General features: G+C 42.6%; 3 protein-coding genes across 4 annotated transcripts; 2 read left to right on the top strand and 1 right to left on the bottom strand.

Moving 5' to 3' along the window:
* Positions 1–8,113: 8,113 nt before the first annotated feature.
* On the top strand, positions 8,114–37,611 carry LOC120041047 (hyccin-like). Of its 2 annotated transcripts, XM_038986013.1 has the most exons (13): positions 8,114–8,259; positions 20,413–20,494; positions 24,030–24,131; positions 24,351–24,533; positions 25,093–25,173; positions 25,323–25,438; positions 25,808–25,903; positions 26,523–26,639; positions 26,901–26,988; positions 27,216–27,322; positions 27,569–27,627; positions 33,762–34,070; positions 36,218–36,320. In XM_038986013.1, exons 2-12 carry the CDS (start codon positions 20,444–20,446, stop codon positions 34,040–34,042), a joined length of 1,281 nt encoding a protein of 426 aa, XP_038841941.1. In that variant the 5' UTR covers positions 8,114–8,259; positions 20,413–20,443; the 3' UTR covers positions 34,043–34,070; positions 36,218–36,320. The 2 variants fall into 2 exon arrangements, with proteins under 2 accessions (XP_038841941.1, XP_038841942.1); XM_038986014.1 differs by lacking the exon at positions 33,762–34,070 and having other exon boundaries at positions 36,218–37,611.
* A 3,467-nt stretch (positions 37,612–41,078) lies between these two features.
* Positions 41,079–44,308, top strand: LOC120041043 (mitochondrial import receptor subunit TOM7 homolog). The gene is made up of 3 exons (XM_038986008.1): positions 41,079–41,271; positions 43,613–43,661; positions 43,864–44,308. Exons 1-3 carry the CDS (start codon positions 41,169–41,171, stop codon positions 43,877–43,879), a joined length of 168 nt encoding a protein of 55 aa, XP_038841936.1. The 5' UTR covers positions 41,079–41,168; the 3' UTR covers positions 43,880–44,308.
* Positions 44,309–45,900: 1,592 nt separating this feature from the next.
* On the bottom strand, positions 45,901–48,373 carry il6 (interleukin 6 (interferon, beta 2)). The gene is made up of 5 exons (XM_038986009.1): positions 48,355–48,373; positions 48,065–48,258; positions 47,287–47,397; positions 46,853–46,996; positions 45,901–46,648 (listed from the first exon to the last, which is right to left on the bottom strand). The coding sequence occupies exons 1-5, from the start codon at positions 48,371–48,373 to the stop codon at positions 46,457–46,459; spliced, it is 660 nt and encodes a 219-aa protein (XP_038841937.1). The 3' UTR covers positions 45,901–46,456.
* Positions 48,374–72,089: the final 23,716 nt, after the last annotated feature.

Genomic DNA, 72,089 nt, shown 5'->3' on the forward strand with positions numbered 1-72,089 from the left:
ATACGTCCTAACAGAACCGGTTTCCCCAAGACCAAGGTAAACGACATGACAAAGAAGAGATGGAGATGAAACTGTCCAGTTTGAGTGTTTGTTGCAGCAAACTGAAAAGAGGAGCGACCCAGGAATGTGCTTTGGGGACCTTTTAACAGAATGTGACTGGCAGAACGGGTGTTGTATGTGGAGGATGAGGGCTGCAGTAGATATCTCAGATAGGGGGGAGTGAGGCTTAAGAGGGTTTTATAAATAAGCATCAACCAGTGGGTCTTGCGACGGGTATACAGAGATGACCAGTTTACAGAGGAGTATAGAGTGCAATGATGTATCCTATAAGGAGCATTGGTGCCAAATCTGATGGCCGAATGGTAAAGAACATCTAGCCGCTCGAGAGCACCCTTACCTGCCGATCTATAAATTATGTCTCCGTAATCTAGCATGGGTAGGATGGTCATCTGAAACAGGGTTAGTTTGGCAGCTGGGGTGAAAGAGGAGCGATTACAATATAGGAAACAAAGTCTAGATTTAACTTTAGCCTGCAGCTTTGATATGTGCTGAGAGAAGGACAGTGTACCGTCTAGCCATACTCCCAAGTACTTGTATGAAGTGACTACCTCAAGCTCTAAACCCTCAGAGGTAGTAATCACACCTGTGGGAAGAGGGTAATTCTTCTTACCAAACCACATGACCTTTGTTTTGGAGGTGTTCAGAACAAGGTTAAGGGTAGAGAAAGCTTGCTGGACACTAAGAAAGCTTTGTTGTAGAGCATTTAACACAACATCCGGGGAGGGGCCAGCTGAGTATAAGACTGTCATCTGCATATAAAATGGATGAAAGAGCTTCCTACTGCCCAAGCTATGTTGTTGATGTAAATTGAGAAGAACGTGGGGACTAGGTATGAGCCTTGGGGTACTCCCTTGGTGACAGGTAGTGGCTGAGACAGCTGAGACAGCCACTACCATTCCTGTTTCTGTGAAGGACTACAATGCCAGCATGGGGGGTGTCAACCTATCTGACGCTCTGATAGGCTACTACCAGGTCCTCCACAAGACCAGGAAGTGGTATAAGACTTTTTCCTACCAATTTGTGGACATTGCTACAGTAAATGCTTACATTCTTCACAAGCAGATGGACAAAGCAAAAGGTCAAACCCTTCTCCCCCAGTTGGCCTTCCGAGAGCAGCTGGTGTTAGAAATGGCTGAATTGGGGGTCCAAAGCAACCTCACAACTATCACAAGACCCCCCACAAAAGGTGAGCGCCACTATCCAACACACATGTCAAAAGACAAAAAGAGGGGGGGGGGGGGGTGAAATGCTAGATCTTCTGTCTGAAATGCCAGTTTTCTTTCTGTTTCCTGTCACACAGCTTCCTTACGTTGGCATGGGAACTGTCTGGCGCCATGGAAACAGAGAAGCCATCCGTCTGCATCTCGTTTTGTGGACGGTATAGACTGGAGGGAAGGAGGAGAGGAGAGGAGAAAGGGATGGGAGGTGTGGGGGAAAAAGAGGATTGGGGAAGAGATGGAATTTCATTGATGTGACAAACGTGGCATGCACACAGCCATTTATACTCTCAAATATGAGTCCATCTCCACGATCGTTTAATAAATGAGGTCTCTCTCTCTCTCTAACAAACACAACACAAACTGACCTGCGTTTGCGGAGTCGCCTGTTCTCAGTCCTGAAGCGGTGGAGTTGCTTAGCGAAGAAGACAATGATGATAATAGGTATGAGGGTCAGAGAGGCCACGCCCACTACCACACACAGCACCTGGAAGTCTGTCACCACCCAATCACAACGAGAGCCCTTATTCCACATATAGTCCTGAGCATTACACCTAGGGAGAAAGGAGGGAGAACTATCCCACTGAGGACTCTGTTCAATTAACTGCAGAATGCTCCTCTCCCTGTATCGATGGTACACACTCCTCTGTTGTAGCAGAAGTCCGGCTGTGCATCACACTGAGACACACACTCACCTCTGACCTCTGACCTCACAAAGCCCAGACCACACCCATCTGACCCCTGAGGAGGGGAAGGAGGTGGGGGGGGGGGGGGGGGGGACTGAAAGGGGGGCTGGGGATCGTCATTGCCGGGGGTAACAGAGGGGACAGTAGAGCCAGTGAGCGATGGGTTTTCATCCTCAATGTCTGCTGGAGGGTTCAGGGTTGGCTCAGGGTCAAGGGTCATTTCTATGGCAGAAAGTTCGTTGTCGGGGAACATGTAGAAGTCTGAAAGGGTCTCCCGCCCGCTGCTGCAGGGGCTGAGCTACAGCGGTCAGCCAGTCAGAATTAGACAAGAGATCAGGGGACGGTCGGTGTTATTGAACTCTACCTTGATGATGTCATCTGAGCTTTCCGGAGTTTCCCCGCCAGTTAGCTCGTCTCTGATTGGCTGATTGTCCTCTTCAGAGGAGTCCAGGTGTGAGTGTCTTCTGTGAAAGTGGTCATGCTTGGTGGCGCTGAGAGGAAGTCCAGCCCCTAGTCCTAACCCTAAACCAATCAGCTCTGCTGAGTCATCACCGCTAAGCACCGCCCTTTTTGCAGCAGAGAAAGAAGATTGGCTGTGCTTGATTTCCGTCCTGCTGGCAGTGGCCAATGAGAGTTCTCCTGTCAAGTTAATCAGAAACAACAAACAGATACAGTATACACACAGGAGACCGACAACACCAACGGATCTGATTCACCACGCAGACATGATCATTCAAAATCCAGGCCAGCAAGACAGGAAGCCAAGGTGCTCAATTAACTGCTCTCTGATATTTCTCTGTCTTTTTCCCTCCATCTCATTCTCTCTCCCCCACCTCTCTGTCTTTCTCCCTCCCCCTTTCAGTTTCTCTCCTCCATCTCTCATTCTCTCTCCCTCCATCTCTCATTCTCTCTCCCCCTCTCAGTTTCTCTCCTCCATCTCTCATTCTCTCTCCCCCACCTCTCTGTCTTTCTCCCTCCCCCTTTCAGTTTCTCTCCTCCATCTCTCATTCTCTCTCCCTCCATCTCTCATTCTCTCTCCCCCTCTCCCCCCTGTCTCTCCATCTCTTCCCCCTTCCTCAATCCCTCTATAATGTGGAGAAGACGCTGTGTGTCAGAGTGGATTAGGAGCAGTGATGTTCATGGTATACTGACCACGGATTAGGATTACAGCTACAGGTTCAACTCTGACCATGTAGAATTGACAGGGACACTGACGATGGGAGAGGAGAAATGTATGGACACGCCATTAAATATACAGTTTGTCACCATAGTAACAGATCTATAGTCATAGAAACAGAGCTTTGGTTTGATTGGTCAGATCTCAGTCCCAACAACCTCCCCTCGCAGGAGAGCAAGGGATTATGGGAAGCTACACTAGCTACACACATATTATGATTGTGTGTGCGTATGTTGACACTGATTCATTGTGACAGAATGTTGTTCTCTGGGACTACAGGGCAGATGGTCCTCGCTGGGTGGGTCCACACACATTTCAATACACACACACATGCAGTTCAAGTTCCTTATCTCTTCTACACTACTATCTGATCAACTCCAACTGTGTGTGTGTGTGTGTGTGTGTGTGTGTGTGTGTGTGTGTGTGTGTGTGTGTGTGTGTGTGTGTGTGTGTGTGTGTGTGTGTGTGTGTGTGTGTGTGTGTGTGTGTGTATGTGCATGTGCGTTATTGTGTGTGTGTGTGAGTCGGAGTGGTCGGTTGGTCCCAAAGCGTGTGTGTGTTATTGACTCTGTTTGTGTGTGTGTGTGTTTCAGTGAGTCAGAGTGGTCGGTTGGTTCCGAAGCATGTGTGTGTATGTTATTGACTCTGTTTGTGTGTGTGTGTGTTTCAGTGAGTCAGAGTGGTCGGTTGGTTCCGAAGCGTGTGGGTCTAATAGACTTGGACCAGCGGTTCTCTGATGTAGCCGTGACGTTCAACCAACAACAGGAGAGCTATGATGCCATGAAGGAACGCATCATCTCTCTGCGACGCACCTACGACTGTAACAATGACAGCAACCTGACTCTTACAGAGTGTGTGAGGAAGATTAAAGAGGAGCACAGTGAGACACACACACACTTGTTTTAGTATCCTTGTGAGGACCAAACAATTGATTCCCATTCAAAATCCTATTTTCCCTAACCCCTTACCCTAACTCCTAACCGTAATTGTAACCCTAACCTAAAATAGCCTTTTTTCCCTTGTGGAGACCGGCTAAATGTCCCCAATTGTCTGAATTTTCCTTGTTTTACTATCATTGTTAGGACTTCTGGTCCCCACGAGGATAGTGAAACCAACCCCCAAAAAACATGCAGGCATAACAGAGCCATGTCAGTCCTCTCTCTTCCTGACCTCACAAAGTTCCAACTCCATCATCAAGTTCGCTGACGACATGACAGTTGTAGGCCTGATTACCAACAACGACGAGACGGCCTACAGAGAGGATGTAAGCACTCTGACGGCATGGTGCCATTTAAACTTTTCTCCCTCAACAGCAGCAAAACTAAGGAGCTGATTGTGGACTTCAGGAGGAACCAGGCTAGGCATGCCCACATCCTTCTCGACTGGGCCGCCGCGGAGACGGTCAAAAACGTCCAAGTTCCTAGGCGTACACATCTCAGAGGAGCTGAAATGGTCAACCCACACGGATACCGTGGTGAAGAAAGCGAAAGCACGACAGCAACTCTTCAACCTCAGGACATTCTACTTCTCACTTCCCCCCCTGCTGCTCCCCCTATGGACATTCCCTCTGGAACATTCCACCCCCCTCCCCTACCCCCATTCCCCCAATGAACATTTGTCATTGTTACAGTTAAATATGTCTATATTATTATTTAAGATTTTGTTATTATTGTTTCATTAACTACTCTTTTTGACCTGCACCGTTGGAGCTCAGAGCTTAATAATTAACTGTGTCCTGTGCATGTGACTTATACACTCATCTAGTCTAATCTTTTTACCCCGCTCACTCCCACTCCCTTCCATACGACAGGTAAAGGGTAAGTCTACAGATGAAAGCTTATAACTTTTCTCTCTCTTTCTCTCTCTCTCTCTCTCTCTCTCTCTCTCTCTCTCTCCAGAGGACAGTTGGTGTGTAACCATGGTGATGAAGGGGTATGACTTCTCTCTCTCAGTGGTTCTGCTGAGGTCTACGGCCGAGGGGGAGGAGTCTCCGCCTAGCCGTCTCCGATTGGCTCAGGAGGAGCTCTGGGGCATTTCCCAGGGCGCCAAAGCGATAAGTGCCGCTGGGACCAAGCTCCAGGAGCTGATAGGCTGGCTGCTGAATGGGGGGGAGCGAATGGCGGAGCAGGTCAGGGAGGCGGCACCAACCCATCAGGACCGCTGTAGGCTGGAGGAGAACCTGATTGAGACCATGCAGGAAGTGAGAAGGGCGAGGGAGCTTTCACTGGGTTACCGTCAGCAGGCTGGAGAGGTCCAAACTGAGGCTGCACAGATAGCAGGACTGGCCTGACACACACTGTGGAAAACCACCTGTGGCTCCCCCAAAACGTAGCAGTTTCTGCAGTCCACTCAGACACTCTTCTGCCATGTTACATAGCCTGTTTATACACTTATGGTTGAGTTATGAGTAGTTCTACTGTTGTGGCCAATAGTTAGGCTACACTCTAGGCCTAATTGCCATTGAAACCTATAGGTCTAAGATGGCCACCAGCTGCAAGGTAATTTAGATATTCAATTTGGCACCGGCTGCCATATGTTACCGCATCGAGAATATTGAAATACTGCTAGTTTTTAATTAAACTGCCTTTTTCGTCAGTACGCTAGGCTAGCTAATGCTTAAGCAACCCATTGGATTCCACAACACTTCCGGAAGCTACTCACCCCAATGGTAGGCGTTGTATTTTAATGGAAAGCAATGGGCTGCTTTAGCATTAGCTAGCCTAGCATGAGGAGGAAAAAGGCAGTCTACTTGAAAACTAGCAGTATTGCTATATTCTCGATTTGTCATTTCTTGATATTGAGATAATTAGGAGTAAGATAACTACAACAACATCTTCAAATCCCTGGATTGAGGTACATTTTTGAGCCATATCACACTATTATCCCGGTAGTATTTTTCCCTGTATAGCTATTCCACTCTGTAATGTATACATCATTTGTCTCTTCCTTTATAGTGATTCCCCTCTATCTGGGGACCTAGTGCTGTTGTCCCTCTATCTGGGGACCTAGTGCTGTTGTCCCTCTATCTGGGGACCTAGTGCTGTTGTCCCTCTATCTGGGGACCCAGTGCTGTTGTCCCTCTATCTGGGGACCTAGTGCTGTTGTCCCTCTATCTGGGGACCTAGTGCTGTTGTCCCTCTATCTGTGGACCCAGTGTTGTTGTCCCTCTATCTGGGGACCTAGTGCTGTTCGTCTTCTACCTGGGGACCTAGTGCTGTTGGTCCTCTATCTGGGGACCTAGTGCTGTTGTCCCTCTATCTGGGGACCTAGTGCTGTTGTCCCTCTATCCGGGGGCCTAGTGCTGTTGTCCCTCTATCTGGGGACCTAGTGCTGTTGGTCCTCTATCTGTGGACCTAGTGCTGTTGTCCCTCTATCTGTGGACCCAGTGCTGTTGTCCCTCTATCTGGGGACCTAGTGCTGTTGTCCCTTTATCTGGGGACCTAGTGCTGTAGTGCCTCTATCTGGGGACCTAGTGCTGTTGTCCCTCTATCTGGGGACCTAGTGCTGTGGTTCCTTACACCTTGCACTGGTAACTCTATGGGTTCACCTCTTATCGGATGGTACTCTCTTTCACACACACTGAGAGGAGAGAGACTTCTGGGGACACTGACCTCTGGGGACACTGACCTCTGGGGACACAGACCTCTGGGGACACTGACCTCTGGGTCACTTTTAAATATTTTGGGAATCAATGTAGGCTATTTTTACTATCATGTAAAAAGCACGCTATGGACCTACACTGTTAGAAAACACTCTCCTGCAGGGTTCGGCTGGCCTTGGAGTGCCACAGATTTTGACTGGTTATAGATATTGTTTAAGTATTGTATTGTGAGTATGTCTATAAACTAGTTAGAGAAATTAACTGAGATATATCCTGATTTATTCTGGACAGGAATTCCAATTCTAAATCCTAATTTAATCAAAACAATGTTGATTAAACCGCTGTCGATATTAGAGATCATGTTAGGGTTTCTTCTGTGTTAATACTGTATGTTATTGTGTTTTATAACAAATTAAAACTGCACTCTGTTGTTAGTGTCTTAAGATTTGTATGAACATGTTTGAGTGACATAGCGGAGTATTACTACATGGTACACTGCACATCTAAACCACTTAGCACACAGAGACTCCTTATTTGTACTGACAGGACCCTGCAGCAGGACAGGGAGATGTAGGGAGGGAGGGACTGTGTGTGTGGGGGGGGGGGGGGGGTTAAGGGTGGGAGAGAGATGTGTGTGTGATTGAGAGAGAGAAAAAGGGAGATGAGAAGACGGAGGAAAAGCTTTGCTACTGACATGTTGCACTGTAGTGTGGACTAGGACAAGCCAGTCCATGTGTCTGGTCAATCATTTATATCATGTATTAGTTAAAATGTTACTGCAATTATCTGAAAGGCGTTTTTCTGCAGCGATAACCGTTGCAGGACCATTAGCTATGCACATCTTACACTGCACCTCATAAACTACTGGCAGATGGAGGCTTGTCTATGAATGTACCAAGTTATCATAATATATTTCCAGAGTTACATTTTACATCAACCTGGTATAATTATTATTAAACCATTATATTTTTCTGGTTAACAACAATTATATAATGTAAGTCAATAGGCCTTCCAGTGATAACCATGTAGATACAATTTATAATACAGCATATTATAAATACATACCCTTTAAAGAGTTGAGAACATTGTATACTTTCCCTTTTAAAATCACATATAAAGATGAATTTCAATGTTACAAATATCAGATATTATATAAAACACAATGGTTCATACATGACCAGAGTCTCTTCCTCTTCCCGTGGTCTGCCCTGACTGTCAGAGATGACCGCGACAATCCACCGTATTTGCGGAAATTATGATGTCCCGCCCCTATACCAAATTGCATTGGTCGCTATTTCTGGAGGCGCGGGGGTTACATTTTATACTGTTTGACCATTTGCTCACATGCCTGTCATTCCGAATTAATCCTCGAATTCAAGATAGTAGGAATTGTGATCGTAAATGAAGATGGAGGTGTATGTTGATAAATGATTTAGATTAGTAATTGATAGCTACCCATATGCCTGGACGGAACAATAGTGGACTTGGAGACAAAGGAAATCTCGAGATAGCATGATAGTAAGTAAATAATACATTTTCCAGCTAGCTCGTCTTCTTGGAGAGGACATTCTGACTGTATGCACATTTTCAGTTTGAAATCTGACTGAGTTGGCGAATGTTGGATTCTGCTCTGGGAAACAAATATAGCTAGCTAAAGTAGTTACTGCTGCTAGCGACCTCACACAAAGTAGATTGCAATAACTGTTAGGTAAAATAGCTATCTACAATAGGAAGCTAGCTAACAGATTTCTGTAGAGCTCGCCGGCGAAGTTTTGAGAACTAGGAATCTTGCCAACTACTGTTAGCATCTACTGTAGCTAGCTAACTAACGTTGAGTCAACTGTGTCAGGCGTGAGTTGAAAATCATAATTTGTAGCTGGTTTCGTGACTAGGTTGGCAAGAGAACTACGATCGCTGGTTAGATAGTAAACTAGTTGCTAGTTAGCTAACTGTACTGCCATGACAAGCCCAGGTGACTTCCGTAACCGGGACAGCTGTCAAAAAGTTTGTCCCTCAGCTAGCTAGCAAGTAATCTATACCCTAGTCTTATTTCCAGCAGTACCCGTTTCAGTCTGGTTTAGTCTCCATATGATGTAGCTAATCAATTGATTATGATTTGTATTGTAGTGACGGTCAACTAGCTACTGCTTAGTGTTTATGCCAGTAGATATTGTGGCTGTACACTGATCAATAGTCTTGTAGCATCGATCTGCGGTGGATACCACAGACTCACCAGGCTGGGTATAATTTGTGGAACGTTCAAACAGGAATCTGTTCCAAAAACTTCGCAAAGTACAAGGTTGCCAACAAACAACTCATACAAAGTAGCACGATCAATTCACCTTGCTAACTAGCTGCCGAATAGGCATCAACTAACCACGTAGATTATTCTTAATGTTTGTCCATAGGCAACCAGAGTGAGGACAGACATTTTTCGGAATAAACGTGGTGAGTGAAAAACTTAACAATAGCCCACTCCCTATCCGGTATCTTGTTCTACCGCTATACAACGTTGTATGCGTTGTTTGTTGGCAACCTTGTTATTTAGCAAGTTTTTGTAACAGATTCCTGTTTGAACGTTCCACAAATTATACCCACCCGACTCACCACTGTAGAGACACACACAGAGTCCCTCTGCTATAGGGCAGTTTCACAGTAATGGAATTACACTTTGACTCAGATTCTACACTTTAAAAATGTATGCCAAACAAAAACTATTGATTTCAAAGTTTAACAAACCATGCACAAGGACTACTTTGAATAATTTACACAGACATTTTCAAAAAAACACATTTACTGGAAGAATTGTGCTGAAGCACATTTTTGTAAATCTCCCTCAGTTTTTATGTGACCACGTTTTTCAAAAACTCTTAAATATCTGCACCAAATTTAAGATTCAAAGATGTCTGCAGAAAGAACATGGTGTCGGCTATGACATGACACTTGAGTTTTGAAAAAAAAATAAAAAGATGGTTATTGAACTACAATAAGTGAAGTGGATTTACATCTGGTAAAGGAATAAGATCATGTGGCCCTTATCTGTACTGCACAGAAATATATAATTATGGATATAAATATCACTGTGATGTATCTTCAATAGGTACACAGATAGAAATATCCAATATCTGTCTTTTGCATATTTGGGTATTCTACACACTGGCTATTATTATAATGAGCTCCTCCCCCAAATAGCACCACGGCAAAGACAGTACAGTACTGCTTCTCCAATACAAATCCCAGATCACAAATGTAGGCGATGCCATGGCGACGTTGGCTAGCTAAATTCATGTGTAGAAACACGTCATCGGCCCTAACGGTCGTCTTGCGCTGGACTGCGCATGTGCAGGCCATCAAATCAAAGGCACTCCTTTAAATATAAAGTGTTTTTTGACAACAACAAAAAATTGTTTGTCACTCACGAGGTAGGAGTAATAATAAGTTCAGCTACTTGAGACATTGTCTGGAATCTAGGTTGTGGCTTTAGATTTTTGAGAAAATTGACAATTTAAGGAACAGTGTTTCACTTCTCTCATTGACTTCTCTAAGTCCAAACCCCGGCCTGGTCTGCTTCACAAGTGTTCCTGGAAGTCTCGCGATGTTGCACCTCTGGGTTTAGAAACTCTTTGACCACGGTCTGTACCAGACCAAATTTGAACCAATCACAGTATAGTACATACAGTGAAGTTGATATGTTCAGTACAATACACTACATTATACTGTACTGCACCAGGGGTCTCATTAATGCATAATTCTGTGTTTTTAATGCAAAAATATATATTTTTAAAAGCGCGTAAGAAATGTGTTTTCTATGAAGGAAAGCTATAGTTGCACAACCCTGATCAGTCTATTGATGCAAAAAAACACGGACTTTCAATATGAAACACAGGTGACGAGTTCTAAACGCAAACGTGTTGATAGTCTCTGACCTCTGCTGTACTGAACTCTACTGTAAAGTAATGTACTGTGCTCTACTGTAATTACTGTGCTGTCCGAACTTGTGAAACGGACTTCTATCATTGGTTCAGATTTGGTCCGGCCAGAGCAGACTGACCAAATTTCAACTACTTTTAAACGTTCCTGGACGTCCGGTGTCGTCGGTGCTCAGTGGCTGAGGATGCTTATTACAGTAAATGGGGAGAGTTATGAGCTGAACATAACAGTATGCCAGTGGAAGGGAGGACAGTAGCAGGTAACTACTATGATTTCCCATTGTAGCCAATTCAGTTGCAGTAAAATAATTCATAAAATAATTCATATCCCTTAATAATTCAGCAAAATAAAAAATGTAACTAATTGGTAGGTCTCCACTTGTTACTTCGGTGATCTTTCATTATCCTCCCTCCACATGAGGGAGAGACATTAGAAAATATCTTCAAGCTATGTGGGTTTTTGGTAACGGAATTACAAGGCAATGTTTCTTTAACTTACAGAAAGCAGAAACATTTATCAAAAACTTAATATGTGTTGATAGTAGTTGGCAGGGGACTTTGGGCTCCCGAGTGGCACAGCGGTCTAAGGCACTGCATCTCAGTGCTGGAGGCGTCACTACAGACCCTGGTTCGATTCCAGGCTGTATCACAACCGGCCCGTGATTGGGAGTCCCATAGGGCGGTGCATAATTGGCCCTGTTCGGGGTAGGCCGTCATTGTAAATAAGAATTTGTTCTTAACTGACTTGCCTAGTTAAATAAATAAAACATCTACATTGTTTTTGATGTATTTCTAATACAGTAAGACTTTTCCTAGTAGATGTTGTCTAAGACCCCTTTTCCATCTGTTTGACCAGAAATCAAAGCCTTATTCCCAGGAAAATGTATATATGCCTTAATTTCTCTAAAATATAGACTCTCTTAGCTTTCATTTGACACCCACTCATGGCTCCTGATAGGAGAGAGCTTGGCCTAACAGCAGTATGAGGAGAGAGCACTCAGTAAATATGATCAGAGCTAAGCCGATACTGTGGTTCCTCAATTAAAAGTTGACATTATGCTGTGGTGCATTGAGGTGCACTAAGGTATAGTACGGTATTGACTTAGTACGGTATTGACGTTAAGCTGTGGTGGACTATGGTATAGTACGGTTTTGACTTTATGCTGTGGTGCACTATGGTATAGTACGGTTTTGACTTTATGCTGTGGTGCACTATGGTATAGTACGGTTTTGACTTTATGCTGTGGTGCACTATGGTATAGTACGGTATTAACATTATGCTGTGGTGCACTATGGTATAGTACGGTATTGACTTTATGCTGTGGTGCACTATGGTATAGTACGGTTTTGACTTTATGCTGTGGTGCACTATGGTATAGTACGGTTTTGACTTTATGCTGTGGTGCACTATGGTATAGTACGGTATTGACTTTATGCTGTGGTGCACTATGGTATAGTACGGTATTGACTTTATGCTGTGGTGCACTATGGTATAGTACGGTATTGACGTTATGCTGTGGTGCACTATGGTATAGTACGGTATTGACGTTATGCTGTGGTGCACTATGGTATAGTACGATATTGACGTTATGCTGTGGTGGACTATGGTATAGTACGGTATTGACGTTATGCTGTGGTGCACTATGGTATGGACGTTATGCTGTGGTGCACTATGGTATAGTACGGTATTGACATTATGCTGTGGTGCACTATGGTATAGTACGATATTGACGTTAAGCTGTGGTGCACTATGGTATAGTACGATATTGACTTTATGCTGTGGTGCACTATGGTATAGTACGGTATTGACGTTATGCTGTGGTGCACTATGGTATAGTACGGTATTGACATTTTGCTGTGGTGCACTATGGTATAGTACGATATTGACGTTAAGCTGTGGTGCACTATGGTATAGTACGGTATATTACGTCACCGCAAGTGGGAGTTAGAACGCTGATTATTCTTTTGGGTTCGGTGTAAAGCGTTGGTACCCAGGCGCTATTGCGTCTCTCTCCTCACTGAATGAATGAGGTGAATTGATGAATAAGTGATGGAAACCAGATAGGAACTGATAAATGTACACGACTTCACCATTTTGAAATTGAATGAACTGAATAATGATGAGGATGAAGAAGAAGAGGGTGATTTTTGAATTTAGAACAATAGTGTAAAAATCGCAGGAAACGGATGTCCGTGCCTGGTCAGCTGGCTTCTCTTCTCTGACACCACTAATCCAGCTGTAGGTGAAGCTTTATCCTTAGGAATCACACAGTTACCAGGTCAACAGTAGGCTGTTTACTTGCCTCCCAAGGGGAGTGTGGCCTCTTTGAAGCGATGGAGGAAAATCAACAAGATCCCCAAGTATTCTTTCACAATAGCTGCTGGCCTTATGGTATCTGCAGTTTTGCGCTGGGAAATGTCCCACTCTGTGGTGAATAGCATCCTCTTCACAAGCACCCACTCGTTGTTTATGTAACGGGCTGTAAGGCGCAAGTGTTCTATTTTTAGGAAATCGTCAGTCCACATGTCAAGTGTAATTACGCCGTTACCCAAATTCTCTCAACTCCGGGACCACCCGCCAGCTGATTTATTTTTGGGGGGCCGATACAGGTCTCTATAGTGGTAGAGGAGATGGACTCTCTGACAGAAACATTCACAGCTCCCCAATAATTTAGTCTAATAGTTTGGCTAGGTGTGGAAATTCCCCAATTTGTGCCATAGTTTAGGCTACTGATAGATGCTGCGGTTAGTCATCTGAGCGAGGATAGGAGCGATGTTTTAACCTTCTGAATGAATGGGTTTAACCTGTTGAATGAATTGGTTTTAACCTTCCGAATGAATGGTTATGGAATGTTACTGAATAGATAACAAGAATATAGAATAAAGATCTGTTGGCATCAAATCAGATTTTATGTCACATGCGCCGATGATATGTGGTGTAGATTTTACCGTCCTTGCTTACGACCCCTTCTTCCCAACAATCAACAGCTGTGCATTATGAGTCTGACAGCACAGTGGGTCGTCGAGGATTTCACACTGAGGAAAGCCGTATTGCATGCTGGTTCTCATACCGCTGCTGCCATTTCAATGGCATTTGAGAACATGTTTGAAACTTGGAAACATTTGAACACACCCCGGTATTCCATCTGTTTAAACGGTTTAAATATTTTGCTCACATCGGCCACAGAGTGAGAACACACATACATCTGGAAAAACAGGGTCTTTCACGCAAGTCACAGTGTTATATTCCTCGACGTGTAAAAAGGCATTTAGCTTGTTTGGGAGAACTGCTTCGCTGGGCAACTCATGGCTGCGTTTCCTTTTTGTAATCCGTTATTGTTTGCTCTGCCACACAGGACGATCATCGGAGACGGTGTAATAGGATTCCACCTTCTATATTGCCCTTTTATTTGTATTGTTTGATGTCTCGTCGAAGTTCGTAGCGGGCTTTCTTGTGTGTCCGTGTCCCATTCCTTGAAAGCGGTAGTTCTGGCCTGTATCCCAGCGCTGATATTGCCTGTACTTCATGGTTTTTGGTTTGGATACGTTCTTAATCACTGTGGGGACAACATCGTCTATGCACTTATTGAACTCAACGCTATCGGATGAATCGCGGGAACGTCAAATGTTATGTTCCTTTTGATGGCATAGAAGGAAGGCCCTTCTTGCAATGTCTCTCATATCGTTTACAGCTTTGTGGAAGTTACCTGTGGCGCTGATGTTTAGGCCGAGGTATGTATAGTTTTTTTTTTGTGTACTCAAGGACAACGGTGTCTAGATGGAATTTGTATTTGTGGTCCTGGCAACTGGACCTTCTTTGGAACACCATTATTTTTGTCTTACTGAGATTCACGGTCAGGGCCCAGGTCTGACAGAATCTGTGCAGATTCAGGTGCAGCAGCACCAGATCATCAGCAAACAGTAGACATTTGACTTCAGATTCTAGTAGGGTGAGGTCGGGTGCTGCAGACTATTCTAGTGCCCTCGCCAATTCTCTCTCGCTCTTTCTCTCCCTCTCCCTCTCCCTCTTTCTCTCCCTCTCCCTCTTTCTCTCCCTCTCCCTCTTTCTCTCCCTCTCCCTCTCCCTCTCCCTCTCCCTCTCCCTCTCCCTCTTTCTCTCCCTCTCCCTCTCCCTCTCCCTCTCCCTCTTTCTCTCCCTCTCCCTCTCCCTCTCTCTCTCTCTCTCTCCCTCTTTCTCTCCCTCTCCCTCTTTCTCTTTCTCTCTCTCTCCCTCTTTCTCTCTCTCTCCCTCTCCCTCTCGGTCTCTTTTCTGTTTCTACAGGAAAAAAACATCTGGGGCAGCACTTTCTTCTCACTTCCAAGCTCTCCAAAACAGGGTGTTCTGATTGGTCCATTCACTTCCTGGCTTTTGCTCCTGTCTGATAACATGCCAGAGCAGCGTTTGCTTGTCCTGTCCATTTTCACAGCACTTGTTCACTTCCCTTCATGGTTTTATAAGGAAAAAGACTGGTGTAGGCAAGCCCATGCTTACACCAATCCAGTTTTAAGTGGGTGGGGTGGGGAGGAGTGTGTTATTTGGGAGAAAGGACAGAGAATTGGGACTCATTAGAGTGTGAGTGGGTTAGGAGGTGAGGTCATGATGGCTGTGTGTGTGTGTGTGTGTGTGTGTGTGAGAGAGACTGAGAATGGAGTGTGTGTGTGAGATTGGGAATGGAGTGTGTGTGTGTGAGACTGGGAATGGAGTGTGTGTGTGTGAGACTGGGAATGGAGTGTGTGTGTGTGAGACTGGGAATGGAGTGTGTGTGTGTGAGACTGGGAATGGAGTGTGTGTGGGGGGGGGTTGCAGCTAGAATGATTGGCATGCTCTCTGCAGGTTTCCATTGACCCAGGTTTTTTTTAATAAAAGAAATGTCGCAAAATGTTTTATGGACACAGCAGATACAGGAGACATTTTTATCCATTCAACTGGGTCAAACTTTATTTATTGCGACAAATGATAATGGAAACAGTAAATTCCGTAACTGTAAGCTCCACCCCACATTTAATTTGAAATGTCTACTACTTGCAAAATAAAAAAATTACTATAAAAATCACGTTTCTTTGCAGGACAATGATTGTCCTGACTTTCAAGAAGGCCTTCCTTCACCTTGCAGTTCTGATTGGCTGGCATATTTCACCATCCAATTATTTCAGATGTACAGGAATGCAAGTTTCACCTTGGCGACCACGGACCGTGGCGATACATTGGCACATGAGAATTATTAGAATATGGCACATATTAGTCAATTATTGCATTCTATCCAAGCTGGCTTTCGCGAGCTGCCTGAGACATGAAGCAGATACATTACCTCAAAGTATTCATACCTCTTGACTTATTCCACATTTTGTTGTGTTACAGCCTGAATTCAAAATGGATTAAATGTTTGTTTTTCTCACCCAATCTACAAACAATACCCCATAATGACAATGTGAAAACATGTTTTTAGACATTTCTGCAAATTTATTGAAATGAAATACACTATATTTACAAAAGTATTTCTGTATGTGGACAAATTAGTGGATTTGGCTATTTTAGCCACACCCGTTTCTGACAGGTGTATAAAATCGAGCACACAGCCATGCAATCTCCATGTCCTTACTCAAGATCTCAGTGACTTTCAACATGGTACCGTCATAGGATGCTACCTTTCCAACAAGTCAGTTTGTCAATTTTCTGCCCTGCTAGAGTTGCCCCGGTCAACTGTAAGTGCTGTTATTGTGAAGTGGAAACGTCTAGGAGCAATAACAGCTCAGCCGCGAAGTGGTAGACCACACAAGCTCACAGAACGGGACCGCCGAGTGCTGAAGCACATAGCGCTTAAAAATGATCTGTACTCAGTTTCAACACTCCCTACCGAGTTCCAAACTGCCTCTGGAAGCAACATCAGCAGAAGAACTGTTCGTCGGGAGCTTCATGAAATGGGTTTCCATGGCTGAACAGCTGCACACAAGCCTAAGATCACCATGCGCAATGCCAAGCGTCGGCTGGAGTGGTGTTAAGCTTGCCGCCATTGGACTCTGGAGCAGTGGAAACGTGTTCTCTGGAGTGATGAATCACGCTTCACCATCTGGCAGTCCGAGATGCCAGGAGAATACTACCTGCCCCAATGCATAGTGTCAACTGTAAAGTTTGATGGAGGAGGAATAATGGTCTGGGCTGTTTTTCATGGTTCATGCTCCTTCGTTCCAGTGAAGGGAAATCTTAATGCTATAGCATACAATGACATTCTAGACTATTCTGTGCTTCCAACTTTCTGGCAACAATTTGGGGAAGGCCCTTTCCTGTTTCAGCATGACAATGCCCCAGTGCACAAATCGAGGTCCGTACAGAAATGGTTTGTCGATCGGTGTGGAAGAACTTGACTTGCCTGCACAGAGCCCTGACCTCAACCCCATCAAACACCTCTGGGATGAATTTGAATGCCGACTGCGAGCCAGGCCTAATCGCACAACATCAGTGCCGGACCTCACTAATGCTCTTGTGGCTGAATGCAAGCAAGTCACTGCAGCAATGTTCCAACATCCAGTGGAAAGCCTCCCCAGAAGAGTGGATGCTGTTATAGCAGCAACAAGGGCACCAACTCCATATTAATGCCCATGATTTTGGAATGAGATGTTTGACGAGCAGGTGTCCACATATTTTTGGTCATGTAGTGTATCACATTTACCTAAGTACTCACACCACTGAGTCAATACTTTGTAGAAGCATCTTTCGCAGCAATTACTGCTGTGAGTCTTTCTGGGGAAGTCCCTAAGATCTTTCCACACCTGGATTGTGCAACATTTGCCCATTTATTATTTTCAAAATTCTTCAAGCTCTGTCAAATTGGTTGTTGACCATTGCTAGACAAACATTTTCAGGCCTTGCCATAGATTTTCAAGTAGATTTAAGTCAAAACTGTAACTCGGCCACTCAGGAACATTCACTGTCTTCTTGGTAAGCAACTCCAGTGTATATTTGGCCTTGTGTTTTAGGTTATTGTCCTGCTGAAAGAGGAATTCCTCTCCCAGTGTCTGGTGGAAAGCAGACTGAACCAGGTTTTCCTCTAGGATTTTGCCTGTGCTTAGCTCCATTCCGTTTCTTTTTTTTATCCTGAAAAACTCCCCAGTCCTTAACGATTACAAGCATACACATAACATGATGCAGCCACCACTATGCTTGAAAATATGGAGAGTAGTACTCAGTAATGTGTTGTATTGGATTTGCCCCAAACATAACATTTTATATTCATGACAAAAAGTTAATTGCTTTGCCACATTTTTTGCAGTATTTCTTTAGTGCCTTGTTGCAAACAGGATGCATGTTTTGGAATATTTTTATTATGTACAGATTTCTTTCTTTTCACTCTGTCAATTAGGTTAGTATTGTGGAGTAACTACAATGTTGTTGATCCATCCTCAGTTTTGTCATATTACAGCCATTAGAGTTTAACTTCACCTCATGGTGAAATCCCTGAGCGGTTTGCTTCCTCTCCATTAACTGAGTTAGGAAGGATCCCTGTATCTTTGTAGTGACTGGGTGTATTGATACGCCATCCAGAGCTTAATTAATAACTTCACTAGGCTCAAAGGGATATTCAATGTCTGCTTTTTTTATATTTACCAATCTACCAATAGGTGCCCTTTGCGAAGCATTGCAAAACCTCCCTGGTCTTTGTGGTTAAATCTGTGTTTGAAATTCACTGCTCGACTGAGGGACTTTTACCTGTTTGGGGTACAGAGATGAGGTAGTCATTCAACAATCATGTTAAATCACTTATTGCACACAGTGAGTCCTGCAGCTTATAATGTGACTTGTTAAGCAAATTGTTACTCTTGAACCTATTTAGACTTGCCATAACAAAGGAGTTGAATACTAATTGACTCAAGACATTTCAGATTTATTTTTATTTTTCTTTACTATTAACTAAAAATTAAAAGATGTTTAAAAAATTCCACTCACATTATGGCCTATTGTGTTTTAGGCCATTGACAAAAAAAAATCTCAATTTAATCTTTTTTAAATTCAGGCTGTGACACAACAAAATGTGGAGAAAGTCAAAGGGGTGTGAATACGTTCTGAAGGCTCTGTAGGTGGGAGGGCATACAGGCGGGCGCCAATTTATTAATGCACAATTTGCCTAAATGGGTAGTGGAAACACTTCAACCATTACGTTTTTATTCACCACTGTAGTTTTTAGTGGTTTCTTTATTTTACATTTTAGGTGTGACGCATTACGTCCAGCTGTTTTTCTTGACACAAGATAGTTCAATGTAAACACACCTTAGCAGGCAATTGTCAAAAAAAAAAAAAAATATGCAAACGTTCCAAAGGTCGACGTAATAAAAAAATAAAAAGTTAATAAAAACATACCTACAGAGGGGAATATTAGAACCAACACTCTGAAGTTCCTGTTTGGTGTTGGGCATACCCGGCTGCCTCGCAACACTCCACTGTCTCTCTACCCGGTTGAAATGACTGACTTCCAGTGATCCCCTGTTGCCATGGTCAAAGTTTGGTCGTTATGTGTTCTCTAGTCTGGTAGGCGGGGTCCATGGAAACATACTGTAGCTGGATGATATTTACATGATTCATCTAGCTCTGTTTATACCATACAAGGAGATGTCTGTGTGTGTGTGTGTGGTCTCGTGGAACCAGACAAAATGTGTGTGTGTGTGTGACTGACGTCTCATATGAATATAAAGAATCTTAAGAAGTGGAATTTCTTCAACTAAGTTGAGCACATGTTCCTGCATGAGAGTTCTCTCTCTCTCAATTCATTTCAATTTAAGGGCTTTATTGACATGGAAAACATATGTTAACATTGCCAATGCAAGTGAACTAGATAGTAAACAAAAGTAAAATGAACAGTAAACATTACACTCACAAAAGTTCCAAGGGAATAAAGATATTTCAAATGTCATATTATGGCTATATACAGTGTTGTAACTATGTTCAAATAGTTAAAGTACGAAAGGGAAAATACATAAATATGGGTTGTATTTACAATGGTGTTTGTTCTTCACTGTTTGCTCTCTCTTTCTCCCTCTTTCTTTCTCACTCATTCTCTCTCTCACTCACACACTTTTATGTAACTTGCGGAGAGCCTGAAGTAACATAATAAAGAGAGGAAGTGAAAGAGAGCGAGGGAGAGTGCTGTTGATAATGAGAGAGCTGAGAAACAGCTGAGAATGTCTGAAATTGCAATCAAGGGAGAAACGAGAAGGAAGGAAGGCTTTTTGTATTGTGTGTCTTTTTGTATTAAAGGTCAACTTTAGGCACAAACTCCTTTCTCAATTTTCAAAAATAAATTAGGTGTGTCTTTTTAGTGGTTCATTGATGTCATTCTGGACATGCTTTCCGTGACTACTGTAGCTAGCTAGCTAGTTCAGTAGCTGAGCTAGCCAGATGTAGCTAGCTAGTTCAGTAGCTGAGCTAGCTAGTTCAGTAGCTGAGCTAGCTAGTTCAGTAGCTGAGCTAGCTAGTTCAGTAGCTGAGCTAGCTAGTTCAGTAGCTGAGCTAGCCAGATGTAGCTAGCTAGTTGTTGAAGTCATTTCACAGGATTTGTTTTTGGGCGAAAGCTGTAGAGATCGGTAAGAAAAGGCACTTCTGTAGCTTAATATCTTAATACATGTTTTTGTTTTTAAGCTTTAAATGACCTAGTATGATGGTGCATTGATCAGTTATACAGTTTAAAGTTGTTATATTTGCGTTTTTGCCCAAAGGTAACTTTTAACAACAGCCTCTTTGCTTGCTTCCCAGGTAGAGGTGTGTCCACAGCAGATGACGGAAGATGTTGGCTATGAACCAAGGAGTGGTGGAGGAATGGCTGTCAGAGTATAAGGTGAGGGAGGTGTGTGTGTATTAGAGGAGAACCAGTGTCAATGTGTCTACATCAGTATTCACTGCACCTCTGTCACTCTGTCACTGTCACTCTGTCTCACTCTCAATTCAAAGGGGCTTTATTGGCATGGGAAACATATGTTTACCAAAGCAAGTGATATAAACAAATTCAACATCAACAAAAAGCTATCAGAACCGTAAACATTACACTCAAAGGTTTAAAAAATGATAAAGATATTTCAAGTGTTATATTATCATCTATGTATAGTGTTTTAGGGGTAAGATAAATTAACAGAAGTATTGGTTGTATTTATAATGGTGTTTTGTGTTCCACTGGTTGCCCTGTTCTCATGGCAACGGTCCACCAATCTTGCAGATATGAGAGTAATTTTTTTAATTACTTTTTACCCTTTTTTTTCTGTAATATCCAATTGGTAGTTAGTCTTGTCCCGTTGCTGCATGTGTCCTCCGAAACACGACCCCGCCAAGCCGCACTGCTTCTTGACACAATGCCCGCTTAACCCGGAAGCCAGCCTTAGACTGTGGGAAATAGTTAAAGTGCAAAAGGGAAAACAAATAAACATAAATATAGGTTGTATTTACAATGGTGTTTGTTCTTCACTGGTTTCCCTTTTCTTGTGGCAACAGGTCACACATCTTGCTGCTGTGATGACACACTGTGGTATTTCACACAGTAGATATGGGAGTTTATCAAAATTGGGTTTTGTTTTTTAAATTTTGTGGGTCTATGTAATCTAAGTGAAATATGTGTCTCTAATATGGTCATACATTTGACAGGAGGTTAGGAAGTGCAGCTCAGTTTCCACCTCATTTTGTGGGCAGTGTGCACATAGCCTGTCTTCTCTTGAGAGCCAGGTCTGCCTACGACGGCCTCTCTCAATAGCAAGGCTATTCTCACTGAGTCTGTACATAGTCAAAGATTGTCTTAATTTTGGGTCAGTCACTGTGGTCAGGTATTCTGCCACTTTGTACTGTTTAGGGACAGACAGCATTCCAATTTGCTCTGTTTTTTTGGTTGACTCTTTCCAGTGTGTCAAGTAGTTATCTTTTTGCTTTCTCATAATTTGGTTGGGTCTAGTTGTGTTGCTGTCCTTGGTGGTCTGTTTTGTGTTTGAACAGAGCCACAGAACCAGCTGGCTGAGGGGACTCTTATCTAGTTTAATCTGTGTGGGCATCGCTTCCTTGTAGAGTTTAACAACTCTTTTCTGGGTTTTAATAACTTGTCCTAATTCTGCTCTGCATGCTTTGTTTGAGGTTTTGTGTTGAAGGTGAAGGATATTTTTGTAGAACGCTGCATGCAGTCTCAATTGGTTGATTGTCCCATTTTGTGAATTCTTGGTTAGTGAGTGGACCGCAGACTTCACAATCATAGAGGTTCTATAACTGATGGAAGCATTTTTAGCCAGATCCTAGTTGGGATGTAGAGTTTTATGTTCATTTGGATGGCATAGAACACCTTCTTGCCTTGTCTCTTAGATCATTCACAGCCTTGTGGAAGTTATCTGTGGTATTGGTCTTGAGGTAGGTACAGTGGATTCGGAAAGTATTCAGACCCCTTGACATTTTTCAAATTTTTGTTACATTACAGCCTTATTCTAAAATGTATTAAATTGTGGGTAGGGGGGGTTCTCATCAAACTACACACAATACCCCATAATGACAAAGCAAAAACAGGTTTTTAGAAATTGTTGCAAATTTGTGTTCAGACCCTTTACTCAGTACTTTGTTGAAGGACCTTTGGCAGCGATTACAGCCTCGAGTCTTCTTGGGTATGATGCTACAAGCTTGGCACACCTGTATTTGGGGAGTTTCTCCCATTCTTCTCTGCAGATCCTCTCAAGCTCTGTCAGATTGGATGTGGAGCGTCGCTTTACAGCTATTTTCAGGTCTCTCCAGAGATATTCGAACGGGTTCAAGTCTGGGCTCTGGCTGGGCCGCTCAAGGACATTCAGAGACTTGTCCCGAAGCCAGTCCTGCGTTGTCTTGGCTGTGTGCTTAGGGTTGGTGTCCTGTTATAAGATGATCCTTTGCCCCAGTCTGAGGTCCTGAGCGCTCTGGAGCAGGTTTTCATCAAGGATCTCTCTGTACTTTGCGCCGTTCATCTTTCTCTCGATCCTGACAATCCCAGTCTCTGCCGGCCACTCTACCATAAAGGCCTGATTGGTGGAGTGTTGCAGAGATGTTTGTCCTTCTGGAAGGTTCTCCCATCTCCACAGGGGAACTCTGGCGCTCTGTCAGAGTGACCATCGGGTTCTTGGTCACCTCCAATCGTCTCCCCCGATTGCTAATTTTGACCTGGCGGCCAGGTTGTTCCAAACATTCTTCCTTTTTAAGAATGATGGAGGCCACTGTGTTCTTGGGGACCTTCAATGCTGCAGAAATGTTTGGGTACCCTTCTCAGATCTGTGCCTCGACACAATCCTGTCTCGGAGCTCTACAGACAATTCCTTCGACCTCATGGCTTGGTTTTTGCTCTGACATGCACTGTCAACTGTGGGACCTTATATAGACAGGTGTGCGCCTTTCCAAATCATGTCCAATCAATTGTATTTACCACAGGTGGACTCCAATCAAGTTGTAGAAACATCTCAAGGATGATCAATGGAAACAGGATGCACCTGAGCTCAATTTCAAGTCTCATAGCAAAGGGTCTGAATACTTATATAAATAAGGTGTTTCTGTTTAGTTTTTTAAATATATATATATACATACATTTGCAAATGTTTCTAAAAACCTGTTTTTGCTTTGTCATTATGGGGTATTGTGTGTAGATTTGAGATTATATATATTTTATTTATTTATTTTAAATCCATCTTAGAATAAGGCTGTAACTTAACAAAATGTGGAAAAAGTAAAGGGGTCTGAATACTTTCCGAAGGCACTGTATAATTATTTGTGTGCTCTAAGGCAACGGTGTCTAGATAGAATTTGTAGTTGTTGTCCTGGCAACTGGACCTTTTTTGGAACACCATTATTTTGGTCTTAGTGAGATTCACTGTTTGGACCCAATCTGTGCAGAAGATCTAGATGCTGCTGTCGGCCCTTCTTGGTTGGGGACAAAAGCACCAGATCATCAGCAAACAGTAGATATTTAACTTCAGATTCTAGTAGGGTGAGGACAGGTGCTGCAGACTGTTCTAGTGCCCTCACCAATTCACTGATATATATGTTGAAGGAGGTGGGGCTTAAGCTGCATCCCTGTCTCACACCCCGGCCCTGAGAAAAGAAATGTGTGTTTATTGCCAATTTTAACCGCACACTTGTTGTTTGTGTACATGGATTTTATAATGTCGTATGTTTTTCCCCCAACACCACTTTCCATCAATGTGTATAGCAGACCTTCATGCCAAATTGAGTCAAAAGCTTTTTTGAAATCAACAAAGCATGAGAGGACTTTGTTATATTTGTTGCTCTCTCTCACTCACTCATTCTCTCACACGCATACACACACATCGTTACCTGTTATTTCAAGGTTACTCCGAGTACAGAGTGTTGATCTGTGTGATTGTGTACAGACCCTTCCTGACAGTGCAGTGTCCAGCTACGCAGCGTCTCTGAAGGAGAAAGGCTCCCTGGTCCCAGCGCTTTACAAAGTCATCAGAGAGAACTACAGTGACGTACGTATTACACACACACACACACACACACACTGATACAATCCTTTTCCACTAATATTGCTTCATTCTGAATAATACTAGCCAGGAGCTTCTGTTTTTTGCTAAATAACCAGTTAACTTTTTAAAGTGGTTTAGATGAAACAACAACCTAGGTATGTTGAAACTAAAACTTAAAGTGAACTCTCCTCTCAAACCTTGTCCTCTCTATCTCTCTTCTAGCTGTTGGAACCCGTGTGTCACCAGCTGTTTGAGTTCTACCGTAGCGGGGAGCTTTGGCTGCAGCGGTTTGTGCTGCAGTTCCTCCCTGAGCTGCTCTGGTCCCTCCTCCTGGCTCCGTCTGCAGCCAGGGACCCACACACCTCAGGCTGTATAGAGGCCCTGCTACTGGGGATATACAACCTGGTGAGAGACACACCAACACACACACACACTCTCTCGCTGTCTCTCTTTCTCTCTCTTTCTCTCTCTCTCTCTCTCTCTCTCTCTCTCTCTCTCTCTCTCTCTCTCTCTCTCTCTCTCTCTCTCTCTCTCTCTCTCTCTCTCTCTCTCTCTCTCTCTCTCTCTCTCTCTCTCTCTCTCTCTCTCTCTCTCAATAACAGAGTAGGTCAGCTGTCAGTCATCATCCTGTCTCAGCGATTACTCATCCTGACATTTAGCAGCTCTGACATTGCCTGGCAGGCCTTTGAACACACACACCACTCACACACACACACACACACACCACTCAGACACACACACACACACACACACACACCACTCAGACACACACACACACACACACACACACACACACACACACACACACCACTCAGACACACACACACACACACACACACACACACACACACACACACACACACACCACTCAGACATGGCTTTCTTGGCACGCTCTTATAACAAATGTTATTTCCTTCAACCTGACATTCCATCTCCCCCCCCCCCCCCCCCTCTCTCTATGTAGGAGATCGTAGATAAGGATGGACAGAGTAAAGTCCTCTCTTTCACTGTCCCCTCCCTCTCCAAACCCTCAGTTTACCACGAGGTAAGTACAAGTCAGTCTTTCTCTATGAACAGTAGTGTGTGGATAGAGACGACCAACTGTTCAGTCTTCCCCAGATGAAAGTGTTTCTAATCCATGACTCGAAACGTTCTATGAATCAAGTTATTAATATGAATAAACCCCTCCCCCAGCCCTCCCACATTGGCTCCCTGGCGTTGACTGAAGGGGCTTTAGCCAATCACGGGCTGAGTAGAGTGGTGTACAGCGGGCCTCACCTACAGAGAGAAACATTCACTGCTCAGAACAGGTCAGAGACAGAGAGCTATGGTTGAGTTGGAACTCGACTGCTGTGTGCTACATTTCTTTCATGACTAATTGACTGTTGTGTAACAGTTCTTGGTTTGTGTTAATGTTGCATTTTGTATGTGTGTGTGTGGTTTTACTATTGTTGTGGGGACAAAACAAGGTCAATTCGGACAAGGGGGACATTTCGCCGGTCCCCACAAGGGAAAAAGCCTGTTTTAGGTTTAGGGGTTGGAAATAAAGTTAGTGAGGAGTTATGGGTTAGTGATTAGGGAAAATATGATTTTTAATGGGAATAAATGTTTTGGTCGCCACAAGGATAGTAAAACAAACGTGTGTGTGTGTGTGTGTGTGTGTGTGTGTGTGTGTGTAGGTTCGAGGTGCTGACCTTCCTGCTGTTGAGTTACAATGCGTCCCTCAGTTACATGTCCTCCTCCTCTCTGCAGTCCCTCTGCCAGCTCAGCTCCAGGTAACACACAGATAATACTTCATGACCCTGTGCTGTTCTGCCATCAGGGAAAGTCCATTCTCAACACACACTCACATGCGTACACACACACACACACACACACACACACACACACACACACACACACACATGCCAGCATCCGCTCAACTGATCCTCTTTAAGACTTGAGCGTGGAACTGAGCCAAGATACTACCACTTCCTAGAGAGGCTAGGACACACAGATCTCTCTGTGAGGGCTACTTCATCTGCTGGCAGTGTGTTGAACACTGAGCTAAAGCCACTCAGAGAGGTGATTGGCTCACTACAGTTCTACTGGAAAAGAACATGAATGCTGGCACCACTGTGGCCTTTAGGAACAGGGCTGCTTGAGGTTAATACATTTAGACACAAGTAAGAGACTTCCTTGTCCCAAACACTACGTTTGCTTGCAAAACCTGCCAAAACATAGCAGTATAGCTCGACTGGTATGGATTTTTCAAATCATAGTGCTCTTTTATAAAACAAAATACGCTGGCTGACACATTTCTCAAAGCTTGTCCTTTGTGTTTCGGTTGGTTGACTCTGTTCTCTGTACTGTGATTGGTTGACTGTATTGTCTGCCCTGTGATTTGGTTAACAGGGTGTGTATCTGTGGTTTCCCACGACAACATTTGAGGAGGTATAAAGGCATCAGCTCTCGTCTGACCGTCACTTCTGAGTTCCTGGTTCAACTCGTCACTGGGATACACTACGCACTGTGAGAACACACACACCAGAGGAGGCTGGTGGGAAGAGCTATAGGAGGACGGGCTCATTGTAATGGCTGAAATAGAATAAATAAAACGGCATCAAACATATGAAAACCACATGTTTGACTCTGTTCCATTCATTACAATGAGCCCATCCTCCTATAGCTCCCCCCACCAGCCTCCTCTGATACACACTAGCCCTAACCTCTGACCCCTGATTTTAACCTTGACCCGGACCCTGTGTGTGTGTGTGTGTGTGTGTGTTCCAGGTGTAATGGGGAGATGGACCTGGGTTCCAAGGCGCTGGATGATGTTCTGTACCGAGCTCAGCTAGAATTGTTCCCTGAAGCTCTACTGGTGGGTGACATCTCTCTCACACACACACACACACACACACACACGCCGGTGTGTGCCAGGACACTGACCTCTCCCATGGTGTGTGGGGTGCCAGTAATCCCAGTAGATTATTCAATGTTGAGACATTGAGATGTTAATCTTGAAGGCTGCTGCCGTGTCTCACAGCTTCACAGCAGGCAGCGGTTGATCAACAGTCCCGTTGTCAATGCCTAACATTGTGTGTTTAGGTGGGTAATGCCATCAAGTCCTCCCAACAGTGTGCAGCGCTAAAGTCTGGCGCTAGTAAAGAAGGAACTCGCATCATTCAGGTGGAGATGACCCCTACTTCGTCTAGGTATGTTATGTATAAATTCTATCGACACCGTTTTCATGGTTCATCTATAGGTATAGTTTCGTAGATTCATCTTTTTTTGTGTGGACATTTGAATATATTGGATTTTGACATTGCATTCCATAACGGTAGCATGTGCCACGTTAGATCAATATTGTTTTCTGATGGGTGATGATTTTAAATGACGTTTCCTGTTTACCTGTTTTGAACTACTAATAATTGCCCCTCAATGTGCATTCCGTCCTGTAGGATCTCACGGAACGCAGTCACATCACTCTCTATCAGAGGACACCGCTGGAAACGACATGGTAAGATACAATCACACACACATGCACACAAACAGGACTGGGTTTAGGAACACTATCCTAGTCTCAGTAGGGTATCTGACCTATTCTCTGTAGCTTGTCTAGTGATTTAAAGACATTAGTCTGTCTGTCTCTGTAGTGGCCTGTCTGTAGGACAATTACTGACTACTAATGAAAGGTTATCAGTTCCAGACCCTTCCCATCCACGCAGCTCGACTGACTACTGTTAGGTTCGTCTTTTTCTGAGTAAATAACTCAAGGACACGAGAGAAGCTTAACAAAGTTTAATTCTTCCCAAAGGGTCGTTACAGCTGTAATTCACACAAGCACTGATATGTAACCCTTTCTCCTAGGCTGTCTCCTCCTCCACAACCGAACAGTCAATACATCTCTGTTGCTAGACAGAACCTTAGAATCTGTTCTTCCTCACTTCATCTGACCTGACCTCTACCCCAAAGTGTTCACTCCTCCCCAACTCAAGGCTGTCATGGTTATTGATACCAGACTGTGTCTCTTCTCCTCCCAAGTATCCCTGATGACTAACAATAACATATCCTGACGTAATGTAAACGTTATACATACCCTCTCCCCCTCAGTGAGTGACATATCCTGACGTAATGTTAACGTTATGTATTACCCTCTCACCCTCAGTGAGTGACATATCCTGACGTAATGTTAACGTTATGTATTACCCTCTCACCCTCAGTGAGTGACATATCCTGACATAATGTTAACGTTATGTATTACCCTCTCCCCCTCAGTGAGTGACATATCCTGACGTAATGTTAACGTTATGTATTACCCTCTCACCCTCAGTGAGTGACATATCCTGACATAATGTTAACGTTATACATTACCCTCTCCCCCTCAGTGAGTGACATATCCTGACGTAATGTTAACGTTATGTATTACCCTCTCACCCTCAGTGAGTGACATATCCTGACATAATGTTAACGTTATGTATTACCCTCTCCCCCTCAGTGAGTGACATATCCTGACGTAATGTTAACGTTATGTATTACCCTCTCACCCTCAGTGAGTGACATATCCTGACATAATGTTAACGTTATACATTACCCTCTCACCCTCAGTGAGTGACATATCCTGACGTAATGTAAACGTTATACATTACCCTCTCACCCTCAGTGAGTGACATATCCTGACGTAATGTTAACGTTATGTATTACCCTCTCACCCTCAGTGAGTGACATATCCTGACATAATGTTAACGTTATGTATTACCCTCTCCCCCTCAGTGAGTGACATATCCTGACGTAATGTTAACGTTATGTATTACCCTCACCCTCAGTGAGTGACATATCCTGACATAATGTTAACGTTATACATTACCCTCTCACCCTCAGTGAGTGACATATCCTGACGTAATGTAAACGTTATACATTACCCTCTCACCCTCAGTGAGTGACATATCCTGACGTAATGTTAACGTTATACATTACCCTCTCACCCTCAGTGAGTGACATATCCTGACGTAATGTAAACGTTATACATTACCCTCTCACCCTCAGTGAGTGACATATCCTGACGTAATGTTAACGTTATGTATTACCCTCACCCTCAGTGAGTGACATATCCTGACATAATGTTAACGTTATACATTACCCTCTCACCCTCAGTGAGTGTCATATCCTGACATAATGTTAACGTTATACATCACCCTCTCACCCTCAGTGAGTGACATATCCTGACATAATGTTAACGTTATACATTACCCTCTCACCCTCAGTGAGTGACATATCCTGACGTAATGTTAACGTTATACATTACCCTCTCACCCTCAGTGAGTGACATATCCTGACGTAATGTTAACGTTATACATTACCCTCTCACCCTCAGTGAGTGACATATCCTGACATAATGTTAACGTTATACATTACCCTCTCACCCTCAGTGAGTGACGTATCCTGACATAATGTTAACGTTATACATTACCCTCTCACCCTCAGTGAGTGACATATCCTGACATAATGTTAACGTTATACATTACCCTCTCACCCTCAGTGAGTGACATCCTGACATAATGTTAACGTTATACATTACCCTCTCACCCTCAGTGAGTGACATATCCTGACATAATGTTAACGTTATACATTACCCTCTCACCCTCAGTGAGTGACATATCCTGACGTAATGTTAACGTTATACATTACCCTCTCACCCTCAGTGAGTGACATATCCTGACATAATGTAAACGTTATACATTACCCTCTCACCCTCAGTGAGTGACATATCCTGACGTAATGTAAACGTTATACATTACCCTCTCACCCTCAGTGAGTGACATATCCTGACGTAATGTTAACGTTATACATTACCCTCTCACCCTCAGTGAGTGACATATCCTGACGTAATGTAAACGTTATACATTACCCTCTCACCCTCAGTGAGTGACATATCCTGACGTAATGTAAACGTTATACATTACCCTCTCACCCTCAGTGAGTGACATATCCTGACGTAATGTTAACGTTATACATTACCCTCTCACCCTCAGTGAGTGACATATCCTGACGTAATGTAAACGTTATACATTACCCTCTCACCCTCAGTGAGTGACATATCCTGACGTAATGTAAACGTTATACATTACCCTCTCACCCTCAGTGAGTGACATATCCTGACATAATGTAAACGTTATACATTACCCTCTCAGCCTCAGTGAGTGACATATCCTGACATAATGTTAACGTTATGTATTACCCTCTCACCCTCAGTGAGTGACATATCCTGACGTAATGTTAACGTTATGTATTACCCTCTCACCCTCAGTGACATTGTTAGTTTCCAAGATCTCCACCCAACACATTCCAAAGCATCTGTCTTTCTACAGAGAACCATTAACTTCTGACATAAAAGCCAGTCTCGTCACTCAATTATATACTCTGCTTCTGATCTTTAGCATCTCAATGTTCAAAGTTTACCCAGAATCCAATACTACTAATGAGAGGTTATCAGTTCCAGACCCTTCCCATCCACACAGCTCTACTGACTACTAATGGGAGGTTATCAGTTCCAGACCCTTCCCATCCACACAGCTCTACTGACTACTAATGAGAGGTTATCAGTTCCAGACCCTTCCCATCCACACAGCTCTACTGACTACTAATGATAGGTTATCAGTTCCAGACCCTTCCCATCCACACAGCTCTACTGACTACTAATGAGAGGTTATCAGTTCCAGACCCTTCCCATCCACACAGCTCTACTGACTACTAATGAGAGGTTATCAGTTCCAGACCCTTCCCATCCACACAGCTCTACTGACTACTAATGGGAGGTTATCAGTTCCAGACCCTTGCCATCCACACAGCTCTACTGACTACTAATGAGAGGTTATCAGTTCCAGACCCTTCCCATCCACACAGCTCTACTGAGTACTAATGAGAGGTTATCAGTTCCAGGAGGAACTGGAGTTCAGCATGTCATGGGTTCTCCACATCAAGATATTTACTTATCTATGTATTATTCACTACATCACTGCTCATCTGTCTCCACATTGTCCTCTATACATTATCACTGTCAAATCAAATGTTTTTAGTCACATGCGCCGAATACAACAGGTGTACAGTGAAATGCTTACTTACAGGCCCCTTACCAACAATGCCGTTTCAAAAAAATACAGATAACAATAAGAGATCATAGAAACAAGTAGTTAGCAGCAGTGAAATAACATATCGCTGATGCATTATCACTGTATATACATATTACTGATGCATGATCACTGCCTGTACATATTGCGAATGCATTATCACCGCCTGTACATATTGCTGATACATATCACGGTATATACATATTACGGATGCATTATCACTGTAAATACATATTACTGATGCATTATCACGGTATATACATATTACGGATGCATTATCACTGCATGTACACATTACTGATGCATTATCACTGTATATACATATTACGGATGCATTATCACTGCATGTACACATTACTGATGCATTATCACTGTATATACATATTACGGATGCATTATCACTGTATATACATATTACGGATGCATTATCACTGACTGTGCACATTACTGATGCATTATCACTGTATATACATATTACGGATGCATTATCACTGCCTGTACACATTACTGATGCATTATCGCTGTATATACATATTACGGATGCATTATCACTGTATATACATATTACGGATGCATTGTCACTGCATGTACACATTGCTGATGCATTATCACTGTATATACATATTACGGATGCATTATCAAGGCCTGTACATATTACGGATGCATTATCACTGCCTATACAGTTGAAGTCGGAAGTTTACATACACTTAGGTTGGAGTCATTAAAACTTGTTTTTCAACCACTCCACAAATTTCTTGTTAACAAACTATAGTTTTGGCAAGTCGGTTAGGACATCTACGTTGTGCATGACACAAGTCTTTTTCCAACAAATGTTTACAGACAGATTATTTCACTTATAATTCCCTGTATCACAATTCCAGTGGGTCAGAAGTTTACATACACTAAGTTGACTGTGCCTTCAAACAGCTTGGAAAATTCCAGAAAATGATGTCATGGCTTTAGAAGCTTCTGATAGGCTAATTGACATAATTTGGAGGTGGATTGGAGGTGTACCTGTGGATGTATTTCAAGGCCTACCTTCAAACGCAGTGCCTCTTTGCTTGGCATCATGGGAAAATCAAAAGAAACGAGCCGACCTCAGAAAACAAATTGTAGACCTCCACAAGTCTGGTTCATCCTTGGGAGCAATTTCCAAATGCCTGAAGGTACCACGTTCATCTGTACAAACAATAGTACGCAAGTATAAACACCATGGGACCACGCAGCCGTCATACCACTCAGGAAGGAGACGCGTTCTGTCTCCTAGAGATGAACATACTTTGGTGCAAAAAGTGCGACTCAATCCCAGAACAACAGCAAAGGACCTTGTGAAGATGCTGGAGGAAACGGGTATAAAAGTATCTATATCCACAGTAAAACGAGTCCTTTATCGACATAACCTGAAAGGCCGCTCAGCAAGGAAGAAGCCACTGCTCCAAAACCACCATAAAAAAGACTACGGTTTGAAACTGCACATGGGGGGAAATATCGTACTTTTTGGAGCAATATCATCTGGTCTGATGAAACAAAAACAGAACTGTTTGGCCATAATGACCATCCTTATGTTTGGAGGGAAATTGGGGAGGCTTGCAATCCGAAGAACACCATCCCAACCGTGAAGCACGGGGGTGGCAGCATCATGTTGTGGGGGTGCTTTGCTGCAGAAGGGTCTGGTGCACTTCAAAATAGATGGCATCATGAGGCAGGAAAATTATGTGGATATATTGAAGCAACATCTCAAGACATCAGTCAGGAAGTTAAAGCTTGGTCGCAAATGGGTCTTCCAAATGGACAATGACCCAAAACATACTTACAAAATGGCTTAAGTACAACAAAGTCAGGGTATTGGAGTGGCCATCACAAAACCCTGACCTCAATCCTATAGAATTTTTTTGGGCAGAACTGAAAAAGTGTGTGCGAGGCCCACAAACTTGACTCCGTTACACCAGCTCTTGTCAGGAGGAATGGACTAAAATTCACCCAACTTATTGTGGGAAGCTTGTGGAAGTCTACCCAAAACGTTTGACCCAAGTTAAACAATTTAAAGGCAATGCTACCAAATACTAATTGAGTGCATGTAAACTTCTGACCCACTGGGAATGTGATGAAAGAAATAAAAGCTGAAGTAAATAATTCTCTCTCTTATTCTGACATTTCACATTCTTAAAATAAAGTGGTGATCCTAACTGACCTAAAACAGGGAATTTTTACTAGGATTAAATGTCAGGAATTGTGAAAAACTGAGTTTAAATGTATTTGGCAAAGGTGTATGTAAACTTCCGACTTCAACTGTATGTAATACTGATGCATTCACTTTATTTTTGTCATTCATGACCAACACACAATATTACATTTCTACATGATCACTGTCTATACATGCGTGTACATTATCACTGTCTGCATGTGCATTATCACTATACTCTGGATACTGTGTGATCATGATTTTTTTTTTTTGCCATCACATTTATTTTACTGTCTGTGTTTGTGTGTCTGTCTCATATCTGTGTCCCCATCTCCATGACCCCAGAGTCCCAGGAGGTCAGTGTAGACAGTGACCTGGCGGCCCCTGGAGGTCAAGGGTCATCCATCCCAGAGATCAGTGTGACGATGCCCAATGGAGACTCTCTGCGACCCCGTGACCCCCGACCATTAACCCAGCCCGAGCCGGAGCCGCTGGGGTCAGCCTCAGAGGTCAGCCCCACCCACGACCTCAGTCTTAGAGGTCAAGAGGTCAGGAGGCAGAAGTCTGTGAGGCGATTGGTGGACGAGGGTTCTGGGCCTGCCTCCGCAGGGAGGGCCCAGCACTAAGACCCTCCCCATCCCCAGGGTAACTGAGGTAACAGTGTGTGGAGGCGTGGTCTTATCTAAGCATGACGGCTGATTGGTTTGCTGACTAACTTTTGCCGTGCGGCGTTGCCTCTCCTGATATCTACAGTACCAGTCAAAAGTTTGTATTTTTACTATTTTCTACATTGTAGAATAAAAGTGAAGACATCAAAACTATGAAAAAACACATATGGAATCTTGTAGTAACCAAAAAAGTGTTAAACAAATCCAAATATATTTGAGATTCTTCAAAGTAGCCACCCGTTGCTACTTGATGACAGCTTTGCACACTCTTGGCATTCTCTCAACCAGCTTAATGAGGTAGTCACATGGAATGCATTTCAATTAATAGGTGTGCCTTGTTAATTTGTGGAATTTCTTTCCTTAATGCGTTTGAGCCAATCAGTTGTGTTGTGACATGGTAAGGGTGGTATACAGAAGGTAGCCCTATTTGGTAAAAGACCAAGTCCATAGTATGGCAAGAACAGCTCAAATAAGCAAAGAGAAACGACAGTCTATTACTTTAAGACATGAAGGTCAGTCAATCTGTAAAACTATGAAAGTTTCTTCAAGTGCAGTCGCAAAAACCAAGTGCTATGATGAAACTGGCTCTCATGAGGACCGCCACAGGAAAGGAAGACCCAGAGTAGCCTCTGCTGCTGAGGATAAGTTCATTAGAGTTACCAGCCTCAGAAATTGCAGCCTAAATAAATGCTTCAGAGTTCAAGTAACAGACACATCTCAACATCAACTGTTCAGAGGAGACTGCGTGAATCAGGCCTTCATGGTCGAATTGCTGCAAAGAAAACACTACTAAAGGACACCAATAATAAGAAGAGACTTGCTTGGGCCAAGAAACACGGGTAATGGACATTAGACCGGTGGAAATCTGTCCTTTGGTCTGATGAGTTCAAATTTTAAATGTTTGGTTCCAACCTCCGTGACTTTGAGACACAGAGTAGGTGAACTGATGATCTCCGCATGTGTGGTTCCCACCGTGAAGCATGGAGGAGGAGGTGTGATGGTGTGGGGGTGCTTTACTGGTGACACTGCCTGTGATTTATTTAGAATTCAAGGCACACTTAACCGGCATGGCTACCACAGCATTCTGCAGCGATACGCCATCCCATCTGGTTTGCGCCTAGTAGGACTATCATTTGTTTTTCAACAGGACAATGACCCAACACACCTCCCAGGCTGTGTAAGGGCTATTTGACCAAGGAGAGTCACCCAAACTCAACCCAATTGAGATGGTTTGGGATGAGTTGGACCACCAGAATGAAGGATAACCAGCCAACAAGTACCCAGCATATGTGGGAGCTCCTTTTAAAGACTGTTGGAAAAGCATTCCTCATGAAGCTAGTTGAGAGAATGCTAAGAGTATGCAAAGCTGTCATCAAGGCAAAGTTTATTTTTTGGTTACTACATGATTCCAAATGTGTTATTTCATAGTTTTGATGTCTTCAGTATTATTCTACAATGTAGACAATAGTAAAAATAAAGAGAAACCCTAGGTGTTACTGTATGTCCTCCGGGCTCTTTCTTCCTCCTCACTCTCTCCATCCATTCTCCCTCTGTTCTCCATTCACTGGTGAAGGAAGTTTGGTATTTTGGTCTCTAAAACTCCTTGCTCCAACACATCACTGAGTTGCCGGGGGTGACAGACTGCTCTCTTCTGATTGGTTAGCTGTAGCAGCTGAGGAGGATAGGCAGCTCTGGATTGGCCATTAGGTCACTGTGCTCATCAAATCAGAAAGGGGTTCTATCTAGTCTGCCCATACTGGGAGTCTCTTGCCCAGATGTTATAAAGTTTTTATTTAGTATTAATTTCAGTTTTTATATCAGTTCAGTTGTAATGAAGGACCTGCCTATCTGTCCGTCTGCTAATATAAGATAGTAGATAGTAATCAGTGTTTGCGTGCGTGTGTGCGTGTGTGTGTGTGGTGGGTATGCGTTTTGCTTTCTACTACTCCTGTTGCCCAGACCTCTGCCTGTTGCTGGCCTCTGATAACTGGTGATACCTGATAAGTTAACTGATCACAGTACCACTAACTGCTATCACACAGTAGTACAGCTGAATGGCAACCAGTGCTTGAAGTGGAATGTAAAAAGGTGCTCTCTCCTTCTCTTTCTCGCTCTCCCTCCTTCTCTCGCTAGACGCAGTGGATTTGGGTTCCCCGGACGAGTTGATGGATATCTCGGAAGTGGACGAAGGGGTGTGGCCTAAAAGAGGGTCCGGCCCGGACTACCTGACTCCGCCCACTATCACTATCAGCAACAGTATCACCCCTGGGGTGGGAGGGACCAAGACAGGAAGCAGGAAGTGGCATTTAGGCGGACGGTCGCATAAGGAGAAGGAGACTTGTACTCCAGGGGGGCAGGCCTTGATCGAGAACCTGGATCTGTCAATCAAACGTCTGACGCTGACGTCCAGCCAATCGGTGCCCAAGGGGCCGAGCCATAGCGCTCTAAGCAGCCTATCGCGTACAGCCAGCGCCGTGTTCTCCCGCTCCTTCGAAGGAAACAACACTGGAGGTAACCGTGGTAACCCAGAGGCTGGCCGCTATTCATGCAGTGGCAGTCTACAGGAGGAGGAGCTAGGCTATATAAGCCCCTCCCACACCCAGCGCTCGCCAAGCATCAGGGTGCACTTTAGGAGTGACCTGTGAACCCTGATATTTAACCCTTGACTTCTCACCACCCATCTAAACCCTCTAACCCCATGCCCCTGTACCTTTTGATCTGGACTCCCAGCCTGCCAGTGGGACTGGAACCCAAACTCATTAACACATGCCCTCCCTTCTTTCCTCTCCACACCATTCTTCATCTCCCCCACCTCTTCTTCTCCAGTAGGACAGCTTCTCACCTCCAAAGGCCGGCTCCTCTCCTCCCCCTCCTCTCTCCCCAAAGCAAGAGCCTGGTGTGAGAGAGCCGGGAGCCTGGGTCCAGCCCTCATCCCTGGAGTTATTGAACCACCCCCCCCCCCCCCCCTGGTGGTAACTAGACAGAACTGCAGACTGGACAGAGTGACTCATTACAACTGTTTTTGTAAAAGGTTTGGAAATTGAGTATTTTAAGAGACTCCTGTTTGTCCTGCTTGGCTTTCCATTCATCCCTCCTGACCATGCCCCTGGTGTGTGTGTGTGTGTGTGTGTGTGTGTGTGTGTGTGTGTGTGTGTGTGTGTGTGTGTGTGTGTGTGTGTGTGTGTTTGTGTGTGTGAGAGAGAGAGAATGAATGGGAGAGAGAGAGAATGAATGGGAGAGTTTAGAGCCCCCAACCCCTTCCAATCAGCACCCCAATGGTAATCCTGTACTCCTACCCATCATGCACTAGGGTTTGAACAACCCCAACACAATGCCAAGTTCACACTCCTGTTGCCATAGCATCCCACGAAACGATTAAACGACAGATTGCTAAATTGTAGAAACCTCTCAAAAAATTATGAATGTCGTAAATGTCTGAAAAGTATTGATTGATGTTATCCTATTAGAAGCAATATTTTCTCACTGATCTCATCAATAAACAAGCTTATTGGGGGTTGTATGTTTCAGATCAATAAGTTGATTGGGGTGGGTTTGTTTTAATGTTTGTTTTGATGATGTATGAACTGTTTTTGTAAACTGTGGTATGTTCCAATGACGAAGAGAGAGACTAGGGTTTTTTAAAGATACACTGCAATATGACACCATCATACACAGTGGGGTGACTTCCTGCTAACAGTATTGATATAAGTGTAACGGTGAATCCCAAACCCTCACCCCTGCCAACTCGCTTGGAGGACCCTCCGTTTGTCACATGTTGCTTTCGAAGAGTGGCGAGGGTGACTTCCAGAGAGTGGCGAGGGTGACTTCCAGAGAGTGGCGAGGGTGACTTCCAGAGAGTGGCGAGGGTGACTTCCAGAGAGTGGCGAGGGATCACTAAACCCATCGACTTCGGGACACGCTCGTGACTTGAATGATGTAATTCATGTTCCACGTTTAAATAATTAAATGAGCATGACATTTTAAATGAACAAATCCCCCTGTTGTTTTACAAGATATATAAACCTCAGTAACAGTTAAATGTTTAATTTGTGAGGTTTTTCATCTGTTACATGTGTCAATCAGACAAACAAACAACTGCAAAGGGACTTATAATTGGGCACGCCTCTCCAGTCTTTTGTATCAAGTTGCAAACATATCACGGTGTGTGTCGGGATAGCACTTCGCTCTGCAGCCTTGCTGGCTTGGCCAACGTGGCTATCCGAGGGTCTAATTAGCCCCTAACCCCCTCGATTTAATTTTCACTCCCTCAGCTTTGGGACACTTGTGCATACAGTATGGCGGAGGTATGTGTGAACACTCAAATGAAGGGAGTGATTCAGCCTATGTAGTAGCAGGAAGTCACCCCACCGTGTATGCTGATGTCATATTGCAGAGTCTACCTTTTAACTGTGGTGTTCTATGTACAGCAGACAAAGTCCGGTTATAAATGTGGCATTTTCCTACGAGACCAGATAGTTGTTGTTTTAGCAGTGTTGAATTCCTTCAGTGTTAAAGCACAAGAAAACCCAACCCTGCACGACCACCATCCCAAACATTCCCCTGGGCTGAGGAGGAGTGGCTATAGGGGCGTAGGAGGAGTGGCTATAGGTGCGTAGGAGGAGGGGCTATAGGGGTGTAGGAGGAGGGGCTATAGGGGTGTAGGAGGAGGGGCTATAGGGGTGTAGGAGGAGGGGCTATAGGGGTGTAGGAGGAGGGGCTATAGGGGTGTAGGAGGAGGGGCTATAGGGGTGTAGGAGGAGGGGCTATAGGGGTGTAGGAGGAGGGGCTATAGGGGTGTAGGAGGAGCGGCTATAGGGGTGTAGGAGGAGGGGCTATAGGGGCTAGGGAGGAGCAGCTATAGGGGCGTAGGAGGAGTGGCTATAAGGGCGTAGGAGGAGTGGCTATAGGGGCGTAGGAGGAGTGGCTATAGGGGCTTGGGAGGAGTGGCTATAGGGGCTTGGGAGGAGTGGCTATAGGGGCTTGGGAGGAGTGGCTATAGGGGCGTAGGAGGAGTGGCTATAGGGGCGTAGGAGGAGCGGCTATAGGGGCGTAGGAGGAGCGGCTATAGGGGCGTAGGAGGAGCGGCTATAGGGGCGTAGGAGGAGCGGCTATAGGGGCTTGGGAGGAGCGGCTATAGGGGCGTGGGAGGAGTGGCTATAGGGGTGTAGGAGGAGTGGCTATAGGGGCGTAGGAGGAGGGGCTATAGGGGCGTAGGAGGAGGGGCTATAGGGGCGTAGGAGGAGGGGCTATAGGGGCGTAGGAGGAGGGGCTATAGGGGCGTAGGAGGAGGGGCTATAGGGGCGTAGGAGGAGTGGCTATAGGGGCGTAGGAGGAGCGGCTATAGGGGCGTAGGAGGAGCGGCTATAGGGGCTTGGGAGGAGCGGCTATAGGGGCGTAGGAGGAGGGGCTATAGGGGCTAGGGAGGAGCGGCTATAGGGGCGTAGGAGGAGGGGCTATAGGGGCTAGGGAGGAGCGGCTATAGGGGCTAGGGAGGAGCGGCTATAGGGGCGTAGGAGGAGCGGCTATAGGGGCGTAGAAGGAGTGGCTATAGGGGCGTAGGAGGAGTGGCTATAGGGGCGTAGGAGGAGCGGCTATAGGGGCTTGGGAGGAGCGGCTATAGGGGCTAGGGAGGAGCGGCTATAGGGGCTTGGGAGGAGCGGCTATAGGGGCTTGGGAATTTGGAGTAGGCCTATTCAAGCTAGGGTTGATCTTTATTGATTGATTGGTCTTTAATTAATCTGTTCTCTGGTCTATCATAACCTGCTTTATAATGTAATACACACAAATATCACCCTTGAGGAGAGGTGTACTGCTGACTAGCAGAACAAAAAAGTCAAAGTCACACTCTTCTCCATTTTAGTTGCAATAAAGTTCACTGCGGTAAAGATGGAGAGAAGTGTTGGGAGCATAGAAATAGAATGAATTGAACGGACTTGGAAGCTCTAACCCTGGCAATTTGGCTGGTAAACTCATGGGTACACTTGCAATGGCTGCCTGGTATTGTGATGCAATAATTTTCAAAGTAATGTAGAATGTTCATTTAAATTGTTAACTGATGTGGCTCATGCAATGGAATGTATTTTTTTGTAATGTCAGTTGAGTTTTAACAAATCACAGCACATATTGATGTTTACACTTCCTGCTTTTACTTCATGCTTTGTGCCTATGGGTACACTTGCAATGTCCGCCAGTCCATCCATTATGCCATCATTGACTTGAATTGTGACATCCGTTCTATTCATTTTATTTCTATGATTAGGAGTCCGTAGATCAGACAGAACACTGTTGTTTCCTACTGGAGATCTGAATGCAGAATAAAGTCTGCCCCTCTGGAACCTTTTGTGTTCTAGAACCAGAATTCTATCATAACCAGAGTTCTGTCCGTCAGTGTTCTAGATCTGTTTTATATTCATATGGTGGAACGATAACAATCATGTTTCTGTATTGTGTTGTTTTACGGTATGTCATGAATCTGTACATATTGATGGACTTCAATTGTTTGGGATTTTCTGTCTGAAGATAACTTACTGGTAGAGATACTCTCTCTGAGAATAAAGTATTTCTATATTTCACTATATTTCTGTTGCTGTTCTTCATCACACACATGCAAGCACAAACACACACTCATCCTCACTCAGGAGATGACATGATGGGCCTAGTTCTCAAACCCAAACATCTGAGTGAAAGTATGCATCCAGTTTGTGTATGTATGTTATCAGCATGCATATTTCAGTATGTAATATGTTAATTTTAGGCGTTGTAATGTTCAGAAGAACATTAGTATGAGGAGTTTGCTTGGAACTAATCTCACATGGAAAGATTCACGTGTAAACGGCGAAGTGACAATTTTCGCGAGAATTGTACTTCTGGGTAACGAGATTAGTTTGGAGCAGAAACATTTGCGCCCACAAAGTGGCGCTCGTCACAATTGTGATTGTACCAACTGTCGCAAAAAGCAAAACCTTCTGTCTTGCTTTACGGCCAAGCTTCCTCCGTCGACTTCCTCTTTTTCACGTCCTTCAGGGAATCAGTGAACCTGCTTACATACCTGTGTACCTTTGCCGGGGTTTACCTGCATAGTACCATGGCGAAGCTCAGCAAGGAGACCAAACAACGCTTGCAGACGGTATTCCAGACCGGACAGTTCGTTATCCGCTGGGGTTTCATCCCCACGGTGCTCTATCTGGGTTAGTATGGGGCTAGCTGATTAGCTTAGCATGCTACCAGTTCGGTTTCCGGGGCCATGGAGTAGGCTTAGAAACAATGTGCACCCCGGACCGAGTTTGCGAAACGTTGAGCTGTGGCTCACAGTGGTCAGTTATCATAGTCAGGGTTGTGAATGGGGGGGAAATGAAACCAGAGAGAGACAGACCCTGAATTAACCCAGGTATGCCCCAGCTGTCAAAGGAAACTAGTTAGCAAAAATTAGGCAAAACGCACATTGGGACTCATCGTGTTAAGCCTTAGTTTGTTTAAGTGGGTGTGGTGTGTGTGCGCAGGGGTAGCTGCGGTAAGATTGCTGTGGCAGAAGCGTTCCGGGTCAAATGTTATGCTGTACACTACTGTTTTTGTGTGTGCGTGTTTGAACCGTATTACAGGAGAAATCAGAATCATGATGCCCCCACGGGAGAATCCAACCTTTTTTTATTTAGCTAGTTTCACTTGACAGCAGGGGCGTACCTGGTTTCATTTCCCCATTCACACCCCTAGCTATGATAACTGGCCACTGTGAGCCACAGCTCAGAGTTTCCCAAATTCGGTGCTGGGGACCCCATGGTTTGCAAATTTTGGGGTTTTGCCTTAGCACTACACCGTGATGAGTTGATCATTTGAATCAACTGTGTGGTGCTAGGGCAAAAACAACTAAATGTGCACCCCTTGGAGTCCCCAGGACCGAGTTTGGGAAAAGTCATAACTAGCTGGTTTAGCTATTATTTCGACAGGAAATCCCTTTGTCAGGCTACGGCCATAAATCTCCATAAATGTGGGGGGTGTGGCTTAGCTAACTGAAAGAGGAAAAACATACAGCTGATCATGCAATTCCAATCATGCAATTCCAATATATTTTGATTTAACACCTTTTTTTGTTGTTGGTTACTACATGATTCCATATGTGTTTTTTCATTGCTTTGATGTCTTCACTATTATTCTACAATGTAGAAAATAGTAAAAATAAAAGAACAACCCTGGAATGAGTAGGTGTGTACAAACCTTTGACTGGTGCTATATATGTCATTTTTATTGGTTGCAAGAATTTTGTATAATTGAAAAATTCAAAGTTTTGAATCCGGTGTCATTTTGTGTATCAGTTCATAAACCATGTGCCAGGAAATTGGTACATCAAATCTCTTCCCAACTATTTAGCAATCTATATGGCACAGCTGTCAATTTTATTGGTTTTGACATGAAACTGCACCACTCCTTTCCAAGTGTCCCCCTCTCCCCTCTAGGTGCTAGCTGAGGGTTGTGTGTGGGTGCACAATGACTTGTATTTAGAGAATAGTGCAGAATGCACATTGCTATTGGGTATCATCAAGTTTGATTCCCACAGTGCATATCTCATGCTGTTTTGCTACCAGACCAGTAGTTATATTTAGGTCCGGAGTGGTTACAGCTTCTCTGGGAGCGAGATAGTTACACTGGGGAACCTCTGAGTGTCTGCCACAAGCTAGCATGGCTACACAGTACATACACACTATCTTTAGAGAACTTGATGGGGAAACCCGGAATGTTTGCAGTGTCAGGAATGTGAATGGTGATGCAATGTGGCATGAATGAATGGAGTGAATGAATATGGTTGTAGAAATAGACATGTAACTTATGATGACACACTGAGTTTCACAAGCTAGCTGTCCACTCTTAAAACACGGTTACTATTCTCTCATCCCTTCACGACAGTCAGTAACAGGTGTTAGAGACAAAAACATTTCCAGACGGTTCTAGATTTTGAATCGCCACCGTTCGTTCACACCCAGCTAGTGGCTGCTGTTAGTGTTTGTCTTTGCGATGTGTCTTTTAGTTATTAGGGTAGTCAGTTCCAACATTCAGTTTCCTTCCCTGACATCTCTATTGGACCACAGGGACAACTGCTGGCCAGGAGGAAAGGGGGGAGAGGGAAACGGGAGGGAAGCGAGAGGACGAGAGAGATTGGGGTGGAGAAAGAGAGCGGGGTTGAGAAAGGGTCAGGAAGTAGGGGAAATCCAGTCTCTGCCTGCCCGATGGTCTGGAATGTTATGACGCTTCAAGTGTTGGTTGCGCAACACTCATGTTCACCCCTTGTCAGGAACAGGCTACTGATGCTAGTAAACTACATGGCCAAGTGTGAGTCAGAGGATATGATGGAGACTGTTTTATTGGACAGTTCAGATACTTACAGATGTTACGCAGGCTTTGAAAAAACGAAGCTCAGGAATGCAACAATGCAATCTGGTTGAAACTACAGTATCAGTCAATAGTTTGGACACATCTACTCATTCAAGGGTTTTTCTTTGCTTCTCTTCATCTCTGCTCTTTGTTTTTGATTGACAGGTTTTGCTCGTGGTGGGGATCCTGGAATGCCTGAGCCAAACATCCTAAGGTATGCTGTGTGTCTGTCTGTGTGTCTGTCTGGGGTTTGGCCTCCTGATATAGGGAATAGTGTTCCATGGATCTGGTCAAAGTAGGGCACTATATAGGGAATAGTGTTCCATGGTTCTGGTCAAAGTAGGGCACTATATAGGGAATAGGGAGCCATCCCATTCAGACGAAGATGACCTCTGACCTTGTTTTCTCTCTTCCAGTCTGCTGTGGGGCTGAGAACAACCCTGACCTGGCCAATCACCTCATCCAACCGTGGTCATGTGACTCCCAGCTGTCACCACAGAAACGGACGCCATCTTACCCTCACCAGTTTCTATATGGCTAATATATTATAGGTTGGATGGAGCTTTCATTATCACGTCACTCGGGTTGCGTCGGAGACATGAAGCTCTGAATGTTCCTCTCATTCTGAAATGCCCAATGGCGTGATGGACATCTTATTCTGAAACAGGTCCTTTACTTCGCCGTGACCAACGTTTCTCTATTGTTTTGTTTCCTCTCTGTTTGGGAACATGTAAAACTTTTATCTTGTCATTTGGTCATGGATCTGTGTTTGTCTGTTTACTTGAAATGATCCTATTTAAAATGTCTGCCTGTTGGTTGAAAGTGGACCTGAGTTTGTCTATAAATCACCTTTTGAGAGAAGATGACTGTTTGTGATTCACTGGTTGGTCAATTCACTTACCGATCAGTGGAAATAATGTTTTGTTGTGATGACAACGTGTGAATAACCATCTGATTGAAACTACAGTCCCAGTCAAAAGTTTGGACACACCTACTCATTCAAGGGTTTTTCTTTATTTTTTACTATTTTCTCCATTGTAGAGTAATAGTGAAGACATCAACACTATCAAATAACACAAATGGAATCATGTAGTAACCAAAAAAGGTGTTAAAAAAAGAAAGTATATTTTAGTTTCTTCAAAGTAGTCACCCTTTGCCTTGAAAACAGCTTTGTACACTCTTGGCATTCGCTCAACCAGCTTCATGAGGAATGCTTTTCCAACAGTCTTGAAGGAGTTCCCACATATGCTGAGCACTTGTTGGCTGCTTTTCCTTCAGTCTGCGGTCCATTTAATCCCAAACCATCTCAATTGGGTTGAGGTCAGGTGATTGTGGAGGCCAGGTCATCTGATGCAGCACTCCATCACTCTTCTTCTTGGTCAAATAGCCCTTACACAGCCTGGAGGTGTGTTTTGAGTCATTGTCCTGTTCAAAAACAAATTATAGTCCCACTAAGCGCAAACCAGCTAGGATGGCGTATCGCTGCAGAATGCTGTGGTAGCCATACTGGTTAAGTGTGCCTTGAATTCAAAATAAATCACAGACAGTGTCACCAGCAAAGCACCATCACACCACCTCCATGCTTCACGGTGGGAACCACACATACAGAGATCATCCGTTCACCTACTCTGCATCTCACAAAGACACGGTGGTTGGAACCAAACATCTCAAATTTGGACTCATCAGACCAAAGGACACATTTCTACCGGTCTAATGTCCATTGCTTGTGTTTCTTGGCCCAAGCAAGTCTCTTCTTTTTATTAGTGTCCTTTAGTAGTGGTTTCTTTGGAGCAATTCAATCATGAAGGCCTGAGTCACGCAGTCTCCTGAATAGTTGATGTTTGGATGTGTCTGTTACTTGAACTCTGAAGCATTTATTTGGGCTGCAGTCTGAGGTGCAGTTAACTCTAATGAACTTATCCTCTGCAGGAGAGGTAACTCTGGGTCATCTTTTCCTATGGCGGTCCTCATGAGAGCCAGTTTCATCATAGTGCTTGGTTTTTGCGACTACACTTGAAAAAACGTTCAAAGTTCTTGAAGTTTTCCTGATTGACTGACCATGTCTTAAAGTATTGATGGACTGTCATTTCTCTTTGCTTATTTGAGCTGTTCTTGCCATAATATGGACTTGGTATTTTACCAAATAGGGCTATCTTCTGTATACCAACCCTACCATGTCACAACACAACTGATTGGCTTAAACACATTAAGAAGGAAAGAAATTCCACAAATTAACTTTTAACAAGGCACACCTGTTAATTTAAATGCATTCCAGGTGACTACCTCATGAAGCTGGTTGAGAGAATGACAAGAGTGTGCAAAGCTGTCATCAAGTCTAAGGGTGGCTACTTTGAAGAATCTCAAATATGTATATGTTTAATAGTTTTTTGGTTACTACATGATTCCATATGTGTTATTTCATGGTGTTGATGTCTTCACTATTATTCTACAATGTAGAAAATAGTAAAAAAAATAAAGAAAAACCCTGGATTGAGTAGGTGTGTCCAAACTCTGACTGGTACTGTATGTTCAGTAAACAAACAACACAGGAGCAACACATTTCTATATTATTTGAGACCATTTATTATTCATTGTTGTATCCACAACATCACAGTGTCTGTCCAACATGTAGTCACTGATGTACAGTTAAGGCACTTTGAGATACATTGAATTCTGTGCTTGAAATCCATCAACAGCATGTCATCATTAGATAAATACATTCTGAGTCCATTTGTATGGAAATAAATAACCTTTGCTTTAAAAAAAATAGATATTTTTATCTGAGGCACAAAGCTTCTTGAGATCAAATGAATGAATCTGATTAAATAAAATAAATTAATTAAATGCATTTCATCTCAACCATAAATATTTTGATCATTTTCAAGTTAAGTCAAGTTTTACATTCAATAAATAAATAAAAAGAAACCGCTGCGTTAGAGAATAAGACACTGCAAGTTTCTGCTCCAGGCCTGATATAACACATCTCTGCCCATAGCAGTGTTGTCATGGTTACTGGAAGTCTTTGCCACTTTTTCCCATGCGGCGGAGTGCTCTCTTGGTGTCAACCAGGAAGTTACGTAGCTCCCTAAGGATGGCGTGAACGCTTGTCTTCCTCTCCCACTCTGTCCCTGTAGGCACCTCACCCAGAACACGCTTCCTCTCACTGGCAGACATGTCCTCTACTACCTCAGCAGCCTTCATCTTGAGAGAGAGCGAGAGAGATACACTACGTTAGGTCAATCTGTGTGCCACAAGACTGCTAAACCTTAGGCATCTGAATTAATCAAATTCTGGGAAATCGGCTCATGGACCACAATGAAAGTTATTTTTTTATTTTTTTAATGATATTTAAGTCGTATTCCAATATAATATAACACTTTTATATTACATATTACTATTACATACCTGGTCTTTGACCAGCCCTATCAGGACAGTGGTCTGTTGTGTGACAGAGGGGACTAGGGTTGATTGAGGGTATTCAGCCTTAATGTGCTGAAGAAGAAGCTGGTACACTTGCAGACCCCGACTGATCTCCTGCAGACATGCCTCCTATAGGAGAGGGGACAACAATCACCATTAATCAATTAGTCACATTTTATTTAAACTCCCTAGGTCCTAGATTCTAGAAGGAAGACATTGAGGAACAAGGCTCAGACTGTCAGCCAATAAAGATATCTGCACATGTTGCTACCTAGTCCATCTGCTTCTGCCATTTAAATGCGTCTTTTTCAGTTAGGGGATTTTTCATTTTGATCACAAAAGGAATGTCTCGGCTTCATTATTTGGACTGAATTCCAGACACAGGTCAGGGACATTTATTCATTGATCTCCATCTTTACCTTGTTGGAGGTGGAGCAGAGACTCTTGGAGAGGTGTGGGGGGGTGGATGGGACCTGGTGCTGTGAGAACGATGACATCTCTTCCACGGGCTTCTGAAACTCCTCCACAAACTACAGTGGTGGAAAAAGTACCCAATTGTCATACTTAAGTAACAGTAAAGATACCTTAATAGAAAATGACTCAAGTACAAGTGAAAGTCACCCAATAAAATACTACTTGAGTAAAAGTCTAATAGTATTTGGTTTTAAATATATTTAAGTATCAACAGTAAAACTACAAGTATAAATCATTTAAAATTACTTATATTAAGCACAATTTTCTAGTTTTTTAAATTTTACGGATAGCTAGGGGCACACTCCAACATTCATAATTTACAAATGAGGCATTTGTGTTTAGATAAGAGGCAGTAGGGATGAACAGGGATGCTCTCTTAAGTGTGAATTGGACAATTTTCTTGTCCTTCTAAGCATTCAACATGTAACAAGTACTTTTGGGCGTCAGGGAAAATGTATGGAGTAAAATGTATATGCTTTTCTTTAGGAATGTAGTGAAGCAAAAGTTGTCATAAAGAGTAAAATAAAGTACAGATACCCCAAAAAACTACTGAAGTAGTACTTTCAAGTATTTTTACTTTACACCACTGACAAACTACAACACAAGGACGAATAAAATGTGTATTTTTCAGATTGGTTTAATTTATTATTTTCGATGTTAGTAGGCCTATTGTTGTTTTCAACTATAACGTTAACATTTTTAAACACATCTAAAACAACTCACCTGTTGGTTGCGCAAGGTGGTTACCTCGTGAACGAGCATCTTGATAATTTGCTCCCACTTCGGGGGCGCGCCCGTTTCACCGTCTGTCCCGAGCTCCTCTCCTGAGGTCCATCCGGAGGTCATGAGCTCAGAGAGCGCGCTGGGCACTGGACTCCCCTTAACTAACACCACGAGCACCGAGAGGAGTGAGAGATCTGAAAGGAAGAGGAGAGTAGAACGAGTGAGTGATAAAATGCAACCCAGCTTCTTTGACCAGGGAGAACGGCAGATTAGAGTGACGTCAGACGTACAGCGTGTAGAAGAATTCATGTTCCAGCTAATTGTTTGTAGGCTCTGGGTCCAGTGATGCTCCTGACTGATGATGAAGTTGGTAGGCTACTTGTTTTGTCAGACTGATGCTGCATGCCCCAGCATTTATATTCTTACACATCACAGGGGTTTCCTCTTCTCCTCCCCCTATTCTGTTCTCTTCTTTAGCATCTTTCCATCATTATCAGTCAGACATATTGGATACTTCCTGAATGTCACCCTATTACAGACTAATATCTCTCCATTAGAGACTTCCTGTAGTCATATATTTGTGAATGTGTCCCAAAAGGTACCTATTCTCTACTTAGTGCACTATTTTTGACCAGAGCCAAGGAGCCCTGGTAAAAAGTAGTGTACTATGTAGGGAATAGGTGTCATTTGGGACATAGACAAAATAATGACTACAGGAAGTCTCTAATTGAGAGATAGTAGTCCATCATCAAATAACCTGTCATGTTACGCAGGTCAGTAGGTCTCTCTACTCTGCACCATGGAACACCTCAAATAGGTATCAGGCCTATCTAGAATGCAGGGTTGGGATAATTCTCTCAATTCATCCCAGATAACAGTTATTTCTGGGTTGTGGTAATTCTCTCAATTCATCCCAGATAACAGTTAGTTCAGGGTTGGGGTAATTCTCTCAATTCATCCCAGATAACAGTTAGTTCAGGGTTGGGGTAATTCTCTCAAGTCATCCCAGATAACAGTTAGTTCTGGGTTGTGGTAATTCTCTCAATTCATCCCAGATAACAGTTAGTTCAGGGTTGGGGTAATTCTCTCAATTCATCCCAGATAACAGTTAGTTCAGGGTTGTGGTAATTCTCTCAATTCATCCCAGATAACAGTTAGTTCAGGGTTGTGGTAATTCTCTCAATTCATCCCAGACAACAGTTAGTTCAGGGTTGTGGTAATTCTCTCAATTCATCCCAGATAACAGTTAGTTCAGGGTTGTGGTAATTCTCTCAATTCATCCCAGATAACAGTTAGTTCAGGGTTGTGGTAATTCTCTCAATTCATCCCAGATAACAGTTAGTTCAGGGTTGTGGTAATTCTCTCAATTCATCCCAGATAACAGTTAGTTCAGGGTTGTGGTAATTCTCTCAATTCATCCCAGATAACAGTTAGTTCAGGGTTGGGGTAATTCTCTCAATTCATCCCAGATAACAGTTAGTTTTGGCCCACATCAGCCAGGGTTGGTTAAACTACCGGACAGATTTTGTGCATACGCTTGAGTAAAAGTAAATGCTATACATCAAATTCCTTATATTAAGCAAACCAGACGGCACAATTGTATTGTTTTTAATTTATGTACAGACAGACAGGGGCACACTAACATTCAGATATCACGAGTGAGTCCGGCAGATCAGTAGGGATGACAACGCATTATATTTATAGGTACATAAATTGGACCATATTGCTCAGCTTGGTCTCATTGATGTCCTGCCTGAGCATTCGAAATATAACAAGTTATTTTGGGGTGTGAGGGAAATGTATGAGAGTAAAAAGTACATATTTTCTTAAGGAATGTAGTGAAATAAAAGAAAAAGATGTCAAAAATATTTAAACAATGACTTAAGTACGACTTTAAAGTATTTTTATTTAGTACTTTACACCACTGGGGCCACAACACAGACGAACTGCGCGAAGTCCATCTGGTTGAAGTTGTCTTTTCTTTTGTACCAAGTCTGTTGTGTGTTATGTGTGAGGAGTGAGGTTTGTTTCTTTATTCTGTAAGTGTCTACCACGATCCATGCATATATATTCAACATAACTCACAAATAAAACTATGATCTGTGAATATATAAAAATATTTCATAAATAAAACCATAATCTGTAAATATGTTAAAACATTTTAAATTAAACCATTATCTGTGAATATGTAAAGATATTTCACAAATATTCACCATATATCCCAAATACATCAATGATCTGTAAATATATTCAACATAGCACACAAATACAATAAAAATGTCAACAAATGTTGAACGATTTGTGAGCAAAATCCCTAACATTTACAACTGTGGAATGTGCATTCGCACATTCGAAAAGTGCTTACAGAATTTTTTGAAAATTTGTCCGCCTGTAGATGTGTTACAATCCACAAATGTGGCTTCAGATGAAAGTTGGCTATCTCCATTCATTGGGATAATCTTTGTTTTACGTAACACGCAGAGTGATGACATCTTGGCATTCTCATTCGGCCATTTCTTCTGAGAACTATTTTTAGCGAGAAGAATAGCTAAACAACAGCTTTATGAAATGTGAGTACAACGTTCATTTATTCAACAAATTATGTTTTAATGTTCAACAAATGGCTTTCATATGAATGTTCAATTCAATCATTGGGGTGTGCAACGCCGAGTGTGTGATTTTGAAATCAGCCCACTAGCCAAACTAGCAGGTGATCTCGTCAGTTGGTTAGACAAAAAAGAAAGAAAATTAAACTAACTAGTTAATTGTTAATTCGGGAATGTGTCAATTTTGAAGAACAGCTCCGTTTTAAAATCCTGAATTTGTGATTTGGCTAGCCAGCTAATGAGAAATGTTGCAAATAATATGTTTCAATCTGTGATTTGTTTGCAGGACCAAGCACTCTTTCTCAACTGGTGTGGAGGTAAGAAATTGTAACTTTATCTGATATATTTTTTTTTTAATTGACGTGGGACCGCCAAAAAAGATGGCAGCACATTAGAGAGCTCCTAATACCTGCATGTAAATACTGAAATGTAACGACATACACTTTAATTTTTGTCTTCAAATATTTGACTTGAAGTACAGTTTAATATAAAAAATATTTACATTTTGAAACATCTCGCTAAAGTGGCGTTATTGGAATGTCGACACGCTGAAAACTTCTTCAAGCCTAACGCGGTATTCACAGAAGGCCACATCGATTAGCAAACAACAGCAAGTCCTCCCGAATACCCCCACCAATACATGGGTAAACCCGGAGAAATCTGAAGGATCTATTTGAGCAAACTAATCCCGTGTGTGCAGAATATCATGGCAGATTTGGATTTGACGACAGGAACGAATTCGAAATTGAACGAACCCATTGCAGTTTAACCATGCCTGGCGAGAATGGGCCCCGATAACGGTTCTCATCCGCTTCCAACGATATACAGCCTGGAACAAGGTACGTAGAAAGCAAAGGGTGGCGTTCAGTGGGAAGGCCGCCGGCTGTCTTTTTAAAAAAAAATTACTTGACCTGTCCAAGGAACTGGCAATGATGAGGACGAAGTTTGCAACTGCGAAGAAACTACACAAAAGTAACTTTACTTGGGAGGGAAAGAATTATTTTCAAGGACAATGTGGAGGCAGAGAGATTATTGCTAAAGAAAGGTGTTTAGCCTAGATAAAGAAGACGAGACAAGGTAAAATACAAGTTGAATTGTATGCCGTTCGCAATACAAATTAAGGATAGCCTATGTGTTTGTGCGACTCTGGGAGAGTGTTGCTAATGTAGCCTTCCAAGCGCCTCACGGACCATTAGGAATTGAGTTGAGGCTGCAGGTTCTCTTCTGCAGCATCAGACAGTTCTGTGATGATTGGCTCATTGGGAATAATCGTTACGTTCCTAGTTGCTTTGATTTATTTTGGGATTGGTTTTCTACGTTTATTTTTCACTGTTTTATTGTACAGCAGAAGCACTTTACGCTCACAGGCTATAACTACTCAGAGCAAATGTGGCTAATGGTTATTTAAACATCTCTTGGAACATAAAATGGTTGTGGGTACCAAGTGAAGAGGAAAAGATTGACATATTTAAAATCAAAACAGGTGTATATTGTGTTCATACATGAATCACATTTAACAGATACAGAGGCACTGAAGTTAGAGAAGGCTTGGTTGCAGAAGGATATCATAGCTCATTTAATTCCAAACAAAATCTGGGGATTATTCTGATAGGCAAAATAGTTAATTTTGTAATGTTGAAGCAACACTGATGAGTTTGGCAGGATTATCTGCATTGAGGCTCTTATAAATGGGATTAAGGTAGTGTTACGCAACATATATTCTCCCAAAAAGGAGGACTCCGATTTTTAGCACGAAGTCAACTTTATACTGGTTAATATAGAAGGGTAGATCATCTTTGCTGGAGACTTTAGTGATGGACAATATTATTGATAGAAGTACATTTACAGGTAACTTTACGCCAAAGGATAGACATGTAATACATATGCTAGCAAAAGATATGGGCCTTATAGATATAGGAGATTAGTCCATCCTAATGATAGAGAACATACTTTTTTTTCTCCCACTGTCACACACGCCAGGAATAGATTTCTTCTTGATATCTAATTTCATGGTTATTAATGTAATTGATTGCAAGATTAGGCCCATTGTCCTCACAGATCATGCTATAGTAGAGTTACATGTTGATATCAACTCTGAAAATGTGAGAAAGGGTAGATTTAGACTTAACACCATGCTATTACAAGATGAGATATTTAGCCAATCACTAGCAGATGATCTTAGATCCTTTTTTGAGATCAACATAGGCTCAACTGAAGAGGGTTCCACAGTATGGGGAACCTCTAAAGCATATATTAGAGGGAAACTAACATGTGTCTAAGAAGAGGGAAGAGGTGACGCAGTAAAAAGTTTAGAAACAGATGTGGTTTGGCAAGACATTTTACAGATAGCACATTTAAAACTGCCTGCACATATACATTTCAGTTGCATGAAATATATAACAGCAAAAAGGCAGAATATGCACTGTTTTTACCGGTTTTTATGAGGGAGGTGAGAAGAAAGGCAGGCTACTAGCAAGACAACAAAAAATGCAGAACACTTCTAACGTTATTCCAGCAATTAAGAAGGGCAACGAGATGGTGACCCCATCCAAAGACATAATCCGTATGTTTCAATGTTTTTATGAAGATGTATATACATCCTCCTGTTCAGCCCCATAGATATGGATACTTTTTTTTGTCTGGTATAGAATTACCTAGATTATCAGAGGACCTGGACTGTACTATAAAAAAGAGGAGTTTAGAGCTGCCATTTTTATTTATGAAAGCAGGGAAGTCACCTGTATTGTACCTGTATTGACAGTGGTTTACCAGGAAGCATTAAAAATGGCTCCCTTCCGGACACCTTTAATGAGGCTTTGATATTGCTGACCCCTAAAAAGGATGGAGATACTACATAATCTATGAATTTTAGAGCTATCAGCCTCCTAAGCGATACGCTTAGAAGGCACTACCTAATATCATACATAGTGACCTAGTAGAACTGATTAAGAACAGGACCTGATAATATGAGGAGACTCTTAAATTTCATGTGGTTAAACCGCTCAAATATAGTTCCCACCGCTGCTGTCTCCTTAGAGAAACATAAATAAAAAGATGCTGAGAAGGCATTTGATAGGGTAGAGTGGGCTTTTCTTTTAAGAACCCTAGGAAAATTGGGTTTTGGACCTGACTTTTGTAAAGGGATAGGGGTCCTCTATTCCAATCCTAAAACAACAGTACTTACCAATGGAATTATGTCTCTTTTTTTAAGTCGTTCTAAAGGCACAAGGCAGGGTTGCTCGCTCTCCCCTCTCTTGTTTACCAAAGTTTTAGAGCCTCTTGCGACAATGATAAGAACAGATGCAGAAATCAGGGGTGTACATGGAGAAGGAAAAGAACACAAGCTGCTTATGTATACAGATTATATTCTACTGCTGATCTCTGATCCTCTTCAGTCTGTACTACCATTACTTACTTCTATTGAATCACATTCTAGTATGTCAGACTACAAAATGAATTGGATTAAGTCGGAAGCAATGCCAATTACTGCCATATGTCACTCTTACCCCATTTAATTTTAAATGTGTTCCTACTGGGATTAAATATTTGGGTATTGAGTAAATATTTGGAGGAAGTGATATGGCACTACTAGTCAAGATTAAGACCAATTTAGAAAAATGTGAAAATATAAAACTTTCTTTATGGGGAAAGATCAACATGATTAAAATGGTTGTGATCCCACAATTGAATTTCAGTGCCTTTGCAAAGTATTCAGACCCCTTGACCTTTTCCACATTTTGTTACGTTACAGCCTTAAAATTGATTAAATCTTTTTTTAAACCTCAGCAATCTACACACAATACCCCATAATGCAAAAACAGGTTTTTATTTTTTCGTGCAAATCTTTTAAAAATAAAAACCAGAAATACCTTATTTACATAAGCATTCAGCCCCTTTGCTATGAGACTCGAAATTGAGCTCAGGTGCATCCTGTTTCCATTGATCATCCTTGAGATGTTTCTACAACTTGATTGGAGTCCACCTGTGGTAAATGCAATTGATTGGACATGATTTGGAAAGACACACACCTGTCTATATAAGGTCCTACAGTTGACAGTGCAGGTCAGAGCAACAACCAAGCCATGATGTCGAAGGAATTGTCTATAGAGCGCCAAGACAGGATTGTGTCGAGGCACAGATCTGGGGAAGGGTACCAAAAAATGTCTGCAGCATTGAAGGTTCCCAAGAACACAGTGGCCTCCATCATTCTTAAATGGAAGATGTTTGGAACCCCCAAGCCTCTTCCTAGAGCTGGCCTCCCAGCCAAACTGAGCAATCGGGGGAGAAGAGCCTTCATCAGGGAGGTGACCAAGAACCCGATGGTCACTCTTACAGAGCTCCAGAGTTCCTCTGTGGCGATGGGAGAACCTTCCAGAAGGAAAACCATCTCTGTAGCATTCCACCAATCAGGCCTTTATGGTAGAGTGGCCAGACGGAAGACACTCCTCAGTAAAAGGCACATGACAGCCCGCTTGGAGTTTACCAAAAGGCACCTAAAGACTCCCAGACCATGAGAAACAAGATTCTCTGGTCTGATGAAACCAAGATTGAACTCTTTGGCCTGAAAACCAAGCGTCACATCTGGCGGAAACCTGGCACCATCCCTATGGTGAAGCATGGTGGTGGCAGCATCATGCTGTGGGGGTGTTTTTCAGTGGCAGGGACTGGGAGACTAGTCCAGATCGAGGTAAAGATGAACGGAGCAAAGTAGAGATCCTTGATTAAAACCTGCTCAGGACCTCAGACTGGGGCGAAGGTTCACCTTCCAACAGGACAACGACACTAAGCACACAGCCAAGACAACACAGGAGTGGCTTTGGGACAAGTCTCTGAATGTCCTTGAGTGGCCCAGCCAGAGCCCAGACTTGAACCCAATCGAAAATCTCTGGAGACCTGAAAATAGCTATGCAGCAACGCTCCCCATCCAACCTGACAGAGCTTGAGAGGATCTGCAGAGAAGAATGGGAGAAACTCCCCAAATACAGGTGTGTCAAGCTTGTAGCGTCATACCCAAGAATAATCTATGCTGTAATCGCTGCCAAAGGTGCTTCAACAAAGTACTGAATAAAGGGTCTGAATACTTATGTAAATGTGATTTTAATAAAATATCAAATATTTCTAAAAACCTATTTTTTTCTTTGTCATTATGGGATATTGTATCTAGTTTAATGAGGGGGGGGGGGAACTATTTAATCAATTTTAGAATAAGGCTGTAACGTAACAAAATGTGGAAAAAGTCAAGCGGTCTGAATGCTTTCCGAAGGCACTGTATATTTCTGCAATGTTACCTATGAATATACCAGACTGGTATTTTAAACAATATGACAAATTAACTAAATACTTATTGTTGGACAGGACAAAAACAGGATTAATAGGAAGAAGCTAAACTCACCAATGGATGTAGGAGGCGTGGCTTTACCAGATGTTAAATTGTAAAAAAATTCATTTGAAATTTCTAAATTGGCGAAACATTGGGGCAAAAGGGATGCTGGCTTGGATTGATAACAATAGAAACAGGAACCAAGTTATCCTTTCACCCCTGTTGATTCTCTGTCACATAGTCTTACAGGGGAGAGGTCTGTTGAAACTCCCAACCCAATTTCCCTACACTCAAAAGAGGTGTGGAGAACAGTACACAAGATATGTGGAATTTCACATCTAAAACAAGGATACTCATCATTGTGGCACAATCCTAGGCTACGGATAGGAAAGAAGTCTGTATCCTGGAAAAAGTGGGTAATGAAAGGAGTTCATACTATAGGTGATCGGTACAATGGAGAGGTTTTAATGTCCTACTCAGATCTGATAATAAAACAGGATGTGGGAGACGAGGGTTATTAATGGAAGTATTTACAATTGAGGGAAGTATTTACAATTGAGGGAACAAAATTCAGTAAAGAACCCAATAGCGGACTATTTCGAATTACCCAAACACAAAGCAGCCATTTTGTTTTTACTCAATATTTAGTCATCTGCAGAGTAGACTGTAAAAACCTCAGAATAATATGGCAAATTGACCTTAAGTGTGAAATTGAGGATGATACTTGGTTGAAAATCTTGTCCAGCCCAGGGAGGAACATAAGGGAAGCCAGGGGGAAACTTACTCAATATAAGATACTACATAGGTTTTATTGGACCCCAACAAGGCTTCATAACAGGGGTCTGACCAACAGTTCTCTGTGTTGGAAATGCCAAAAAGACACTGGGACATTTTTACACATAATATGGGAATGTACATTCGTGCTGCCTTTTCTGGAAGGATGTGTTGACATATCTGGAGCAATGGTTGGGGTTAACAACTCCAGTTTCACAGAGAATATGTCTCTTGGGTGATGAAACAGAGTTACTTAATGTAACAAATGAGGAATTTGCACTGATCACTGTTGGTATGGTTATAGCAGCTAGAGTAATCCTTCGAATTTGGAAGGGTCATGCCACTCCTACTCTGAAACAGTGGATAGAATCAATGTTGGAGGTAGCATCTTATGAACAAATGCTTGCTAGGATCACTGGAAGAAACGACAAGTCTAGAAGCTGGACGTGTTTTATTTGTCATGTTGTTTCTAAGACTGGAAGGTGATGACTTATGCTTGTGAACCCATTTAGTTCTGTACTGGAGCTTGTGAGCTGTATATGTGTGCTATGTTTGAGGATATGTCTGGATGTCATGCTCAATGTTTTTATGCTGTACAATATTAATTTATTTTTTGTTTGTTTGTTTATGGAAAAAATAAATACATTTAATAAATAAAAAATGTAATCTTTGCAATTCAGCAAGCTGTTTTCTGCTCCATGTAGGCTCGCTTGCAAGCAATGCCTGGTTTTCAAACCATGCAACAGCTTGTTAGCCACTCCCAATGCTTTGGGGCTGTGCTTTGCCTCTTGAGTGTTCTGATGTCTGACAAATGGTTTACCATGTTATTGTCAGTAGAACTTACAACTGTCAACGTGGGGTGAAGTAGCTAGCTAGCCAACCAACAACAGCTGGACTGCCACAATCAGTCTTCAAGTGCCTTTAGCAGCACTGCAGTCCAGTAAACAAACTCACAAATTGCTTCCTGATGTCTAAAATACCTGGACAAGAGGGCATTGTTCTGTTTACTACTATTACAGACAAAACAACAGACTATAGCTATTATTACAGACAAAACAACAGACTATAGCTATTATTACAGACAAAACAACAGACTATAGCTATTATTACAGACAAAACACAATACTGTTGCGAGTATGCCATTACTGATTACATGCCCCCCACCCCCTCTCTCTTTGCTCTCTTTTCAGTGTAAATACAGCTTCCTTGTTGATTGTCAGTGATAGCATTCTAGATAACACCAACTTATGGAGACCTGCGTGTGTATGTAAACATCTACTGTAAATTCACAGCTTATTTTGTAAATTACATCAGTGATGTCATTTACAAAATAGCCTCCAACACTCTACTCAGCAAACTGGATGCAGTCTATCACAGTGCCATCTGTTTTGTCACCAAAGCCTCATATACTACCCACCATTGCGACCTGTATGCTCTCGTCAGCTGGCCCTCGCTAGGTATTCGTCGCCAGACCCACTGGCTCCAGGTCATCTATAAATCTTTGCTAGGTAAAGCTCCGCCTTATCTCGGCTCACTGGTCACCATAACACCCACCCGTAGCACGCGCTCCAGCAGGTATATCCCACTGGTCATCCCCAAAGCCAACACCTCCTTTGGCTGCCTTTCCTTCCAGTTCTCTACTGCCAATGACTGGAACGAATTGCAAAAATCGCTGAAGTTGGAGACTTCTATCTCCCTCACTAACTTTAAGCATCAGCTGTCAGAGCAGCTTACCGATCACTTGCACATCATCTGCACATCTATCACTCCAGTGTTAATTTTCTAAATTGTAATTACTTCGCCACTATTGGCCTATTTATTGCTTTACCTCCTTACTCCATTTGCACACACTGTATACAGATTCTTCTATTATTATTGACTGTACTTTTGTTTATCCTATGTGTAACTCTGTGTTGTTTTTGTCACACTGCTTTGCTTTATCTTGGCCAGGTCGCAGTTGTAAATGAGAACTTGTTCTCAACTGGCCTACCTGGTAAAATAGAGGTAAAATATACCTGTATCATTTGTCCTATATCAAACATATGATAGATCCTGTGTCACTCTGAGAAGACTGTTACAAGTTGTGCTGTTGGTGCTGCAAGCTGTCATGACACAGAAAGTCACCAACAGACTTTTAGAAAGGTTTGCTGAAAGAGGTTCTCGTGCTGAAAGAGGTTCTCGTGCTGAAAGAGGTTCTCGTGCTGAAAGAGGTTCTCGTGCTGAAAGAGGTTCTCGTGCTGAAAGAGGTTCTCGTACTGAAAGAGGTTCTCGTGCGAAGCAAAGACTTGTGGGCAGATTTCTGTATTGCACTCTAGGGTTTGTTTCTGGACCAGACCCTTGTTTTACAGCTTGAGTGCCCAGTTTCTGCCATAAATGATGCAGAATCTTAAAGGGTGGCGTAACATTCTGGTTTGGCCTCCTTTTAGATTTGGTTCATTAAAAAATGCTAGCGGCCATGACTGAGTTCAAACGTGGCTTGGTTTAGGGGTGTGGCTTGGTTTAGGGGTGTGGCTTGGTTTAGGGGTGTGGCTTGGTTTAGGGGTGTGGCTTGGTTTAGGGGTGTGGCTTGGTTTAGGGGTGTGGCTTGGTTTAGGGGTGTGGCTTGGTTTAGGGGTGTGGCTTGGTTTAGGGGTGTGGCTTGGTTTAGGGGTGTGGCTTGGTTTAGGGGTGTGGCTTGGTTTAGGGGTGTGGCTTGATGTGGGTGTCATGTCAGTTTTTTGAGAGTAGAATAAATGTTTCTGACTAATATCGATGCCACATATGCTGTTTTCTAAAGGAGAAGTCGTTTTTTAGGGGGCAGTTGCTCTTTAACATTACATTTCTGTCCTAACCACAGGTTTCCCCTACAAGGAAAATAAGAAGTCCAGTTCCACATGATGGTAATCTGACTGGCATAGGCTAATAATAACTCATTTTAGTTCACTTTTGACAACATTTTCACTACTTTCTCCCTCCCTGTTTTTGAAGTGAACCATGAAAACCATTTGTCACCCAAGCAGGTAGAACGTACAATATCCCATTGTGCATCTGGCTCCGTCAGACCCACCCCCAGAGCCGTCTGCGGTGCAACGCGTCCCTCTGTCTCCATGGTGATCGACCCCAGGTGCCCCTATGTGGAGGTCAGTGGACAGGTGCCCCTATGTGGAGGTCAGCGGACAGGTGCCCCTATGTGGAGGTCAGCGGACAGGTGCCCCTATGTGGAGGTCAGCGGACAGGTGCCCCTATGTGGAGGTCAGCGGACAGGTGCCCCTATGTGGAGGTCAGCGGACAGGTGCCCCTATGTGGAGGTCAGTGGACAGGTGCCCCTATGTGGAGGTCAGTGGACAGGTGCCCCTATGTGGAGGTCAGTGGACAGGTGCCCCTATGTGGAGGTCAGTGGACAGGTGCCCCTATGTGGAGGTCAGTGGACAGGTGCCCCTATGTGGAGGTCAGTGGACAGGTGCCCCTATGTGGAGGTCAGTGGACAGGTGCCCCTATGTGGAGGTCAGTGGACAGATTGCCCCTATGTGGAGGTCAGTGGACAGATTGCCCCTATGTGGAGGTCAGTGGACAGATTGCCCCTATGTGGAGGTCAGTGGACAGATTGCCCCTATGTGGAGGTCAGTGGACAGGTTGCTCCTATGTGGAGGTCAGTGGACAGGTGCTCCTATGTGGAGGTCAGTGGACAGGTTGCTCCTGTGCTGCCTTACCAACCGGAAGAGCGTAAATCAACGACAGTGATCCAACGTGGTTTTGTTGACTTATTTGTTTTGATAGTGCTTGGTGAATGCTCTGTATATGTGTTGTTTATTATTATAAGAAGAGAAGTTATAGATTAGTGGTTACAAAATAAAGAGAGATTGTGTGTGTCGCTCATAAGTGTTTTCAAATGTGTACTTTATGTGTGTGAGCCTGAATGGGTTGAATGGAGTGGCATTGAAGAGGGATAGTACTGTAGTACCATCATGAAGATACTCTCCTAGTTTGTTAGAAAAGTGTCTACCTTTTGATTGTCAGGTGCTGGCCAACTTGTCACTGCTCGTCAAATTAGGTCTGCATTTCCAAAAGAAAATGTCCCTCTTTGCCACGTATCCAATCAGAGCTCAGAACACTACAGTGCACATGCAGCGTCTTTGGACCCTGGCAGATAAATTAAGGGAGCTCATTCCTTGTTATAATAGAAATATACATACTGTACGTCGTTAAAAAAAAGTAATACTTCTGTCTCAATTTCTGAAGATCTGCACAGTCGAATGAAATGTGGATGAGGAGAAGGTCAGGCTGCTGTATCAGTTTTTGAATTGTAATATTGTATCATTTTCAGTTGAGTGACCCTTCACCCTTTGAGTTTGTGTTTCTCTGTGTGTCTCCCTCATAGCTGGCTTCAACCAAGCAGCCCCAAAAGCCAGACACACCTCAATGTCCACCGCACCACTTGCTAGAGAAATATCTGAGCGTTCTCCAATTTTCTCTACCGTATCTTTAGAAGTGCATTCCCTAACATTCTCTGCTTTTTAAGGGGAATGTGAAAGGGAGCATTCACTCCAAAATCAAAGTTTATTAAATGTTTTCAAACTCGGTGTAAAGTACTAAAGTAAAAATACTTTAAAGTACTACTTAAGTCGTTTTCGTGGTATCTGTACTTTACTATTTTGGATTTTTTTTTTAACTTTTACTTCACTATATTCCTAATGAAAATAATGTACTTTTTACTCCGTACTCGTTACGTTTTGAATGCTTAGCAGGACAGGAAAATGGTTCAATTCACACACTTATCAAGAGAACATCCCTGGTCATCCCTACTGCCTCTGATCTGGCGGACTCACTAAACAGAGAACAACCCTGGTCATCCCTACTGCCTCTGATCTGGCGGACTCACTAAACAGAGAACAACCCTGGTCATCCCTACTGCCTCTGATCTGGCGGACTCACTAAACAGAGAACAACCCTGGTCATCCCTACTGCCTCTGATCTGGCGGACTCACTAAACAGAGAACAACCCTGGTCATCCCTACTGCCTCTGATCTGGCGGACTCACTAAACAGAGAACAACCCTGGTCATCCCTACTGCCTCTGATCTGGCGGACTCACTAAACAGAGAACAACCCTGGTCATCCCTACTGCCTCTGATCTGGCGGACTCACTAAACACACATGCTTCATTTGTAAATGATGTCTGAGTGTGCCCCTGGCTATCCATAAATACATAAATTGTGCCGTCTGGTTTGCTTAATATGTAATTTGAAATCATTTATACTTTTCTTTCGATACTTAAGTATATTTTAGCAATTACATGTACTTTTGATATTTAAAACCAAATACTCGTGGGTTTTTGGAAACCGTGGTTGCAGAAAAACCTGACCTTCTGTTTACTGTAATTCTGTTACCAAAGTTTTCATCTGCACCGTTCTTCCACTAAATTCGTTTTTGTAACATGTTTAGTGAAAATTGTTAAACGTAGTCCTCATGTGTACAGTTGTATGGTTTGTTAAACTTTGAAATGAATTGATTATTTGAATCAGCTGTGTAGTGCTAGGGCAAAACCCAGAATGTGCACCCAGGGGGATCCCCAGGACAGAGTTTGGAAAACACTGATCTAATATTATCTTACATTTGTTTCACTGTGTCATTTTCTCAATTTTCTAATCCACTCATGAGATTTAATAATAGAAACGGAGTTTCAATTACACATTTTTCTACTTAATCAAATGTTTATATAGTTTTTCAAAATTCTATAATTTACCTTGTTGCCACACACACACACACGTTGAAAAAGTACCCAAATGTCATACTTGAGTAAATTTAAAGATACCTTAATAGAAAGGGACGCCAGTAAAAGTCATCCAGTTAAATACTACTTGAGTCAAAGTATTTGGTCAAAATTAAATATACTTAAGTATCAAAAGTAAATGTATAGTTTTACATGTGGAACAACAAAAGGCCCTTTTTGTCATTCTACTTGGCAGTGTACTAACTGACAAGCCTTCTGGCATGATGTTTGTGACACCCTGGCCTTTATTGTTGGAGGTCCCTTTCCCACTTGACCCTGAAATATGCCTTCTGGGTAACTTCACAAATGTGAATTTGAGGAATAACTTCAAAATCTAATTGACAGAAATCGCCCTCACCCCTGCAAGAAAATGTGTTGCATTGACATGGAAATCATATTCCCCTCTCCCAATTACAAGATGGCTCTCTGAAATTAATAATTGTATTCCTATGGAGAAGATTACCTATGCTTTAAGAAATCATTTCAACTACTTTGTGAAAATATGTCAACCCTTCCTGGTCTATATGGAACCACTTCCATTGGGGTTGGAGGTGAGCTTGTAGGTCGGTGTAGCTGTTGTCTCTCTGTGCTGTTTGTAGGGATTTGTGTATATGTTGGTATCTCTTGTCATTTTGTCTTATTTAGTCATTAGTATTATTACTATTCTAATTTAACTCTTATTTTTATTTTGTAATTTGTCATTGTTTTAATTAATTTTGTAATTTGTTATTGTTTTAATGTATTTTTATTTTGGGGGTCGGGAGGGTTGATTTACCTTTTGTTATAGTACTTATTCTTGCTGTGTTTTATTGTTCTGTTGTTGAATAATAAAAAAATATATATATTTTTAAAATAAAAATAAAGTATAAATCATTTGAAATTCCTTATATTATGCAAACCAGACGGCACAATTTTCTTGTTTTTTAATAGCCAGGGGCACACCAACACTCAGACATAATTTACAAACAATTTGGGTTTAGTGAGTCTGCAAGATCAGAGGCAGTAGGGATGTTCTCTTGATAAGTGCGTGAATTGTTAAGTTTTCCTGTCTTGCTAAGCATTCAAAATATAACAAGTACTTTTAGGTGTCGGGGAAATGTATGGAGTAAAAAGTACATTATTTTCTTTAGGAATGTAGTGGAATAAAACTAAAAGTTGCCAAAAATATTAAATATTAAAATAAAGTACAGATACCCCCAAAAACTACTGGAGTAGTACTTTAAATTATTTTTATTTAAGTACTTTACACCACTGCTCACACAAACACCAGGTTTCCCCCAGGCAACTTCATATTACACTCTTCTAATGACCATGGTGTGTTATGAGCAGCACAACTTGGTGTGTTATGAGCAGCAGCACAATTTGGTGTGTTATGAGCAGCAGCACAACTTGGTGTGTTATGAGCAGCACAATTTGGTGTGTTATGAGCAGCAGCACAACTTGGTGTGTTATGAGCAGCAGCACAACTTGGTGTGTTATGAGCAGCAGCACAATTTGGTATGTTATGAGCAGCAGCACAACTTGGTGTGTTATGAGCAGCAGCACAACTTGGTGTGTTATGAGCAGCAGCACAACTTGGTGTGTTATGAGCAGCAGCACAACTTGGTGTGTTATGAGCAGCAGCACAACTTGGTGTGTTATGAGCAGCAGCACAACTTGGTGTGTTATGAGCAGCAGCACAACTTGGTGTGTTATGAGCAGCTGCACAACTTGGTGTGTTATGAGCAGCAGCACAACTTGGTGTGTTATGAGCAGCAGCACAACATGGTGTGTTATGAGCAGCAGCACAACTTGGTGTGTTATGAGCAGCAGCACAACATGGTGTGTTATGAGCAGCAGCACAACTTGGTGTGTTATGAGCAGCAGCACAACTTGGTGTGTTATGAGCAGCAGCACAACTTGGTGTGTTATGAGCAGCAGCACAACTTGGTGTGTTATGAGCAGCAGCACAACTTGGTGTGTTATGAGCAGCAGCACAACTTGGTGTGTTATGAGCAGCAGCACAACTTGGCAGCACAATAACTTTAAATAAGGCACACCTGTTCATTTAAATGCATTCCAGGTGACTACCTCATGAAGCTGGTTGAGAGAATACCAAGAGTGTGCAAAGCTGTCATCAAGGCAAAGGGTGGCTACTTTGAAGAATCTCAAATATGAAATATATTATATATATTTGTTTAACAATTTTTTTGGTTACTACATGATTCCATATGTGTTATTTCATAGTTTTGATGTCTTCACTATTATTATACAATGTAAAAAAATTAAGAAAAACCCTGCAATGAGTAGGTGTGTCCAAACTTCTGACTAGTACTGTATACTGAGTGTACAAAACACCAGGAATACCTTAATATCAGAATGGCCTCAATTAGTCGAGGCATGGACTCTACAGGGTGTCGAAAGCATTCCACAGGGATGGGAATGGGTAACGATGCTTCGTGGGTGACTTGTTGATGTGTGCAGAGGGTCCCTGGTTAACGCCCGAGTCGGGGTGAGGGGACGGACTAAAGTTATACTGTTACATATGCATGCATGACTTTAAGTCGCTTTGGATAAAAGCGTCTGCTAAATGGCATATATTACCATACCCTGTTCAAAGGTACTTAAATCTTTTGTCTGGCCCATTCAACCTCTGATTGGCACACATGCACAATCCATGTCTCAATTGTCTCAAGGCTTAAAAATCCTTCTTTAACCTGTCTCCTCCCCTTCATCTACACAGATTTAAGTAGCTTTCACCTGGATTCACCTGGTCAGTCTATGTCATGGAAAGAGTGTGTTTTGTACACTCAGTGTATTTGGTAACCAACCTTTCTCCGAATCTAAAAAGCATTGAACTTAATGATAATGTACAGAAGTATGTCAAGTACGAGAGACAACTGTCAGAGGGGTGGAGAATGGTATGTCGTGAGGGGTGGTACAGTTGAAGTTGGAAGTTTACCTTGGCCAAATACATTTAAACTCAGTTTTTCACAATTCCTGACATTTAATCGTAGTAAAAATTCCCTGTCTTGGTCAGTTAGGATCACCACTTTATTTTAAGAATGTGAAATGTCAGAATAATAGTAGAGAGAATGATTCATTTCAGCTTTTATTTCTCTCATCACATTTACAGTGGGTCAGAAGTTTACATACACTCAATTAGTATTTGGTAGCATTGCCTTTAAATTGTTTAACTTGGGTCAGACGTTTCGGGTAGCCTTCCACAAGCTTCCCACAATAAGTTGGGTGAATTTTGGCCCATTCCTCCTGACAGAGCTGGTGTAACTGAGTCAGGTTTGTAGGCCTCCTTGCTCGCACACATTTTTTCGGTTCTGCTCACAAATGTTCTATAGGATTGAGGTCAGGGTTTTGTGATGGCCACTCCAATACCTTTACTTTGTTGTCCTTAAGCCATTTTGCCACAACTTTGGAAGTATGCTTGGGGTCATTGTCCATTTGGAAGACCCATTTGCAGCCAAGCTTTAACTTCCCAACTGATCACTTGAGATGTTGCTTCAATATATCCACATAATTTTCCTGCCTCACGATGCCATCTATTTTGTGAAGTGCACCAGTCCCTCCCGCAGCAAAGCACCCCCACAACATGATGCTGCCACCCCCGTGCTTCACGGTTGGGATGGTGTTCTTTGGCTTGCAAGCCTCACCCTTTTTCCTCCAAACATAACAATGGTCATTATGGCCAAACAGTTCTATTTTTGTTTCATCAGACCAGAGGACATTTCTTCAAAAAGTACAATCTTTGTCCACATGTCCGTTTGCAAACTGTAGTCTTGTTTTTTTATGGCGGTTTTGGAGCACTGGCTTCTTCCTTGTTGAGCAGCCTTGCAGGTTATGTCGATAAAGGACTTGTTTTACTGTGGATATAGATACTTTTGTACCTGTTTCCTCCAGCATCTTCACAAGGTCCTTTGCTGCTGTTCTGGGATTGATTTGCACTTTTTTGCACCAAAGTACATTCATCTCTAGGAGACAGAACGCGTCTCCTTCCTGAGCGATATGACGGCTGTGTGGTCCCATGGTGTTTATACTTGTGTACTATTGTTTGTACAGATGAGCGTGGTACCTTCAGGCCTTTGGAAATTGCTCCCAAGGATGAACCAGACTTGTGAAGGTCTACAATTTGTTTTCTGAGGTATTGGCTGATTTCTTTTGATTTTCCCATGATGTCAAGCAAAGAGGCACTGAATTTGAAGGTAGGCCTTGAAATACATCCACAGGTACACCTACAATTGACTCAAATTATGTCAATTAGCCTATCAGAAGCTTCTAAAGCCATGACACATCATTTTATGGAATTTTCCAAGCTGTTTGAAGGCACAGTCAACTTAGTGTATGTAAACTTCTGACCCACTGGAATTGTGATGCAGTGAATTATAAGTAAAATAATCTGTCTGTAAGCATTTGTAGGAAAAAGACTTGTGTCATGCACAAAGTAGATGTCCTAACCGACTTGCCAAAACTATAGTTTGTTAACAAGACATTTGTGGAGTGGTTGAAAAACTAGTTTTAATGACTCCAACCTAAGTGTATGTAAACTTCTGACTTCAACTGTATGTGCCAGCTGGTTACTACATGATTATATGTTATTTTATAGTTTTGATGTCTTTGATATTATTCTGCAATGTAGAAAATAGTAAAAATATAGAAAATCCCTTGAATGAATAGGTGTTTCCAAACTTTGGACTGGTACTGTATATACAGTGCATTCGGAAAGTATTCAGACCCCTTTTCTTTTTCCACATGTTACGTTACAGCCTTATTCTAAAATTGATTGAATAGTTTTTATTCCTCATCAATCTACACAAAATATCCCATAATGACAAAACAAAACAGGTTTTCAGATTTTTTTGCAAATGTATTACAAATAAAAAACGTATCACATTTACATAAGTGTTCAGACTCTTTACTCAGTACTTTGTTGAAGTGATTACAGCCTTAAGTCTTCTTGGGTATGATGCTACAAGCTTGGCACACCTGGATTTGGGGAGTTTCTCCCATTCTTCTCTGCAGATCTTCTCAAGCTCTGTCAGGTTGGATGGAGAGCATCGCTGCACAGCCATTTTCAGGTCTCTACAGAGATGATCGATCGGATTCAAGTCCGGGCTCTGGCTGGACTTAAATAAAGTTCTGAGCTGGTTCGAACCCCCCCCAAAAAAAATTTTTACCGTTAGTTCGACATGGAATTACTTCATTAATCAATATGGATAGAGCAGTTTGCAATGGAGCAGGCAAGCTATTGTGTATGAGCGATGGACAGACAAGTGTAGAACGCGAGTTGCGACTGACATTTTTGGGAGAGAGCAAGAGAGGGTGGATGAGGAGACTTGGCTTGAATCGTTGGGCATCTTGTTATGACATGCGTTATATGAATTAGGCCCACATAATTAAACAAGATCAGATTAATTGAGTCAAGCCTACCCTTTTCCCCCTCCCTTTTCAGTGCCCGTGATGTCAACTACAAAAATATGTAAACCAATACTTCAAGTCAGTTTGATCAATGAACATGAATGACATCTCTCAAATTAAACAATGCGAAATTCCAATACAAAATCATTAGTCTAGCGACTTTCTATTCTGTTGCTGCATGAAATAGAAAACATAACTTGAATTCAGCGATTACATTTGACTTCATCTTTGTCGCTGCCTGATAAAACAGTAATATACCTTCAAAATTCCAATAAAATAGTATTGGTCACGTATACATATTTATCAGTATACGCAGTTGCAGCAAAATGCTTATGTTACAGGCTCCAACAGTTCAGTAATACCTAATAATACAAAACAACAGGTTATACACATAACTCCAAAATAAAAACAAATACATTCAGAATTATCAGAATGAGCAATGTCACAACTGTCAGTAAGAGTGTCCATGATTGAGTCTTTCAATGAAGAGATGGAGATAAAACTGTCCAGTTTGAGTGTTTGTTGCAGGTCGTTCCAGTTGCTAGCTACAGTGAACTGAAAAGAGGAGCGACCCAGGGATGTGTGTGCTTTGGGGACCTTTAACAGAATGTGACTGGCAGAACAGGTGTTGTATGTGGAGAATGAGGGCTGCAGTAGATATCTCAGATGGGGCGGAATGAGGCCTAAGAGGGTTTTATAAATAAGCATCAAACAGTGGGCCTTGCGACAGGTATAGAGATGACCAGTTTACAGAGGATTATAGAGTGCAGTGATGTGTCCTATAAGGAGCATTGGTGGCAAGTCTGATGGCCAAATGGTGAAGAACATCGGGCCCTTGATCCTGACTAGTCTCCTAGTTCCTGCCACTGAAAATCATCTCCACAGCATGATGCTGCCACCAACATGCTTCACCGTAGGGATGGTGCCAGGTTTCCTCCAGACGTGACGCTTGGCATTCAGGTCAAAGAGTTCAATTTTGGTTTCATCAGACCAGAGAATCTTGTTTCTTATGGCCTAAGAGTCCTTTAAGTCCTTTTTGGCAAACTCAAAGTGGCTGTCATGTACCTTTTACTGAGGAGTGGCTTCCGTCTGGCCACTCTACCATAAAGGCCTGATTGGTGGAGTGCTGCAGAGATGGTTGTCCTTCTGGAAGGTTCTCCAATCTCTCCAGAGGAACTTTGCAGTTCTCTCAGAGGGATCATCGGGTTCTTGGTCACCTCCCTGACCAAGGCCTTTCTCCCCTGATTGCTAAGTTTGGCCGGGCGGCCAGCTCTAGGAAGAGTCTTGGGGGTTCCAAACTTCTTCCATTTAAGAATGATGGAGGCCACTGTGTTCTTGGGAACCTTCAATGCTGCAGACATTTTTTGGTACCCTTCCCCAGATCTGTGTCTCGACACCATCCTGTCTCGGAGTTCTAAGGCCAATTCCTTCGACATCATGGCTTGGTTGTTGCTCTGACCTGCACTGTCAACTGTGGGACCTTATATAGACAGGTGTGTGCCTTTCCAAATCATGTTCAATCAATTGAATTTACCACAGGTGGACTCCAATCAAGTTGTAGAAACATCTCAGGGATGATCAATGGAAACAGGATGCACTTGGGCCCAATTTCGAGTCTCATAGCAAAGGGTCTGAATATTTATGTAAATAAGTTATTTATGTTATTATATTAAATACATTTGCAACAATTTCTAAAAACCTGTTTTTGCTTTGTCATTATGGGGTATTGTGTGTAGATTGCTGAGGATTTTTTATTTAATCAATTTTAGAATAAGGCTGTAACTTAACAAAATGTGGAAAAAGTCAAGGGGTCTGAATACATTCCGAATGCACTGTATATATATGCCCCCAAAAAAACGCATTGGCCTTATTTTGGACAGATTTTGGCAAGAGATAATCCTCTCTCTTCGCTTCTTCTCTGACTTGAGCAAGTGCTTATGGGATTATAATGATGACAGAACTATGTGAGTTTGTATTTGAATTTTGTGGTCGCACATTGAGATTCGTGGTTGTAAGTACGATTCGCAAAATGTTCACAAATGTGTAATTTAATTTTGCAAGCATGGTGTGTGAAAGATTTAACAACGGTCGCAAACTTGTAACTTGACATTTGAATTCAATAAGATTTGCAAGCATAATTTATTTTCAGAGTTATTACAAGTCCATTTACAAGTATGAATATTCTGCTGTGAATCAAAAATAGACTTGCAGGGCCTCCCGAGTGGCACAGCGGTTCAAGGCACTGCATCACAGTGCTAGAGGCATCACTACAGACCCGGGTTCGATCCCGGGTTGTATCACAACCGGCTGTGATCAGGAGTCCCATAGGGCGGCGCACATTTGGCCCAGCATCGTCCGGGTTAGGGGAGGGTTTGGCCAGGGGGGGGGGGGGGGCTTTACTTGGCTCATCGCGCTCTAGTGACTCCTTGTGGTGGGCCGGGTGACTGCAGTCTGACTGCGGTCGTCAGTTAAACGGTGTTTCCTCCGACACATTGGTGCTGCTGGCTTCTTTGTTAAGTGGGTGGGTGAAACACGGCTTGGCGGGTCAGGTTTCGGAGGACGCATGACTTGACCTTCGCCTCCCGAGCCCATTGGGGAGTTGCAGCGATGGGACAAGACTGTAACTACAAATTGGATATCACGAAAACTGGGGAGAAAAAGGGGTCAATTTAAATAAATATATATAATAAAATTAAGAATATTCACACATGTAAATGAACTTGTAATAATTCTGAAAATATATTATACTTACAAATCTTATTGAATGTATTCAAATGTTAAGTTTCACATAAGCGACCGTTGTTAAATCTTTCACACATCATGATACAAGCTTGCAAAATGTTATTACACATTTGTGAACATTTTGCGAATCGTACTTACAACCACGAATCTCAATGTGCGACCATAAAATTCTGAAGTCACCATCCTCCATTATGATACTCCTCATAAGGAACAGCCTCCTAGGAATTCATGGGAATTTACAGCATTTCAGCGTAATGTTTCAAGGAGAAAAATACATGTGTTTAAGTATTTCTGTTTTGTATTGGGGACTGCATAAGAACTAAAAAAGAACTAAAAAAATTCCAAAATGTTTCAAGTTTCTATGTTACATGCAGTACAGTGAAATGCCTTTCTTGCAAACTCAAAAACCCAAAAGGCAATAATCAATAACAAAAACACACGACAAATAAGAATAGGAAATATGAGAAATGATTGGCTTCTGTTCAGTTCATACAATACTATGTATTGTTTTAAAAGGTATGTATCTGTAATAAAAAATAAACGTATGTATCTTCTTAAAGCTGTAGCTGTTGAAAGGAACACATCTAGCTCACCTCTTTACACTACAAAGCAACACAGTGTTGATGACTAGAATGTAGGCTTGAAGCTGGAGATGTTCAACACAGTGTTGATGACTAGAATGTAGGCTTAAACCTGGAGATGATCAACACAGTGTTGATGACTAGAATGTAGGCTTAAAGCTGGAGATGATCAACACAGTGTTGATGACTAGAATGTAGGCTTAAAGCTGGAGATGATCAACACAGTGTTGATGACTAGAATGTAGACTTGAAGCTGGAGATGTTCAACACAGTGTTGATGACTAGAATGTAGACTTGAAGCTGGAGATGTTCAACACAGTGTTGATGACTAGAATGTAGGCTTAAAGCTGGAGATGATCAACACAGTGTTGATGACTAGAATGTAGGCTTAAAGCTGGAGATGTTCAACACAGTGTTGATGACTAGAATGTAGGCTTGAAGCTGGAGATGTTCAACACAGTGTTGATGACTAGAATGTAGGCTTAAAGCTGGAGATGATCAACACAGTGTTGATGACTAGAATGTAGGCTTAAAGCTGGAGATGATCAACACAGTGTTGATGACTAGAATGTAGGCTTAAAGCTGGAGATGTTCAACACAGTGTTGATGACTAGAATGTAGGCTTAAAGCTGGAGATGATCAACACAGTGTTGATGACTAGAATGTAGGCTTAAAGCTGGAGATGATCAACACAGTGTTGATGACTAGAATGTAGGCTTAAAGCTGGAGATGTTCAACACAGTGTTGATGACTAGAATGTAGGCTTAAAGCTGGAGATGTTCAACACAGTGTTGATGACTAGAATGTAGGCTTAAAGCTGGAGATGTTCAACACAGTGTTGATGA

Source organism: Salvelinus namaycush, unplaced genomic scaffold (assembly GCF_016432855.1).
Source record: "Salvelinus namaycush isolate Seneca unplaced genomic scaffold, SaNama_1.0 Scaffold40, whole genome shotgun sequence".
NCBI lineage: Eukaryota > Metazoa > Chordata > Actinopteri > Salmoniformes > Salmonidae > Salvelinus > Salvelinus namaycush.

Bases quoted from the DNA above. Each gene is read 5' to 3' on its own strand.
- il6 (XM_038986009.1), bottom strand. The intron at 47,398-48,064 runs GTGAGTTGTTTT...CCACCACTGTAG, and splicing joins CCACCTTGCGCAACCAACAG to TTTGTGGAGGAGTTTCAGAA. The intron at 46,997-47,286 runs GTAAAGATGGAG...CCTCTCCTATAG, and splicing joins TCTGCTCCACCTCCAACAAG to GAGGCATGTCTGCAGGAGAT.
- LOC120041047 (XM_038986014.1), top strand. From the start codon at position 20,444: ATGTTGGCTATGAACCAAGGAGTGGTGGAGGAATGGCTGTCAGAGTAT. The intron at 20,495-24,029 runs GTGAGGGAGGTG...GATTGTGTACAG, and splicing joins AATGGCTGTCAGAGTATAAG to ACCCTTCCTGACAGTGCAGT. The intron at 25,439-25,807 runs GTCAGAGACAGA...GTGTGTGTGTAG, and splicing joins ACATTCACTGCTCAGAACAG to GTTCGAGGTGCTGACCTTCC.
- LOC120041043 (XM_038986008.1), top strand. From the start codon at position 41,169: ATGGCGAAGCTCAGCAAGGAGACCAAACAACGCTTGCAGACGGTATTC. The intron at 41,272-43,612 runs GTTAGTATGGGG...TTTGATTGACAG, and splicing joins CCCCACGGTGCTCTATCTGG to GTTTTGCTCGTGGTGGGGAT.